General features: G+C 40.7%; 1 long non-coding RNA gene across 1 annotated transcript; it reads left to right on the top strand.

Annotated features, from left to right (window-relative positions):
• The first annotated feature begins 21,334 nt into the window (after positions 1–21,334).
• Positions 21,335–63,936, top strand: LOC125384249. Its single transcript, XR_007223083.1, has 3 exons — positions 21,335–22,640; positions 52,451–52,553; positions 60,041–63,936. It is a non-coding gene; the product is annotated as an uncharacterized LOC125384249 (long non-coding RNA).
• Positions 63,937–72,089: the final 8,153 nt, after the last annotated feature.

The following is a 72,089-nucleotide window of genomic DNA, read 5'->3' as shown; positions in this document are numbered from 1 at the left end:
TAATTTGAAGAACATGGACATTTTATATGCCTGATATAAAGGTGAGTGAGTGAGTATGATTTTATTCATAGCAATATATTCCGAAATGGGCTTCAAACAACACATTCTATCAAAGTTGGGAATCGAACCCGGGCCTTCGACTATGGAACGCTTGAAACACAAGGCTAACCCACCGCCTCTTTGGCAATAATAATAATAATAATAATAATAATAATAATAATAATAATGATAATAATACATGCATCATCTCAAGATTCATATATCCTCCTATTTCAAGCTAACACACTGAAATACAGTTTAAACGGGATCAAAGAAAACCCAAATGACACTCATGCATTCACTATTGATACAAATCTGACAGGGGAAAAAGACCACAACCCAAAAAAACGTCCATGGAGAACTATCTGTCCTCGAGAGATCCTGAATTGACGGAAACAACGTTCAAACTTATTCTTAGTGAACTGACGAGTGTTTCTCCAATGTTTGAGATTATTGCATTTGGAACCTGTGACAATATTTAATAAGCTCTCAGAAACTGACAACACAACCAACGTTGTCACATGTGGGAGAGCCTTCCTCTGAAACCCGATTAATTAATAAATCGTTTTTGATATGGATCATCGGATAAATTCATTTCGAAAACATCTGATTACGGTGCATACTTTCAGATCCATGACAATGAATGATTAAGAGGTTGGTGTACATTGATTGTGTGTGAGTAAATACAATACGAAATGTTTTAACGTTTGAAGGTACATCGCTCCTGTTCTGACATGATTGTGTATCGGTTATGTAATTTCCAACTCCTGTGATGAGATTCGAAACACGTATCTTCTGATAAGAGATCGCACGACCTGTTACAGTTGCGTGCATTGGGATATTTGCCTTATGGCCATTGCGTTCGTCAGTTACTTGTCTGGCCTGTTACACCGTATATATGGCTTCAGATAACCCCTTAACCATTCACTGCAATCTTTGGCTATGTACGAGGTTGCAACGTGAGGTGAGGTGAAATGGGGTTTAACGTCTCGTCAAAGATTATTGCACTTATATAGCGACGTGCATGTACGTGTGTGTGTGTGGCTGCTTGTACTAGTCCGGACTGATGCCGATTTATAGTGCTAGCTCACTGAGATACCATGCCGCAGTTTAACATGAATACTGACTCCGAGCCGACCAGTCATTGTTTTAGCCCCTTGATGCCGAGCGCCAGACAGGGTCACAACAAGTACCATTTTAAACGTCTTTTGGTATGACGCGGCCGGGGATCGTATCCCGGGCCTTCCGCTCTCCGGGCGGACGCTCTACCACTAGATCACGGAGGCGGTAAGAGTTATTTTTTGTATGAGTGTTTGAACAAAAGAGAGGGCACAAGTCGTCTTATACGCTGTACGGTAGAGTGTCCGCCCGGAGAGTGGAAGGTCCGAGATTCGATTTCCGGCCGCGTCATACCAAAAGACGTCAAAATATGGTACTTGTCGTTACCCTGTCTGGCGCTCGGCATTAAGGGGCTAAAACAAGGACTGGTCGGCTAGGAGTCAGTATACTGTGTCTGAGTGGATTATTAATGTTAAACTGCGGCATGGTATCTCATTGAGCTAGCACTAGAAATCGGCATCAGTCCGGACTAGTACAAGCAGCCACACACACACACACACACACACACACACACACACACACACACACACACACACACACACACACACACACACACACACACAAACAAACAAACGGCCGGAGAGAAGAGGAAGTGGGTTGTTTTTAACCCGCTTTTAGCAATGTTCCCTCAATATCGCGACGCGAGACATCGGAAATGTGCTTTACCATTGTACTCTAGTCTGTCTCCAGTCCCTGAACCATATTATTTTTTGGGTCCTTGGCGTGACGGGCGAACGCTTTAACCCTCCCCCCTCTCCTACCCCTACTCCCCCCCTACACCCACCCCCTCGACTCGTAACACGACTGCTGCCATTTGAGACAATGTTCAGGAAACATAAAACGACTATCAATCGAACACTCAGGTGTCACCAGGCGCGAGAGTATCACTGTTTAATACATAGGTTCAATTAAGTAAGTGTGGCAGCTTTTATTTGAATTTTATTAACTGTGTTAAATAATGGCTTAAATTAGCTGAAGTAGTTTTACTTGAAATGTGTTGAAATGTATACGTCACAACTGATGTCTTAAACAACTGACGTCATATTTCTGACATCGTTTTGCGCCTAATGGTCTGTACATACAAAATTTGATCTGTAATTATCTCTTTAGCATTTCAGTTTCATTTTATTACCGGAGAAGAAATTTTAAAACATTTTTATGACATTATTACCCTACTGTAGAAACATATAGGGTGGTAGACAAAAGGGCAATCCCAAGGAGGTTGTCGGCCAAAAGCCTCATCAAAATAAATCGCTAAAATGTCGTCTCTTAGGGCTCAGTCACATATTCAAGATTTTTACTGACGTCCTTGACAGGACCATTCCCGATTACAATTTGTCAAAAGTCTGATCAAGATCCTGTGATTCGTGGCGGGAAATTCACAAATTTGTGAAAACATTTATTTTATCACGACAACAATCAGCTGTTGTTCAGGAAGCGTCCCGATTCAGCCGTTTCCAGTCGAATTCGTCCCTACTGTCCCGTTTTCAATTCGAATCTGATCCGATTTGTATCTTCCGCATGGTAAGAAACGACCGAATCTGTCCCCACAATCCGACTTTTTCACTTTTCGTGTCGTAGCGCTGTCTGATCTCAAACGGGAGCCATAATCGGCACTGTGTGAACACCTTACACTCATAATAGACAGTAATTAATTTTAGTAAGAAGGGTTTTGATGCCTCGTCGGTTCGGTTAGGTTCGGTATTTTTCGGTTCGGTTCGGTTGGTAATGTTACATTAAAGAGCAGATTGATTACTTTACTTTAAATAACAAATTGGTTATTTTGCATTAAATAGAAGATTGGTTAGTTTACTTAAACAGCAGATCGGTGATGTTACCTTAAATAGCAGATTGATGACTTTACTTCAAATAACATATTGGTTATTTTGCATTAAATAGCAGATTGGTTAGTTTACTTAAACATCAGATTGGTTACGTTACACTAAATAGCGGATTGATTACTTTACTTTAAATAACATATTATTTACCAATCGACAAACATTATTATGTGTCGGCAGTAGGTTGTTTTGCATGAACTTATCTGCATATATAATTGACATGTGACATCAATCGCTCTTTACATTTTTGAAAGGATGTACAAAGTTACCCCAAACAGGCTCAGATTTCATAAATCAGAGGACATCATGATTGAACACTTTATGTTCTTCACCTAACATAGAGATGAATAATATCAAGACATTTCTGACGTGCTAACCCATTACCTGGTACCGTCTGTTGTTTCGATCTTCTGCTGATCCCAGTTTTATAAAAGGTATGTGCACGTGTAAAAAAATTATATATTGTATTCAACCAAATATCTTCATCACGCTATATTGCATGTTGTTTGGAAATGAAAGAGAGAAAAAAAAAATGATTATCACGCTTGACATTTTATTTATTCAATGCCGAACAACGAATCATAATGAAAAAACATGTTTCAGTCCAAATTATATTGATAGTGAACAGAGTTTTGTCTGTGATCACATGAACAGATGTTAGCAACTGTATATTTTAAAAGGCAATATAAATATTGATAAGCAAATAGTTCATTTTACAATGACAATATATTGACCACTCAGTGATCAAGCGTTCCATGTAGAAACACGTCCTCGAATTCCCTATACACATTCATCAAACATTCAACACGTGGTTAAAATGTTCCCTGTATAATGTAGTTAGTGAGTCAGATCATGCATAAACACGGTTTCTAACCAAGTCTGATCTTCGTTGACATTTGTGCCAGGCCAGCATTGGTCCTCTTTTGGTAAAGTAGCATGTGGTGTTACTGTAACGGGGCCATTGTTGGGCCGGTACAAACTTGTGATTCTGCAAATGATAATGCCCTGAAAAAGAGCGTTACCGTTATTATAGCTAAAATGGATGGAATTTGTTATCAAATACAAAGAAACAACAATATCGGTTTTGAAACATTTACTGCAATCAACACGAATGTCACTGACCCACTTTTACAAATATGGAAACGTCATAGAACAAACCAGATGACATAACTATTAAAAGTGACGTCACTTTCCCTAACCTATGACGTCACCTAACAAAGTACGTGATAATGGCCCGTCGTCAAGCAATATGAGGGCATTATCAAGTTACAGTGGCCCGACGATTTCTGATAACGTGCGGGCGGTTTAATGATAATGCTATCCATTTTAAACATAATACCACATATACTACTCAAAAGAAGTTAAGGATCACCCGATTCCTTCATATTACTATAGTTAATTTGGCATGGCATATTCTAATCGAAAGAAGTTAAGGACCACTCGATTCCTTCATGTTACTATAGTTAATTTGGCATGGCATATTCTACTCCAAATATATTAAGTACCACCCGTTTCTTTCATATTACTACAGTCAATCAGTCATGCATGATATAAAACTCAAAAGAAGTTAAGGACCAGCGATTCTTTCATACGACACCATTAACTACAGCTGATCTGTCACAGCCCGATCGTGCAATGCTGCTTGGGATGTGTGGATATAGACATTCCGTGCTTATAGCAAGTAATGTGATACTTATTTAAACAAGCCTTTCAATAAAAACAAAATTAAAAAGGCAATAAAAAACCAGAGAAACCATCAGCTGCAATGAGACCTGGGGGTGGCAGGCCTAAAAACCCGAAACTTTGACAAGACTGTCTCATTACATTAATTGAACTACAGTAAAGTACGGTTATAACGAACTCAAAGGGACTACTAATATTAGTTCGTTATAACCGTAGTTCGTTATAAGCATATATACAGCATAATACAGCTAATTATCGGGACCAAAACAGTAGTTCATTATATCCGTCAGTTCGTTATAAGCGTGTTCGTTATAACCGTAGTTTACTGTACGTAATAGAATCAAATCTGCCCCTGTTATCAATAGAGAATTCCGTTCAATGACAGGAAGGCAAATTTTAATGTCTAACCTCAAGAACGGCTTTACGCAGACCGCCTAAAAGGATTTGACATTTTAACAACTAACCACAAGCGGCAAAGACCGGGTAGGGCTAGGCAGCACCAGGGAGTGGCTGTGCGCCAATGCAGTTACACCATGTTTACAGACGATTCACAGATGACAGAAAACGTTGTTGGCGAAGTAGCAAGGGCAACAATTCTGGACTATGATCGGTATGGGGGCGGCTGTGGCATGGTGTGGGGCGGTATCACACATTGACATTTGAATGGCCAGCGATATGCAGACGATATTTTGAGACCTATCGTTGTTCCATTCTCTGGAATTATTGCTAGAAATATTGAACTGCAAGACGACAATACCAGACCACATCGTGCCCAGGTGGTCACCGATTATCTCCGACGAGAAGGTATATGGGCATCGGACTGGTCCCCTGACATGTCCCCAACAGAGTATCTGTGGGATGTTCTCGGGCGAAAAGTGTACACAAGAGACCCAGCACCCGTCAACGTGCCAACCCGCCAACCCACACCATCTTGGGGTAGCTCTTCGGGCGGAATGGCGGGCAATACCAAGGGAAACCACACGCAAGTTCTTCAAAAATATGCCATCAAAGTGTCGTGCATGTATCGCCCAACATGGTGTACGCACCAGATATTCATCTACACGCCTAAAACTAAAACTAATTTTGCAGACGTTTATGGTCATTACACCTTCGCTATCATTACATCAGTTCCCTTTTTTTTGTCGGTAGTATATTTGGCTCAACCGATGACTCACTAATCAGTTACGCTATAACTAAAGACTTCGCGTTTGTTTTGTTATTGTGTCATGGTGGAATGGAGATACACCTACTGTGTTGTCAATTTACAGGTTTCGATTCTATACACTTCGAATCTAAACCTGTGCTTATCGCGTCTGGTTTCGAATGACATGGTATTGAAGCAATCTCTACATTGGAAACATAGTAGGTTGGCACCTCACTCACCCAAACTCACTTACCCACTCACGCGCTCAAATATAACCATCTACTCTCAAACCCATCTATCCACCCAACAACCCACTCACTCAGTCACTCGCCCATTAAATGTCATTTCAACAAGCTTGTTAACCCCCGGGCAAAATAAAGACTTTTAGTGTAAACTCATCTTTGATGGTTGCTGAAAATGAAATAAACAAGACATGGCTCCTCGATGGTGATGTGTTTGATGAGGGTATCAGAGCTCATAGTTGTGTTTTTGACCTTACGTTTTCAGTGTTCGGCGATTTCTTTGAGCCTAGTAACGTTTTGAAAACGTTTGCAATGTTTTAGTCAAATTCAATTTTCAAGTCCATACTTTCTTTCCCCTGGCAGTTTAGTTTCGAAACAAGTGATCCATTTATGACAGCTGTAATTCTGTTAAATTATGACCTGTTTAAGTACGTGTTTTGGGCGTCACCGTGTAATGGTTCTGTGTTTGTAATGACAACGTAAACGTTTGTATTATGGAAGACCAGGTTATTTTCATCTAATTTTTAATATTCCAGTTACTAGAGTCGCTTAAGTTTATTTAGTAAGGGAGACATGTGTCGGGCACAGTTAACTGTTATAGAGTCCCCGAGTTTTATCCTTACCCCAGAAGCATTGATCAGTTATACTGAGTCATCTACAAACTAATTCATAAATGAAAGCGACAAAATTCCTTTTAATATTCATACGAAATTGTAAGATTCCGACTATATTATGAGCATGTGTTTAAGAATCACTGCGATGATACCAGATATTCGGGTAAAGGTGAGCGTGTCAATCGGACACCATTCTTAAATTTGGAAATATCCTTCATGTCTCTGAAATAAAAAATGAAATTTTGTCACATCGTCTTGTGGAAAGTGATTTTGTAACCCTGAATCTTAATGCATATATCTAAGTATGAAAACATGATATTATTATATCAAATGTTTATTTCTATAGAATCAAGTACAAGTTTTAGCACTTAGGGGCGGGCCATTTGATATATAGAGTGTGTGTGTGTGTGTGGGGGGGGGGGGGGGGGGCGGATTTTGGGGGTAGAGTCATGGTTGGTTTTTTTTCAGGGGCTGAGATTTCTTTACGGAATATTTCAGATTCATCCTATAGAGTGAATTTTAAAATCTTCTCACTTTACTTTAAAACATAATAACTGTACAGATGTAGGTGATCTTGAAACGGAACAATGAAGTATGTTAAGGCATTTTTATAAAATAAAAGACCATTTTTCACAATACCATGTGTAGCAAAACCCAGTCAACTTAACATGTTTGTTCTCACATTTACTGGATGTAAGAAGTTTTCAATTACTAAGATTGTGAAAAATGGACATAACTAGTATAACTTTTGATGTAAACAGACGAAGAAAAGAAATGTTTCCAAACTGAGAGGTGGACATGTTGGGTCCAACCTCCGAATGCTGTTAAAAATGGTTGAGAAACAATCGCTCAAACACATCCAAAACAGTTTGCTGAGTAATGCACGCGCTACACTGCCAAGATCAGTGGAACTTGAATTTGAAGTGAAACGTTTATGCACTAGCAGCATGATAACCTACAAAGATATGGATATAATGGGAACCATGTTCTGTTCATTCACACCCAAATCATTGGACAATGACAAATAACATGCTACATCAAGAAGCAAGGCATGACCACAAGTTGCATGAAGTTTTGGCTGCAGCCGAATGACAGTCCCCAGGCTGATGGCCCGTTATAGACGGACGGGAAGGACGGGAGACAGGCGATACTTCATCGTCGACGTTGTTTGTGACTAGCCGTGCACCATAACAATGCACCTGAACATCTTGGAGCTTTTGTCCTATTTTAAATTATATTGAAAGTCCAACTTCACAGTAAAATGCATTTATCCAATCACAAAGATGAGTTTTTGCCTCAGATTGGTCAGAATTAGGACACACACTCTCGTATATCATCACACAATAGAAACAGACCCGGAACGATTAGACAGGTGCAAGAAATGTTAGAAGGCAATATCATTCAGCCCAGTTCTTCTGAATGGCACTCTCCCATTGTCATGATTACAAAACGTGATAGCTCTTGCCACTTTGTCGTAGATTATAGACACCTCAATGCAGTTACCAAGCCTATATATTTCCATGTACCCTCATGGCGACAGCCATGCCAAATGTTTTTGTGTCCTGTCCTTGATTTTGCTTGTGGCTTTTGGCAAATACCATTCCATCCAGATACAAAACACAAGTTGGCCTTCATTACACCTGATGGTGTGTTTGAAAGGAATCGCTTCCCTTTCTGTCTAAAAAATGCTGCAATGGCATTTCTGCAAACCATTTCAGAGGCAATGAAGAAATGAATTGGCGTTACATACTTATATATGTATATGCCATTATAATATTTTCGACAATGATTTGGAACATTTGAATCACCTCAAGGCAGTATTCCAAAAGACAAAAAAAGCAGGACTCACACTAAAACCAAGCAAATGTCAATTTGCGACAAAACAAGTCACTTACTTCGGGCATATCTTCAACAAAGATGGCATCCATGTCGATCCTTCAAAAATAGATTCAGTCACACAGATCCCACCCTCTAAAAAATGTTTAGGTTGACCTCGTACTATCACAATTTGTAACAGGGGCGGTCGGGTAGCCTAGTGGTTAAAGCGTTAGCTCGTCACGCCGAAGACCTGGGTTCGATTCCCGACATGGGTAAAATGTGTGAATCCCATTTCTGGTGTCCCCCGCCGTGATATTGCTGGAATATTGCTAAAAGCGGCGTAAAACCATACTCACTCACTCACTCACTCACTCAATTTGTAACAAGCGTATCTGGCATCGTCTCCCCTCCATACAACCTTGTGAAAAAGACGCGTCTTTCAAATGGTACAACAATTGCCAACAGGCATTCGAAAAGCTGCAGGAAGTCCTTACAACAGCCCCCTTCCATGCATTTCCCGACCAAAACAAACCCTTCATCCGCACAAATGATGCATCTCAAACTGCAATAGGGTGCATTTTAGGCCAACTTGATTCGCATGGCGTAACTTGTAATAGTGTTGTAAATTTATGTCTTTTGACAATACAAGTATCTTCCTGTTCTGTTCTTTATAACTAATGCAGATTGGGAATGTTTCGTTTGCTCGTCAGTTTTGTTTATTGCAATATACTTTTTATTGTATTGTATTTTTTTCCAAGTGAAGGTAAATGATGCTTAATGGTAACTTCACATCACAGTCAACAACTGTTATGGCCTCTTGAAATGGGAGATTTAAAAATGAGTTTTGATAAATAAGAGTTACATACTGTCTCTCATGGTCATGGTCAGATCATGGCTTTGCTCATGAAATACTCTGTACTGATCAGGATGGCCATATTGTGGTCGAAACCTTTTATTGAGACTGAGTTACATTTATACAGGCTGAGTGTTTTTATTTTAACAAAATTATGAGCTGTGTTTTCTTTTCCACCACCCCCACCCCTCCTCCAAGAAATCACATTGCCCACCCCCTAGTATTTAGTGAGAAAATATTTGAAAAGTTATACTGACAGGAACATTAAATTTTCTGAAGTGACTGTCTTTTTTAAATATGTGTTTTTTATCAACTGTTGACTACATATCTAGTGAGCTACAGTGCCATGGCCCTATATTTAGCTTGTTATGTTAACAGGTGTGTTTTTTTATTTCTTTAAATTTTATCCGCCATCTCTGTAGTCACATTTATCGATGGAATCGATTGCCAATGAAATCTTGCATCAAGAGTTTAACAACATATGTAAGTCTTTAGATTCCGGTACCTCATTATTGTCATACAAATGATACACAACGTTGCTACAAATGTGAACTGGGTGGCTGAATAAGCTCCGCACGACTGTGTGTGGCTGGGTTCGTCCCATTCTCCTATGCCATGTTACCAAAGACTGATTCAAAATCTTCACGAGCAACAAAAAACAAAACTGAAAAGTATATTGTTAAATCTACACTTCTGCATATAAGATGCAAACTTACGTTGATTCTACATTCGGTTTCGCAGCAGGTAGATGTAGATGTTGAGCAAATTCCTCCTTGAGAAATGTGTTTACACAAAAATCGGTTGGAAAAACTGTGGACAACCCTCACCCCTGGACCCTCCTACTCCTACGGGTCTGTTACATTGATAACCTGCTTTCAGTCCCTTGGCCACGCCAGAAACCTATGATTGTGGGTTCGAATCCTGGTTCGCCCCGATTATGTTTCTAGGTTTGTCAGCACCATACCCGTGCTCGTGGGTTTCACCGAAGTGGTAAATGTCCGAGACCTGCATCACTTCGGGCTTTCCTCCCACATTAAGCTGACACGCCGCGATATAACTGGGATAGTGTTAAAAGCGGCGTTAAACCCAACTCACTCACTCACTCACTTTTCCAGCAATGGTTCAACGGTCATTGGTTTCACACATCATCCATGTGGAGAACAGAACCCGGGAGTTATGTGAGACGAGCGAACGCTTCAAACTGACCACCCTGCCACTTCTCTGTTTCTCGAGTCCCCAATGTCTTGACATATGAAAAGAAAAATGGATCCATTGTCTAATTACAAGATGTTTTTCGCATTGTTTGTTGATTGAAATTATTCTTATTCTTAAGTGACCTCTTAAAAGCATTGTCCTCGTGAAGATCCGGGTTAGAACTGGTCTTCATCAAGCCAAGCTTGTTCGAAGAGGCAACGAAAGAGATCGGGTTGTGAGCCTCGCTGACATGGTTGATACATGTCATCGCTTATGACGTCAATCACTACATTGTCTGGTCCAGACTCGATCATGCAGACCGTCGTCATATAGTGGAAATATTGCGTTAAACAACAAAAGAATATAAAAAAAGAATGACGACGTAGAAGCAATGCTTGAACAGGGAAAGGAATTAGTCCCGTTCAAAAAATGATCTAATTTGAAACTGTTTATTTGCTCAACTCTGGAACAGTGTTGCACAAATCAAATAAACCAAAGCACTTCACTTGCTGTATTTTGTCATGCTGTACGTTGTCGCCAGTGTAAATATATTATGAAGGCCCCGTTTTACCTTTTCTTGCAGGCACAAATCCAAAGAAAATAGGACGTTGGTTTTATATATCGTTTTATTTTGTTTATGTTGGAAAACATGATTGAGATTCTAAACAATAAAAAAATTGAATTTCAAATCCCTCCAGCTCCAATAGCAAATATTTGCTTCATGGGATTATTTTTAAAATTGTAACATGACTTCGCAATTGTTAATATTTGGGTCGACTTAAATCAATTAATCAAGAAATTAATCAAAAAGTGACCCAGTAGCTGTACTTTTCATTGACTAAGTGAACGTAAATGCAAGTAAGTACTTTTTGTTAAGAGTCACTTTCAGATTGTCCTGATCAGCAATACAGCCGATCCTTTATTTACCAACAAAACAGACAGGTAAAGCCAGACCTTAAGTGCACAAGGTTCGTTGGAAATTGGCACACCGTGTATATTCAATAAGTTGACCAAATGAAATTATCAGTTGTTTGGATAGGCCGTGACAACCCAATATATCCGTTGTTGCAGTACATTGGGGAACACGATGCGTTCGAAATGATGTTTTACCAAGGTGTGACCTTCGTTCAAGCCTGTCATATCTTCCAGTATGACCTTTTGGGAAGAGCTTTTGGCATCAGTTTTAGTAGCGAAAACTCGCGTGAGATCCTCTATTGAATCCCTGGGACAGGTACTCAGAGAGTTTTTAAATCTAAATCTGATTGGTCCTGTCTCAAGGTTGTCACCCCACCCACGTGGCCTAAATGTCAGTATAGTCAGACCATGAAAGAGCGACGATAACACTTTAATTATGTCAAATAGAAAGACAGCACCCACGCTGTTTAAGGTCATGGCGCGTTGTTATACCAGATATCCAACCACATTAACTCAACGAAATATGCATTAAAAAGAAAATGGCCGTTAACATAACACGAAGTGGCCGATAAGATGGTTATAAGCAGGAATTAGGAATTCATTATTCAATAGCTATCTGAATAGATATTTTACGGAATGATTCAGTTCCACTCATTCAGCTGATAAGAAACATTAAAATGTATTATTCTTAACTCATCAGTTATTGTACATGTTTTATTTCAAAATTAACCTTAGGCGTGTTTTAGGGGTTACGTCTACACTATGGTTAGAGTGGTCATCGCACTGTGATGCGCCCGCGTTCAGATATGAAATGTCCCTTGGTTTGTGAATTCCTTACCCGGTCCGTGCTTGTGCAGTGATAAGCCATGACTGACATCGGGACCTCCTCTCGCATGAAGCTGAAACGCCGTGATATGACTGAAACAGTGTCAAATGCAATTCACCAACTACATTGAAGCATTTTGATCAGTTACAGAAATCTACAGTCAGTTACAGCAATCAATAAACACTGTCAGTTGCAGTAATAAACGATGTCCGTTTCAGCAATAAAAAGTGTCAGTTACAGCAACAAACATTGTCAATTACAGAAATTTACACTGTGAATCACACAATCAATAAACTCTGTTAATTAGAACAATCAATGAAAATTGTCAATAACAGTAATTATCCCTCTCAATAAACGCCATCAATAACCACTGTCAGTTACATCAATGAAAAATGTCAGTTACAGCATTATACACGCCTAGTTTCATGTTGATAAACAATGTTAGTTTCAACAATAAACACTGTCAGTTGCAGAAATAAACAATTAGTTACAGTAATAAACACTGTTACTGACACCAAGAAACACTTTCAAATACACCGAGAAACACTGTCACTCGACCCAAGAAACACTGTTACTTACACCAAGAAACACTGTCACTTACACCAAGAAACACTATTACTTACACCAAGAAACACTTTCACTTACACCAAGAAACACTATTACTTACACCAAGAAACACTGCCACTCACACCAAGAAACACTGTCACTTACACCAAGAAACACTGTCACTGACACCAAGAAACACTGTCACTGACACCAAGAAACACTATTACTCACACAAAGAAACACTGTTACTTACACAAAGAAACACTATCACTTACACAAAGAAACACTATTACTTACACCAAGAAACACTTTCACTTACACCAAGAAACACTATTACTTACACCAAGAAACACTGCCACTCACACCAAGAAACACTGTCACTTACACCAAGAAACACTGTCACTGACACCAAGAAACACTGTCACTGACACCTAGAAACACTGTCACTGACACCAAGAAACACTGCCACTGACACCAAGAAACACTGTCACTGACACCAAGAAACACTGTCACTGACACCAAGAAACACTATTACTTACACCAAGAAACACTGTTACTGACACCAAGAAACACTATCACTTACACCAAGAAACACTATCACTCACACCAAGAAACACTATCACTTACACAAAGAAACACTGTTACTTACACCAAGAAACACTATTACTCACACAAAGAAACACTGTTACTTACACAAAGAAACACTGTTACTCACACCAAGAAACACTGTTACTTACACAAAGAAACACTGCCACTCACACCAAGAAACACTATCACTTACACAAAGAAACACTGTTACTTACACAAAGAAACACTGTTACTCACACCAAGAAACACTGTTACTCACACCAAGAAACACTGTCACTGACACCAAGAAACACTATCACTGACTCCAAGAAACACTGTTACTTACACCAAGAAACACTGTCACTTACACCAAGAAACACTGTCACCTACACCAAGAAACACTGCCACTTACACCAAGAAACACTGTCACTTACACCAAGAAACACTGTCATCTACACCAAGAAACACTGTTACTTACACCAAGAAACACTATCATTGACACCAAGAAACCTTATCACTGACACCAAGAAACACTATCACTGACACCAAGAAACACTATCACTGACACCAAGAAACACTATCACTTACACCAAGAAACACTGGTACTTACACCAAGAAACACTATCACTGAAACCAAGAAACACTGTTACTTACACCAAGAAACACTGTTACTTACACCAAGAAACACTATCACTTACACCAAGAAACACTGTCACTGACACCAAGAAACACTATTACTTACACCAAGAAACACTGTCACTTACACCAAGAAACACTGTCACTTACACCAAGAAACACTGTTACTTACACCAAGAAACACTGTTACTAACACCAAGAAACACTGTCACTCGACCCAAGAAACACTTTCACTTACACCAAGAAACACTTTCACTTACACCAAGAAACACTGCCACTTACACCAAGAAACACTGTTACTTACACCAAGAAACACTTTCACTTACACCAAGAAACACTGCCACTCACACCAAGAATCACTATCACTTACACCAAGAAACACTTTCACTTACACCAAGAAACACTGTCATTGACACCAAGAAACACTATTACTTACACCAAGAAACACTGCCACTCACACCAAGAAACACTGTCACTCGACCCAAGAAACACTTTCACTTACACCAAGAAACACTTTCACTTACACCAAGAAACACTGCCACTCACATCAAGAAACACTGGTACTTACACCAAGAAACACTTTCACTTACACCAAGAAACACTGTTACTTACACCAAGAAACACTATTACTTACACCAAGAAACACTGTCACTGACACCAAGAAACACTATCACTTACACCAAGAAACACTGTTACTTACACCAAGAAACACTGTCACTGACACCAAGAAACACTGTCACTTACACCAAGAAACACTGTTACTTACACCAAGAAACACTGTCACTTACACCAAGAAACACTGTCACCTACACCAAGAAACACTGCCACTTACACCAAGAAACACTGTCACTTACACCAAGAAACACTGTCATCTACACCAAGAAACACTGTTACTTACACCAAGAAACACTATCATTGACACCAAGAAACCTTATCACTGACACCAAGAAACACTATCACTGACACCAAGAAACACTATCACTGACACCAAGAAACACTATCACTTACACCAAGAAACACTGGTACTTACACCAAGAAACACTATCACTGACACCAAGAAACACTGTTACTTACACCAAGAAACACTGTTACTTACACCAAGAAACACTATCACTTACACCAAGAAACACTGTCACTGACACCAAGAAACACTATTACTTACACCAAGAAACACTGTCACTTACACCAAGAAACACTGTCACTTACACCAAGAAACACTGTTACTTACACCAAGAAACACTGTTACTAACACCAAGAAACACTGTCACTCGACCCAAGAAACACTTTCACTTACACCAAGAAACACTTTCACTTACACCAAGAAACACTGCCACTTACACCAAGAAACACTGTTACTTACACCAAGAAACACTTTCACTTACACCAAGAAACACTGCCACTCACACCAAGAATCACTATCACTTACACCAAGAAACACTTTCACTTACACCAAGAAACACTGTCACTGACACCAAGAAACACTATTACTTCCACCAAGAAACACTGCCACTCACACCAAGAAACACTGTCACTCGACCCAAGAAACACTTTCACTTACACCAAGAAACACTTTCACTTACACCAAGAAACACTGCCACTCACATCAAGAAACACTGGTACTTACACCAAGAAACACTTTCACTTACACCAAGAAACACTGTTACTTACACCAAGAAACACTATTACTTACACCAAGAAACACTGTCACTGACACCAAGAAACACTATCACTTACACCAAGAAACACTGCCACTGACACCAAGAAACACTGTTACTTACACCAAGAAACACTGTCACTGACACCAAGAAACACTGTCACTTACACCAAGAAACACGGTTACTTACACCAAGAAACACTATCACTCACACCAAGAAACACTGTTACTTACACCAAGAAACACTGTCACTTACACCAAGAAACACTGTCACCTACACCAAGAAACACTGCCACTGACACCAAGAAACACTGCCACTGACACCAAGAAACACTGTCACTTACACCAAGAAACACGGTTACTTACACCAAGAAACACTATCACTCACACCAAGAAACACTGCCACTGACACCAAGAAACACTGCCACTTACACCAAGAAACACTGTCACTTACTGTCGCTGACACAATAACTCGAGAAACAATGTATGTGTAAATGTCAACGAAATGAACTCCAAAAACTCAAATACAGTAAACTACGTTTATAACGAACACACTTATAACGAACTGACCAATGTAACACCGCCTTGAAAGTATTCCAGGTATATAACGTAGTGTCAGCTTATGTGGGAGGAAAGCCCTTAGGCTAAGTGATGCAGGTCTCAGACATTTACAGCTTTGGTAAAACCCACGAGCATGGATACTGTGCTGACAAACCTAGAAACATAATCATGGCGAACCGAGATTCGAACAACGGATCATAGGTGTCTGTCCGAGGGACGTAACTGCACAGCGAATTGCAGAGCCTTAAACGACAGGGCCACTCGTGCCCCCTACTGGTGCAATGACCGTCATATCTTTCAACTTCTGGCAATATCAATTTGGCCGCCATGTTACCTACCCCATTGTCCACTGTTACTTTATCTGCAGCTATAAATGCATTTTATGATATAGATAGTTGTCATCTTCACACATCATCAACTGACGCGTTACTTAAACGATGGAGAGCGCTTCAGAACTCAAGCAATGTGATCTAGAATGCGTTTCATCCCATAGATACAGTGCAGTCCGCTCACAGCAAACGAAATCGTGTTCTGGCAGATCAAGCTCCTGAACAAACAACTGATACCACTGCAGCACAAGACATCGCATCCCTTAATATAGAGAGTGAGATAACACGGCGACCGTTTTCATGCCGTACTTGCCGATCCTGCGTTTCATGCCGTATTTAGAACTTGGCGATCTTGCGAATGCTGTTACCAGTTTTAATACGAAAACATACCGAGCATCGAACAAAATTTGATGTAACAACAAGACAGCCTTCAATGATTGGGGTTTACCATCCACTTGATTTATGCGTTGTTCATTAAAAAAATATATTTTACTCACCCAAAAAAACAAACGCGCATGTAGTTTTCAAGAGATTCATTCTGTAAAAGCGATACGCGGGACTTGTGTGTGCAAGACTACAACGTGAAATAGAGTTCATCGGAGAAGTCTTTGCATGTGTCGGTTACGTCACTGTCGTAAGCACGGCAATCGTAAAACCTGGAGAACATCTAAATACCTCTGAACTAAAAAGCCTACGTATGACACCTTGTGGAATGGCAGCCCATTCTTTCTGAACAGCTTGGTGTAATTACGACTGCCTAGCTCATCCCACAGATGCTCAGTTGGATCAAGTGACCTTGACGGTCACGGCAGCACGATCATGATGTGAGCTCTCGGGAAATCGGTTCAGACATTTGTGGGGACGAGCATTGTCATGCTCTAAAATGGCACCTGGTGCTTGTAGAACCGGGACAACCTGAGGATGTAATATTTCGTCATGATAGCGCACAACTTCTGGGTATGAACGAGATCTGCCCTTCGCCCATTACGCCAACGCTGGGGGAGCCACTGATGATGTAATCGACACTACTGCAGCCGCAGAAGTCCATTTCGCTGAAGTATAATGACGCCCACACAGTTTAACATAGACTTACGTCAGTCGTCGCCAAAGATCGTCTTGTGGATCTGGCCCCTGATCTTGGGCGGTCTCAAGAAGTGCCATGTTGCCGATATTGTGTTCACCTGCTTTGGGCATTGTAGAACTGCCTTGCCACTGGTGCTTCAGATTCATCGTTTTGTGACACTTCATCAGTCAAAAAGAACCTGTAAGACTTCATCTCCATGTTGCAATGCAATGAAATTAGTGCTACCATCTATGGGCTGTTTTGACGGGGTTTCTTTTTTTAAGTAATGTCAAACTGACCCCCGGTCTTTATCACGTTGGACGATGTTAGCCCCGTGTTTCACATTATTACTGTTACGTGAATGTTTAAAGCGATTTAAAAGCCAACTCACGCAGTAATCCAGTCGCGTGGATCATGCTACTTCTCCGCATTAGGTACCAATATTCAAGCCTCGCAGGAGTTTGGTTTTGCTGACTGAGGCTTGTGGTTAAATAGTTTAGTAATAACACCGAATTCCCAGGTTCGATTCGCATCATGGGTGGCATATGTGAACCCTACTCTAGGCGTTCCCCGCCGTGATACTGCTTGACAAGCCTTGAAAGCGGCGTAAAATCTTATTCACACGATGACCGTAAAAAGAATTGAGATTCCCGCGAGGCAACGACCACCTATTTGTTAATGTCCAAACTTGAACATCAATGAACAATTCACACATAGTTAGGGACGATGAGGTAGCCCTGTGGTGAAGCGTTCGCTCGTCACGTTTAAGACCCGGTTTCGATGCCCCACGTGGATATAATGTGTGAAACCCATTTCTGGATTATTGCTAAAAGCGGCGTAAAACCATACCGACTCAATCACACATAGTTAACACATGTGGAGTATTGTTCTATCGTGGTTTCACAGATGAAATGCGCTGGCACCTCATACATCTATAGCTGTCGCTTCAGTTGAACTGCGTCCAAGTCAACTCCTTGCTGGAGTTATGTCCCTTGGTACAGCGCTTAACGAGAAGAGATCTGAGCGCTAATGCTGGAGTAACGTACGACGATACGGATTAAATTGAACATTAACTAGAGAATATTTACATAGGCTGCTGTGAGGGCAAGCTGCATACAAGTACGTAACAGTAGTTTCAACACATCTAATTGTTATAAATTAAACGATTGGGAACACCCCCACAATATTAATAGGCTTGAACTCATGTTGAGTCGAGAATGGATATAACGTGTGCCATGCTTGTATACCTTATATGCTGATGCATTTAAATAAGTCTTGAAAAGGTTTACAACTTTCAGTAATTCTTCTAACTGCAAAATACATGTCAATGTTTAATTATCCCTAAAAATATAAGCGTATGCCACCAATTATACCTCGTGAAATTCTTATACCCCGCCATGAAGCAGAAAGTTGTCTTATTCGCATATCAGCCACTTTGATGCTTTTGGCAGAGATTTCCCATGAACATGGAAAAAGGGTTAAGTCGGTTATATTTATTTGATACGAGATTAGCATTTTCAAATAAAAATATCCCAAAAGTTAGCGATATTATATTAAAAAAAAGTAACAGCACTGGTGCTTAGTCAGCACTCAAAGAATACTTCTACGTGGTTTTATTGATAAAAATATGATTTGATTTAAAACTTTTTTGTAATATTATTAGAAAAATATCGCATAATACACAACTGCCGATGGGTATATTAGACATGTTATCTTTGAAAATAAAAACCTGCTTTTTCTCGGCACAAATTTACAACATTGTAGGGGTCATGTGGTTGCAAATTCATTTCTTAGCTCTGTCTTCATGAAACCAATTTCTTTTTACACAAAATCACCCAGCCACAGATTAATTGTTTACAAACTGTTGCAAGAATGGGTGATGTTTAAATAAGCATAACCAAATTTAACAGCAGTGCTTTCAATTTTCAATTAAAGAAAAACAAACTCTTTTACCCCTCAGTTTATTTAATACTTAATGACAATTAGCTCTTTTAGTTCATGAAAAAAAAAATGATGAATGAAAATAAATATATTTTTAAGAAGTTTAATTTGTTATAGTTCCTGGCTATAAATAGATAACGGGTTGGTCCATTACAACATGGGTGACAGCCCTGTGTAGTAGACCATTACTAGACTTACATTGCTTTAAGCTGTAATTCATTCATTCATTCATTCATTCGACAATATCCTCCCTTGGCCAGAAACCTGTACTCGTGGGTTCGAATCCCGGTTCGCTCCGTTTAAGTTTCTAGGTTTGTCAACACCATACCCGTGCTCGTTGGTTTCACCAAAGTGGTAAACGTCTGAGACCTGCATCATTTCTGACTTTTCCTCCCACATTAGAGAGTGAGTTGGGTTTAACGCCGCTTTTTTCAGTTATATCGCGGCGTGTCAGCTTAATGTGGGAGGAAAGCCCGAAGTGATGCAGGTCTCAGACGTTAACCACTTCGGTTATAATTAAACCCACGAGCACGGGTATGGTTCTGACAAACCTAGAAACATAATCGGGGCGAACCGGGATTCGAACCACAATCATAGGTTTCTGGCGTGGCCAATGGACGCAACTCTGTACAGAGAATCGCGGCGCCTTAGACGACTGGGCCACCCGTAACCACTCTGTTTGGTGTGTATGAGAAATTACGAAAGCAAATGTGAAAAATACACAAATCCCAGATTTGTCGTGATCCCTAATCGAAACAATAATATAATTTGAAATCAAGATTCAAAAAAAAAATATTAATTGGAATTTTAATAGGGCCAATCGTTTCCAGTTAACGAGGCCTAACTGAATATGGGACTGTTTAGTTTGAAACCCCTGGTGTATGCAGAGTGTCATCGTAATGGGAATCTCTGATTTCAGTGAATACATATGTATGGTTCCATTGTAACAGGTAAACATGTCCCAATATAATAATTTTAATGGCATGTCGGGATAATTCTTTCGGATGATCTCATTCCCTATGAAACAAATTCGTAGATGGCTGATTCATTGGCCTGTCCTTCCCGTTATATGAGGAAGCGAGATCAGACAAGACCTGGGTTGGAAGAGCAGTGTTGTGCTAATTGCCCAGATGTCTATAACTACATGCCACGTTTCAGTGCAGCCATCGCTAATCGATAAAACGTGTTTAGTGAAGTGTTCGAGCGTCTATATACATGTATACATAATCATTTCACTGTACAAACTGTAGCCAAATACGTGGAAAGAACGAAAACAGGCATGAGTGTGTATTTCACCGAAATGTACATTTCACTGAAATAGACACATGTACATTTCACCGGCTGAACGGTAGCTGTCTCCCGCACCGCCCTCTATCGACCGGCAGTGTCACTATAACTGTTGTCGGTGGAGAATGCAAGCTCTATCGGTACCACTCGCTTGTTTACACTTCACATGAGCACCAATGGAGTTATGTTGGAGAGGGCGGGGCGAAACTTTACAGCATGTCAATCAAATAATGTTCCTTTCGCATGTTCTCATAAAGTTTGGATAATATGCATGTGATAAAGTAGTACTTTATTATAACATACGCAGCCGCGGTAGGTGTTAACAGTTTGTTGAATAATTCCCACCTTTATACACTAAAGAAAAAAATTAATCAAGGCGAAAATAATGGGTGAGAGTTACAGTCAGTGTTATAAACAATTGTTGCACTATTTTTGAGTACAGTGGGAGTACATGTATTCAAACCTCATGACTGACTAAAGCATCGTGGAAACTATGGTGAGTGGGCGATATGTGAAGCTCGCTATAAAAGTGCCAGCTCTCTCATATGCAGGTGACATATAGCACGGGAGTCTTTGAGATAACGAGTCCTTGGCCAACGGAGCAAGATACTTCTTAATCTGTCTTTGAACCACTTACACAGGAACAGGCTTGTCTCTCGCTCGTGGGACATCACCCTGAACACGGGACTACATGTATAGGACTTAAGTAATTACTTAACTAACGATCCAGCTCATGCATGCATGCGTTCCAAACGTGCTAGCCTTGTCTTAATTGGTACCCGGAATAAAATGACCAGTTCTATCGGATTGTTCATCAGCGTTTGAAAGAATCGCGCTTCCCTCCGTGAGCGGGACGGTTTACACTACCGGAGCAGCCCTGAGAGGCGTGCGAGATTTCCACGTTGAGCGACGTTAATACTCCAAGGGAGTTTGGAAATCGGCGCCGGAGTGACAGCAAGGAGGCGGGGATACGTGGACGGAAATGGGCCAACATGGCCCCCTCACACACAAACGCGTTGCCGGCTAGAACACAACACGGATATCGATATAGCTTTACAAAGCGTACATCACAAGATGCACCCATACCGACCATGGGCAGTACATTCACTCTACAACTGTTACAGCTGATAATTACACTTCTTGCTCTCAGCGAGTGTCTCCCCATCCCTACGGGAGGGACCACCCCGGGTATCACATCTCAGTACCCCGTCACCAATGCATTGCCCGTACCATTCACTGCAGATGCCACGAGGGCAGTCATTCAAAGCATGGAGAAACTTTGGATCCAAAGATTCGAGAATTCGGACTATTTTAAACAATTGCCGAAAGGTCTCCAAGAGGATGTGAAAGAATTTTTGAACTCAAGGACCCGAAATATTCTTGAAGGGGACCAAAGTTTGAATTCTCAGGAAAATAATTTAAGGAATAATATTCCTTCCCCTCGGGGAGGGGATTCCATATCTGTAAGTGACTCTCTTAAGTCAAAAGAAATCACATTAGAGGCGAAAGACCCAGGTCCCGAGAGCCCGAGTTTGGACAAGTCTAAAAGTAGTAACATTACAGTGGTCGTTGAGCCGACCAGGGCTGGACATCGGTCAAAGAGGAGCTATGGACGATCGTATCTGGACAATAGGATATCCCCGTACCTCTCTGGTGGCCCAATTGACATTACATACACCCATGTTGTGCCGTGCGTGTATGCCGATCGGTACTACTGTCTTAACGGAGGAACATGTGTGTTTGTGGGAGCGCTGGACTTAAAAACCTGCAGGTGAGACCGTTGATGTTGTATGCACGTAAACTTTGCACACACGTTCTAAGAACACATTATTTAGTACCATGTCTAACCTTAACGCATTTTACCAACAATTGGACCAACCTTATGTTTGAAAACGAGTAGCGTTAAAATGCACTAAACATTAGAAGTGGGTTTCGTAAGAAACCCGCAACACATACGTGCTGACGTGAAATGCGATCCTTAGTTTTGCTTGAATACCAAACATATGTGCTTGGGAATAGGGTCAAGCTTACTGTTCATACCCGATCAATTAGTCCCGGGGTTGAATGTCCCACAAACCTTGCCAGTCTGATTCATCAGTATACGGAGAAGCGTTACATGATGCGTTTAGTGTTAATTGACTCTACTCCTCGCAAGACGGTGTTTAGGAACGCTAGTTCCACGTCTCATTCGTCTATTAATTCAAAGATATACACGCAGGTGTTCCTTTGGGGTGCATGTGTTTCTGCAGGATCCCTGTAAACATATCTCTGCGTGTAGCAACTGATGCACATGTCTTTCGAGTTATTATTAACCCCAATGATGCCATTTGAATATATATATATACCGAGAAACTATTCTCCCAACGACTTTGTGTATTGATTTTAGGTACATTTCACCGCGTGTATGAAATATATATATATCCGGGTGCATCATTCAGAACGAATGGAGGAAGCTGGTGGATCTCCATTTACCATTTCTTCTGTATGGATCTTTTTGTGTCCATATACTTGCTCAATAATTAACAATACTATGTCATCAAAAAGGATGATTTTCACAATTTCTTGTCAGTGTTATACGTTGGTGAAATTGATATGTATGAACTCGGCCGTGATTTCAGCTAATGATACGGGCATTTCAAAAATGTTTCCAAGCTATTACCCTTGAGGCTGGAAACAGTGTAATTCGTCCCCGAACTCGTAAAATATATCCTTCGGTGATTGATAGCCTTTTGGGGTAGATTGTGGAATATCTGTACTTCTCGGGTGACAAAAAAGAGGATTCCGATGACATGAGGAAAATAAGAAGCGCACGTATATAACAGAAGGCTTATTGATCGATTTGACGGGAACGCCCTACTTGTCGAATTATCGCTGTCGTTGAGTTGACGATGACATAGTGGACCTGGCCTTGCCGAGTTAATTTTAATATACGCTATTCTTATTCAACGTCATCAGTTTCATTATATTATATTATATCTTGTTTAATCATACCTATATTACAGTACATATAGTTAACAGTCATGCTGTTTGTAAAACGGGTATTATTTATTTATTCTTAAATGTGACGTTTTCAAGTCAATTTCAATTTAGTCTCGACCATGCCTCGTCATATGCTGAAGATGTTACATGTATAATATACAAAAGGCTACACATAAAGAAAAAACAAACAAATGTTGATCGTGCCTGAATTATGATAAGAGTCGTACATGTATCATCTATTGACACCGCGTCATTGGCACCGATTTCCTATTTGTGGTTTATGTACATAAAATATTTCGGATGTTTCCTCTATCTTACGTAACGTCTCGCGAGAGCTTCATGACGTGCGCTCTACCGACGCGTCAACTCTCCTCGCTGCAAGTGACGGGCTGGGTTCACTTCGGAGGCCGAGGCATTGCTCGGTTGAATTGGTAACCTAGGATCATTATAACTGCTCTTGCTAATAAAGGTGGTGCTTCACGGGACAGAGGTGGTGCCATGATGACATTATCATGTGGGAATAATATGTGGATGTGGCTTACTCATGGCAAATGAGCAAACAATAAAATCATAAGTATGTACCAAAGAATTGTTTTGGTCTCAGGAGTCATTGTGTGATGGTTGTCTTTAATGGGCAGGGATGGTGAAATTATGTGTGTGCGTGTGTGTGCGTGCATGCGTTGTTTCGTGCGTGTGTGTGGTTCTCGATAATCGGGTGGATAATGGTTAGTTTGATCAGAAAAGAATTCGATAAGATATCGGTTTGACTCAGGTGAAAAATTGGGTACACGCGGAAGGAAAAAATAGATTCAGAAGTGTAGTCGTGATAAAATCGGATTAAGATCCCATGCGAGCGGCTGATTGCAATATATTAGGTATCGTGTGAATAAGCGTCGCCCCGACGGGAAGAGGATTGGCTCGATATTAAGGACGTGATAGCCTAAGTGTCCTTTAAGATCAAGTTAATATGTGTTTGTTTGTTTGTTTGTTGTTTAACGCCGCACTAAGCAATATTCAAGCTATGCGACGGCGGTCTGTAAATATTGGGGCCTAGACCAGAAAATCCACTGTTTGACAGCATGAGCATCCATCTACACAAATGGGATATGATGACATACGTCAACCAAGTCGGCGAATATGATACCCGATCACCTTGGTTGCCTCTTACAAGCATGGGTTACTGAAGACCAAATTTAACCCGAATCTTCACGGGGAATAAAGTTAATACAGACAAGCGATGCAGGAAAGTAAGTCAATTTATCGGGTGGATGAGTATGGTATCAGTTATTTGATAATGTTCGGGGTATAAGGGGTATAAGGAAAGTAAGGATACAACATTTTGTAGCAAATCTCACCATATAGCGACGGGAAATCTAAGAATGGAATCCATTTTATCCATTTATGGAATCCGAGGTCGGGGGAACCAGCCAACCCTTGGCAGGCTCATAACCCGTTTGGCGCAAAATGGAAGATTTATGGAAGGTATGGAAGGTTCGAGAGCGAGGATAGTGGGTTTGGATAGGAGGTAAGGTGAAATTGGGTTTAACGTCGCGTCCAAGATTATTGCACTTATATAGGGACGTGCATGTACGTGTATGTATTTGTGTGGCTGCTTGTACTAGTCCGGACTAATGCCGATTTATAGTGCTAGCTCACTGAGATACCATGCCGCAGGTTAACATGAATACCCCACTCAGACACAGTTTACTGACTCCGAGCCGACCAGTCCTTGTTTTAGCCCCTAATGCCGAGCGCCAAACAGGATAACAAGTACCATCTTTTAAACGTCTTTTGGTATGGCGCGGCCGGGGGTCGAACCCCGGACCTTCCGCTCTCCGTGCGGAGGCTCTACCACTAGACCACGGAGGCGGTCTTGGGATAGGAGCACACCGTTCGTAACGGATCATTGTGATCTTTAACCCATGCTACAAAACATGTACAATTATGTAATTGCTGCGATTGTCATGGCGCTAGAAATCGATTTGTAAGACGCATCATGTGATATCACAGGGCATAATTACTTGAAGACTTTATTCTCATCCCAGCTGGAAAAAGTCGCCTAATATACGGTATTCTATCTTTCTAGTTGGTGCCAGAAACGCTGAGATGTTTACGAATAAAAACGTATTCTATTAGCCGGTCGGTACCGAATAGATTAACACGACCAGAAATACACTTTAAAAAATGTTACTGCGGTCCTACACCGGAACCGGAAACGGAAAAGGTAGGTTTTCACAAGGCTATTTACGTTTTAGTGAGAGTGTGGGTGACGGGTCACTAGAGTCATGCAGTGTCCTGATAAGACCATATTACGTACGGTATTATTCATATATACATTGAATACCATGATTGTGTACTTGATATATGTTGGTCGCACATACGTAAGACAGCGACGTTCCAACTACTGCTTACTGTGTCAATGGTGAGGATACATTATGTATGTCACTATAGTTCAGGAATCTTGGCGTGCGTCATTCAGTATCGAAACATTCCGTTAACGACATTATGAGAATTTTTTATTTACCAATCTACAGTTGTATCTGACAGAGCTGCACCGGGTCTGGGAGGATGGCATTAGTCCACTTTCATGTTTAAGTATGAAAAAATGCCATAAGCTGGTACAACTTCGAAAATATCACTCAAGAGATTTTCTGACACTATAGCACGATCCGAAACCGTTAGCCCCTAAATGCTGTCCTGTTGGTTAAACAGAGCAGACATTTGGTTAAAATATCCCATTGGATCACATAATTCACGGTCTTTAACAATACATAAGCCTTAATACCTAATATGACTTGTAAAATATGATTGGTAGCTTGTCTGAAACTGTACTTAAATCATATGGTTGGTTGGTTGGTTGGTTGGTTGTTTAACGCCGCACTCAGCAATATTCCAGCTATATGACGGCGGTCTGTAAATAATCGAGTCTGGACCAGACAATCCAGTGATCAATATCATGAGCATCGACCCACGCAATTGGAATCGATGACATGCATCAACCAAGTCAGCGAGCCTGACCACCCGATCCCGTTAGTCGCCTTTAACGACAAGCATAGTCGCCTTTTACGGCAAGCCTGGGTTGCTGAAGATCTATTCTACCCCGGAATCTTAAATCATATGGACTCTTGGGTTAGTTTAAAATTTAAATTTAGAATTTAAAATTAAAACATTGCTTATGTACATTACTTGTTCCTTCTTTGTTGATATGCACACATTTCTACATCTAGTCTATCCAACACTGCCTGCTGTGTTTGGCCTAATCGTGAGCCAGTATATCCACGTGACATCACTACTCAAAATGTTATGGATGATTTTCAAGAAGGTTAAGAACGTTTTAAAAGGCACTTAATTGTAACTTAACCTGGCTGTAGGAAGGGGTATCTCGTTAAAGAGCTTATGGAAGTGAATTATTCATAACGTATGAAATTTTATCAAGATTATTTTAACATGAAATAATTGTTGACATTATTGGCATGTCATTTCCTATCTGTACTCTTAGAGTTTGTGTTCTGCATTATCAGGACCATTGGTACTAGACCCAATACGCTTAGCATACGTGTTTAGGGTTTTACCCCAGCGTGCGAGTGGGTTTAACACTAGTTTGAGTGAGTGAGTGAGTTGGGTTTAACGCCGCTTTTAACAGTATTCCAGTTATATCACGGCTTAATGTGAGAGGAAAGCCCGAAGTGATGCAGGTCTCGGACGTTTACCACTTCGGTGAAACCCACGAGCACGGGTATGGTGCTGACAAACCTAGAAACATAACCGGGGCGAACCGGGATTCGAACCCACAATCAATGGTTTCTGGCGTGCCCAAGGGTCGCAACTCTGCACAGCGAATCGCGGCGCCTCAGACGACTGGGCCACCCGTGCCCCCAACACTAGTTTGAACAACAGTACGTCGGTTACATCACGGCGTCGGAGGAAAATCGGACATGATGTAGGCCTTTTACACTTTGGTGAAACCCACGAGCACTGGTGCTGACAAACCTAGAAACATAGCAGGGCGAACCGGGATTCGAACCCACAATCATTGGTTTCTGGCATGCCTAGGGAGATAGCTCTGAACAGCGGATTGCGGTACCTTAGACGACTGGGCCACCCACACCCCTCCATCACTTATGACTGTATATGAAACATGAACATATTTCCAATAGGTCTTCAAACAAGTACTGTCTGTCTGAGGGTATTCTGACTGAAATCAGAAGTGTATTGACTGACGTTACATACGAAAAAATTGCTGTATCTCCATCACTATCATATTGTTTTTTGTTGGTGTATTGTTTAACGCCACACGAAGCAATATTCCAGCTAAGTGATGGCAGCCTGAATAATCGAGTCTGGACCAGACAATCCAGTGATTGGCATCATGAGCATCGTAATTAGGAAACGATGACGTGCATGAACCAAGTCAACGAGCCTGACCACCCGATCTCGTTAGTCGTCTCTTAGGAAAGGCATGTGTTCGGATCTTCACGGGGACCGTCACTATCAATTCTTGTGGATTTGTTAGACAAGTTCTCTGGGTCTTGTCATCACTCAGAGACTTGGGCGTGGGGAGGAAATCAAACAATACCACACAAATACAGTAATTCAAGATACAAGAAACATTGTCTCTGGCCCTACTAATATAAGATTGCACGATCACATAAATTCCAGGTTTCTTTTATAGATTTTAAAAGTCTAATTATCGTTCATACAGCCTACATTTCGTACTTTCCACCATAATGGTGGTTATTTTCTGTTGCTTACAGATATATACTTTGTGTTATAGTTTGTTACATTCTGATTCGTATATACTGTTGACACAATGATGTAAGTTGTTTCACAAGCATCGTGACACTGAAACCTGCGGCCTTGAGACTGTGTCTATGAAAACGTTGTCTCCAGATAGCGTGTGGTTATGTATTTCTAGGCAATCTTCTTCTCCCAAGTGTATCGTGGAATGCGAACAAGGAGGCAATGAATTACCGTCACAAGGCTATTTGACAATTTCGAGGTTGTAAATTATTTGCACCGATAACACAGCGACGTTTTCAAGACTTTACCGACGAGAGCTCACAGATTGTGGAGCTCGTGCTGAAACCGATCGGGAAATTAGAATCAGATTGTTATCATAGAAGTTCATATTTTCCAACATTTACGATATTTCGTTGTGCATGAGAACATGTTGCCATCGGTTTTGCTTTCACAGCTTTGGAGGTTGTGCATGTGGACTTGTTGCAATGTCGTCGTCAATTCTGCACTTAGCGCCTGTTCGTGTGAAAGTGTTGCCATGAGATTTGTATTCACAACTTCAGCGGTTCCAGCCTCAGCGGTTGTGCAAGCGGGCCTTCCATCGGTTCTGCATTCCGAACTTCAGGCATAACGACCGGCCACTCTTCCATGGACATCGCTTCTGTATTCACAGCTTTCATGGCTGTGCATTTGAACTGTGTGGCTCCAATCCTACGGTCACACATTTTGTGACCACATACGTCATGAGCACCTGCTGTTCGCTGTTAATTGATGCTACGCGTTGTTTAATATGCGTACAAGCACTGATTCTTCGGGATGTCCCTCGACACCTGCCTTTTGTGTTTTACAACACTTCACTAATAGATCAAAATTATTAATGCAAGCTTGAAATACTGCCGGAAAGCAGTCCCATTATTGCACATGTACATCGTATTGTTGTGCTAATTACTATATTTTACTGCAACAAATTGTTCCCCAGGGAAAGACCCTTTCATTTTCAGAGAACGTGTTCTTCTGGATACGACAGCGTAGACTTCTGAAATATTAATGTGGCAAGATACAGAGACAAAGGCTGCGTTTTGATTGATGGATAAATTGACATGTGGTGAGGGTAGTCGTCTGTGACGCATCTTCCCGAGGCAAGAGAGTTAACTGACTATAAAACTCCAGTTTCCACCCTTGCCGAACTAGGCTGGTATTATGGAGTTACATTTTGGCTGGACTATCGAGTCTATGCATAGTCCAATCAAAATCGCGCACCGAAATCGAAATCCGGTTCGTAAAAAAAGGAAGGGAAAGGGGGGTTTGTTGATGAGTCGCCTGTCTCTTGTGTTTGTAATTACTGATTTTTTTAACATGCAGTTTACACACTTTCCAAAATTCGAAATTAGAAGTTTGCTCCATGTTATACAATTATGTTTTCACCCCTTCATATGCAAAATAACCTTTCATGTATTTGTCTCGATGCTTTATTTGATCACGAAATAATTACAAACAACCACAGATATCACGGCTTTCAACGTGTATAGTATGCTAACTTCGCTTCCATTCCACAGTCCCAATCTGCTGGCCATATCGCGCTTCTGACAGCATATGGTTAGAAACACACTAAGAACAATATTATCGTTACTCTATGTCAATGAACAAAAAGCCCCCCACATCTGATCCGGAATGTGGAGTTTTGTTATGACCATCCGTGACATGGTGTACTCCTGACCTCTTCTCTAGACGTTTACAAAGTAGTTGAATTTTGCCATAAAAATGTACAAATGTGATTTGGTTATTCCTCGCTGCATTGATGTAAAATATCTACAGTAATGTCCCGTGTTACATATTTCAAGGATTCTTTTGATGTTTATGTAAGAGGTGAAATTAAGTTTAACTTCACGCACTCCATAGAGAAAAACAGAAAGTGTTTGTTTCTAACATGAAGTATTTGTGTTATATTGTCCCATAAGCAATTGATATTTTTTGTTTGTTTGTTTGTTTGTTTTAAAAAAACATCTCGTTGTGGGAAGATGTTGGTAACTTAGTGAAACTTAATAATAATAATAATAATAATGTTTTGCATGCCATTATTCAAACTAAGAAAGCATCTTTTTCTACTCATAATCCCCTTCGTTTAAAGAAGGTATTGTACTTACTTGCATGTGAAATATTAGCATTGTCTCTTTGTTGCCTATTAATTAACATGCAAATCTATGCAGAATACCATTAGCAAAACAACACGTCGACACTCGATTCCAATCATATGCTACATTAACACAAAGAGACGTATTTCCCGTAAAAAAAATGCCAATCTTCATATGTTGTCCATGCTGCAAAATACTCGCAGGATTACAGGTACATTTCAGCGATTATGTACGGTTTAGTTTAAGAAGACGACAGCTATTTGATTTTACAACATCTAATTTAAATATATATTTATATATACTCATATTGGAATGTTAGATATGTCCTAAGAATAAGTCAATTGTAATAATGAGCCAAGCGTAAAAGGCAATAATCCTCTGGCTCGTCCTATATCATAGTTGTACAATTGAAATAAGTCGGCAATTAATTTTTTATCGATCAGACCTTTTGACGTTAGTCTACTTCGGTGGCAGCGATATGCAAGAAATATAGGTGTATGAAATCACTGTGCTCGTCTATTTCTTGGCACGACTTCCAGAAAATGCCAGTGTAACCTTTCTTGACCATCCTGAATGACGTCATCTCGATGGCAGCCGAACACGGCGAAACTCAGATATTGTCACATTCCGGTGGGTCCAAATACCAAGAGGCTATCGTTTCTAGTATTTAATTGCCTATTGTCACTGTTAAAATGTCCTCTTGGGACTATAGGCCAATGGGAATTGACTTAAGTGATAATTAACAGCTGATTAAAGAAAGCACATTGACACCCGTGATAGCTTGGAGTCGATTTCAGAGACTTCCACAACCAACACCCAGTGAGATGGTGTTCTATTGTGAACAATGACGTGTTAGTTGATAAAATGGAACCTTTGTTAACAATAGAGACAAGAATAATGATGAAGTTGATTGTACATAAAAGAGAAATGGTATTAAAGTAACATCATATTCAAAATCGATTCAAGTTAAAGTCGTTTAAGACCTTTTGGCAAGGAATCTATGAATGAACTATTTGTACATATCTTTTTAGTATCATAAAACACACTGAATTGCTCAGTTATAATAATTATATTTTGGCAGACGTTATAACAGTTGTTATAAATGAATAGATATACGGTATCTTGTATTGTCATGCCAATGATATAAAATGATCATAAAATCGAATATCTTCCGATGCCATGCGTTTCTTTTAGATTTGATAAGGCCACCTCGTGGTATATACATTGATCAGTTCCAGATATAATCTATATACATTTATTTTCATTGTTTCTTCAAACTATTCGACGAAGCAACCACTGGAACGGAACAGCAATAATTTAATTTCATGTTGGCATGTTTTCATAAAAACAGTTCCAGGAATTCTTTTATACGACACCCTTGATATTATTCTTCAGGTGTTGCCATGGCTACGAGGACTTCATAAATGATACCTCTTTTACATCAATTATTCAAATTGTCTGCCATACTCTAAACAATAAATGCATTAAGTTTCGCGGGCCGTTAAGTTTCCTGCCAGGCCTAATGTTAATGTTAATGTGATCTTATGAAAAGCTTTCGTCTTAAAGAAGACGAGCTGAAGGTATGATGCATTAAAGGCAATGGAGACAGTGATGCTTGTGTTTCTGGTTAAACATGAACTTTGCGGGGGTGGAGTATTCATGCTTGCTGCTTGTCGTACGTGTTGATCCATTGCGCTGGAAAGCAGTTTGGTCGAATTTCTAGGCACCGACGGCTATAAATATATACATGCGCCCAATTTAGTAATAAGTGTCAGAGAGATGCAATAGAATCGCAGCAAGATGCAATGGAAAGTTGAGTCATAACATTCAAAATAAAAGGGAGGTTTGTAATAGATGTGATCGTTTATTAACCCTGATACACGAAGTGTCACTGTAAAATGTTGTCATATGCCATTTTGTTTGGAGGTTCGCAGACAGATGCAAAATAGGGTCACATTATCGTGTTCGTCAGCTCATCGAGATAGCATGTTGTAAAAGAAATATGTTTTGATATGTATAATTAATGTGGCAACGGAAGGGCAAATGTTCGCTGACAATTCTTGTAATGTGATGCTTTAGTATTAGAGTCAAAATGTTGGAAAGAAATGGATGTAGCTTTCCTGAATGTGTGTGTGTGGGATGGGGGGTGGGGGTGGGGGAGATTTGGAATGCGTTGATCTGTTATCCGGTTAATGAGTTGGGTTTAACGCCACCTTGAACAGTATACCGTTTCTATCGTCGTGTCAGCTGGGTTTGGGAGGGAAGCCCGAAGTGATGCAGGCCGTCTACCGTGTTGATGAAACCCACGAGCACAGACATGGTGCTGGCGAGCCCAAGGATCATTATCGGGACGCATCAGATCAACGTATCAGCACGACTGATGCAACTGTGAAGAGCGAATCGCGACGTCTTCAACAACAGACATGACAACTTTGAAGTTTAAGAGAGAACATTAGACACGATGCCAAGGTCGGGTTATTCCTGCTGAGAAATCTCATTAACAATCTTCAAACAGCGTCACGCTAACGTATTCAAGAAACAATGTCTTTGGAGCAACATGGCACCAACATATATTTTCTTTCATTCTGATTCTGATGTGACAGGAGATTGGAGGATCATGGATGGGAATCTTTATGGTGAATAAAGCGGCCTTAATCCAAACAACACTCCTTATCTTTCACTTTTAATATGGCAACCAATATCCGTTGCATAGCGTCGCGTGTATGAATAGGTACCATTTTATACTTGCCTTGAGTAGAAATTAGTTTAAGATGTATTTATAGATAAAAGCGAAAAAATATTCCATAATCATAAGAAGTGTACGATTCAGACTAGATCATAAGCATGTGTTTATGAATCACAGTCATATAGTGATGATACCAGGGCCCACTTGCACAAAGCGATCTTAGCGCTAAGATGATCTTAACTCCCATACTTTAACATAGGCTTACAATAGTCGTAGCGCTAAGATCGCTTTGTGCAAGTGGGCCCATGTGTTCGCGAAAATGCTGGAATGAATGTTAGTTCTGGTTAATATTGGTTCATGTTCTGGCTTTCAGTTGTATTTGAAGCAAATGCAAGTGATATGGTAGTTGGAATCTGATTAGTCAATACATGGGACATAGAAGGGACATAACTCTACATAGATGGGATATAAAAGGGATAATAATCATTAGTGGCACGACGATCGAGTCCAGAAATTCCAGCCTAGTTCGGCTAGGCAACTCCCTTGCCTCGGGAAGATGTTTATTTTCAGAGGCATTTACCAGCCTCTAGATGACACAAACTATCTTCGTCACACACCCGCTCAATAGGTCACGACAACACTCTTCATTCGTTGCATTCTGAGAATGTGATGTAAATGTTTGAACGAATGTGTGGCCAAATATTGCAAACATTTAAAGTTTTGGTTGTTGGAGTGAAGGCTGATTTCAACATCGAAAATCAACAACGTTTTTCCAGGTTGACCCAGTTTTGTTCTTGTTGTTAATTATCTACAAATGGGGTCCGTTTATTGTGTTTATGTCACAAACATGCGGTACGAAGTGATTACTCGTTGAGCTAATCGCTTGTGATAGACATATGTACACAAGACTGTATGACAACATATGTCCTCGACAGCTGTGGTTGGTGTCGTGGTGACGTTGTGTGTGTCGCGACACGGAGTGCTGAGCGCTGGGCCACCCCGGCTGAACTGAACGTCACCGAAGAATGCGGGACTTTGCTTCATATTGAGATTGCACAATCATTGCCATGCTGCCATCCATCCAAATCCATGCACAGCGTAATAGCTGTGCCAACAACACCACAACACAACACAACACACCACAACACAACATCAATCATCCACAACTAGTACATTTCACCCATCCACACCTACTTAAAACCACATCAAACATCACATCCATGTATAAATGCACCACAACACCACATCATACATCACATCAATGCATAAATGCACCAGGTAGCGATGAAGTCGATCACAGGAATAGATGAAGTCGATTACAGATAGCGATGAAGGTGATTATATGTATCGATGAAGGTGATTATAGGTATAGGTATCGATGAAGGTGATTATAGGTATCGATGAAGGTGATTATAGGTATAGGTATCGATGAAGGTGATTTTAGGTATTGATGGAGGTGATTATAGGTATCAATGAGTGTGATTATGGGTATCGATGATGTCGCTTAAGGTACCTTTGAAGGTGATTATAGGTATCGATGAAAGTGATTATAGGTAAAGGTATCGATGAAGGTGATAAAAGGGTACCGATGAAGTCGATTATAGGTATCAATCATAGTGATTAGCGATATTGATGAAAGTGATTATAGGTATCGATGAAGGTGATTACACGCATCGATGAAGGTGATTATAGATATTGATGAAGTTGATTATAGGTATAGGTATCGATGAAGGTGAATACAGGTATCGGTGAAGGTGATTACAGGTGGCGATGAAGTGGGTTAGGGTACCGTTGAAGGTGATAAAAGGTATCGATGAAGGTGATTATAGATACTGATGAAGTTGATTATAGGTATAGGTATCGATGAAGGTGAATACAGGTATCGGTGAAGGTGATTACAGGTGGCGATGAAGTGGGTTAGGGTACCGTTGAAGGTGATAAAAGGTATCGATGAAGGTGATTATAGATACTGATGAAGTTGAATATAGGTATAGGTATCGATGAAGGTGAATACAGGTATCGGTGAAGGTGATTATAGGTGGCGATGAAGTGGGTTAGGGTACCGTTGAAGGTGATAAAAGGTATCGATGAAGGTGATTATAGATACTGATGAAGTTGATTATAGGTATAGGTATCGATGAAGGTGAATACAGGTATCGGTGAAGGTGATTACAGGTGGCGATGAAGTGGGTTAGGGTACCGTTGAAGGTGATAAAAGGTATCGATGAAGGTGATTATAGATACTGATGAAGTTGATTATAGGTATAGGTATCGATGAAGGTGAATACAGGTATCGGTGAAGGTGATTATAGGTGGCGATGATGGTGGTTATAGGTATTGATGAAGGTTCAGTTATCCCCGAACAAGCATGTTTGAAGGAAATCGTGAGAATGGGACAAGGTATGTGTTTCCTAACACACGTTTGTTTGTTTGTTGTTTAACGCCGCACTCACCAATATTCGAGCTATATGACAGCGGTCTGAAAAGTAATCGAGACTGGACCAGACCATAAGTGATTGACATCATGAGCATCGATCTACGCAACTGGGATACGATGACATGCATCTACCAAGTCAGCGAGCCCGACCACCCGATCCCGTTAGTCGCCTTTTACGGCAAGCATGGGTTGCTGAAGACCTATTCTACCCCGTATCTTCACGGGCCTCCCAACACATGAACAGATGGGAAGAAGAATGTGTTTCCTAACACATGGCCCCAAAAATGAAGACTGTGTTTCCTAACACATGGACAAACGGGATGAAGTATGTGTTTCCTAACACATGGACAAATAGATTGAAGTATGTGTTTCCTAACACATGGACAAACGGAATGAAGTATGTGTTTGCTAACACATGGACAAACGAGATGAAGTATGTGTTTCCTAACACATGGACAAACGGGATGAAGTATGTGTTTCCTAACACATGGACACATTTGATGAAGTATGAGTTTCCTAACACATTGACAAACGGGATGAAGTATGTGTTTCCTAACACATGGACAAATGTGATGAAGTATGTGTTTCCTAACACATGGACAAATAGATTGAAGTATGTGTTTCCTAACACATGGACAAATGTGATGAAGTATGTGTTTCCTAACACATGGACAAACGGAATGAAGTATGTGTTTGCTAACACATGGACAAATAGATTGAAGTATGTGTTTCCTAACACATGGACAAACGGAATGAAGTATGTGTTTCCTAACACATGGACAAACGAGATGAAGTATGTGTTTCCTAACACATGGACAAACGGGATCAAGTATGCTTTCCTAACACATGGACAAACGAGATGAAGTATGTGTTTCCTAACACATGGACAAATGTGATGAAGTATGTGTTTCCTAACACATGGACAAACGGAATGAAGTATGTGTTTGCTAACACATGGACAGACGAGATGAAGTATGTGTTTCCTAACACATGGACAAACGGGATGAAGTATGTGTTTCCTAACACATGGACAAATGAATTGCTATATTAAGAACAAGACCCAGTCTCAGTCTCATTTTAGAACGACAAGGAGGCAGCATGCTTTCATGGTGATATGTCGTAAATGCATCAGATAGACGGTGTGTTTCTGTGTCCAATAATCGGCAGGATTACTTACAGGATGGTGGGTTTTAGGAGGTCTATTAATATCAAGTTTCACATTAATCGCGGATCATTTCGCTCGTTGGTAGGAGCCTCAATATAGCGTGTATCATGTATTACTACGCGGGGTTACTTAGGACGCAATATGTTTCCGAGACACAAAGTAATACCGGTGCGAAACATGCTCCTTGGTGCATTGTGATGCACTCATACTGCACTCAGCAAGTGCTGATATGTTATTGTTCATCATGACTGATTTGCAGCTCCTGTGCATTCCCTTATTTCAGGTAACTGTGCAAATCTGCAAATGCCTCGATCATACTGGTCCTTTTGAAAGTAATCCTACCTCTACGACAATGTTAAAATAGCTCAATATTACAGAAGCGCTTAGATCGTTCTGTTATAACCTTTGCAAATTAAAGCGGGGGTTGTTTTTTCATTGAACACGCTATGATCTGTTCCCTTAGTTTTAAATGTTTAAGTATTCTAATCAAATCTATAAATTTTTAAATATTGCTTGATTCAAATTCGCGATTTATAATAATTAAATTATTTATTCTATTACTTCTTATTTCCACACAACAATCAATACATTGACTTAAAACACTCCCCATTAACTCATTGTGCACCCGTGCAGATCCGGGCTCGATATGTTTTCAGCAACCCATGTGCTTATCGTAAGAGGCGACTAACAGGGATTGGCTGTTGGTTGATGCATGTCATCGTATCGCAAATTGGAAAATCAGTGCTCATGGTATCAATCACTTGATTGGCTGGTCCAGACTCGGTTATTTACAGAGCGCCGTCATATAGGTAGAATATTGCTGCCAAACAAACAAACAAACAAACAAACAAACACTCATTGAGCAGTCTGATTCATTGGATCTGGCAGTCGTACTAACAATGTTAAGAGTGTCGGAGCGTTAAATACGTTTCATGGAAAATTATACGGATATTGAGTTTATAAAAGCATACTAAAACCGGACTCTAAAATATGATACAATTCTAACGCGGTAAATAAACTAAGGATATATTCGTGTATGCATAATGGAGGCCACAACCGGCATGGCAAACACAGATTAAGTGTCTTTCATCTTCTGTTTGGGGAGTAGCGACGCTCTTTCGTAATTAGCTGTAAAATATTTTCACTCGTGTGATCAAAGCCAATTTTCTTAATATCCTACTACAAACATGGCTTACGTGAGATCATATCAAATAGGTCGTTGTCCTGTTTCAAAAGCTATGATAAACATATTGAGTCTCGCTGGTCTGTTTCCTTAGATTCAGTATGTATTAACTTTGTGTGTCTCAGATTTCACTTACTACCTGGGTGGTCGATATCTCGGGCTGTGTTTATGTCATACGTATTCCCTTAAGTCTCGCAATAGTCTCGTAGTTTGCCGTATTTATAGTAAACTATTTTCTCATCCATGCTGGTATCGGTACGGTTTACTGCACTCCAAAAGGCCATGAATAATAGTATCTTCTTTCTAAAGGTAGATCGTTCTGGAACAATGGTAGCAGTGGCAGCAGCCATGGCTCAATAGTAATAGTAGCAGCAGTAGTGGTATTAGTACTTGTAGTAACTGTAGTAGACGTAGCGGTAGCAGCAGCAGCAGCAGTAGTAGTTCTTGTAGAAACTGTAGCAGCAGTAGTGTTACTTGGAGTAACTGCAGAAGTAGTAGTGCTTGTAGGAACAGCAGCAGTAGTAGTACTTGTAGTAACTGCAGAAGTAGTAGTGCTTGTAGGAACAGCAGCAGTAGTGTTACTTGGAGTAACTGCAGAAGTAGTAGTGCTTGTAGGAACAGCAGCAGTAGTAGTACTTGTAGTAACTGCAGTAGTAGTAGAAGTAGTAATAACAACAACAACAGTAGTAGTAGTAGTAGTAGTAGTAGCAGCAGCAGTAGTAGTAGTAGTACTTGTAGTAACTGTAGCAGTAGTAGTAGAGTTAGTTAATTAAAATTAAACGTCGCATCGGCATTATTCTAGCCATATAGCGAGTAGTAGTAGAAGTTGTAGTAGCAGCGGTAGTAGTAGTGGTAGTAGCAGCAGTAGCAGTACCTGTAGTAACTGCAGCAGTAGTAGCAGTAGTACTTGTAGTAACTGTAGCAGTAGTATTAGTTATAGTAACTGTAGCAATAGTAGTACTCGTAGTAACTGCAGCAGTAATATTATTTGTAGTAACTGTAGCAGTAGTAGCACTTGTAGTAACTGTAGTTATATTAGTACTTGTAGTAACTGCAGCAGTAGTAGTACTTGTAGTAACTGTAGCAGTAGGAGTACTTGTAGTAACTGTAGCATTAGTAGTAGAACTTGAAGTAACTGCAGCAGCAGCAGTAGTACCTGTAGTAACTGTAGCAGTAGTAGTACAGGCAGTAACTGTAACAGTAGTAGTAAGGAAGTAACAGCAGCAGTAGTACTTGTAGTAACTGTAGCAGTAGTAGTACTTGTAGTAACTGCAGTAGTAGTACTTGTAGTAACTGTAGCAGTAGTAGTACTTGTAGTAACTAGCAGTAGTAATTGTAGTAACTGCATCAGTAGTAGTACTTGTAGTAACTGTAGCAGTAGTAGTACTTGTAGTAACTGCAGCAGTAGTAGTACTTGTAGTAACTGTAGCAGTAGTGCTTGCAGTAACTGTAGTAGTAGTAGTGGTACTTGTAGTAACTGTAGCAGTAGTAGTAGTACATGTAGTAACTGTAGCAGTAGTCGTACTTGTAGTAACTGTAGTAGTAGTGGTGGTATCTGTAGTAACTGTAGTAGTGGTACTTGTAGTAACTGTAGCAGTAGTAGTACTTTTATTAACTGTAGCAGTAGTAGTGGTACTTGTAGTAACTGTAACAGTAGTAGTAGAACATGTAGTAACTGTAGCAGTAGTAGTACTTGTATTAACTGCAGCAGTAGTAGTACTTGTAACTGCAGCAGTAGTAAAACCTGTAGTAACTGTAGCAGTAGTTGTTGGAACACCAACTGTAGCAACAGGAGTCATAGTAATTAGAACATCAGTTGTTGCGACGGAGCAATAAGTAAGAACGGCCATCGAAGAAGTAGTGGTAGTGGTAGTGGTAGTGTTAGTCGTAGTCGTGGTAGAAGTGGTAGTAGTGTTAACAGTAACAGTCGCAGCAGCAGTAGATGTAGTAGTCGTAGTAGCAGTAGCGGTAGACATAACAGTATCAACTGTGATAAAGGCAGTTGTCGTAGTAGCATTAGAAGCAGCAGTAGTTGTAGAAGCAGCAGTAGATCATACGAAGTATTGTAAACTGCCGGACAAAAGAAAGTGTACACTTGAAATTTGAATCTGACCTGAAAGATGTACAAACGTTATCAAAACATAACTAGGCAGAAAACAGTCGCCAAAACACTGGAAACTGAAGGTCAAAAACCCAGCAGTGATACCCGTATTATACGTTATCATCTAATAACCATGGTGTTTGTTTCATTTAAGCCACCATCAAACAAATGTATATTTTGTTTTTTCCCGGCTGTTTATTAGTTGCTCATGTGATAGTAGCAGGTTTTCATTGGAACAACGGTATTAATAATTGATCGTTAACTGCGTGACATGCATCTTCATCCGGTTCGTAAAGCATGTGTACTTAGCGTCAACAGATATTTTCCAACACTTTCCATTTTTGTAATAAAGGTGCTCACGTGATTTGACGCACTTCGCGAAGTAAGACCCATTATATTACAATATAGATACTAGTATTGATTATCGATCAGATGGTCTTTCCTTGGCGACGCCATTTTTTAAAGCAAATGCATGTGATATGAGAGGTGGAATCCTATTGGTCAATAGGAGGGACATAGAAGGGACGTAACTCGTAAATAGCCATTGGTTGCGCTACGATCGAGCCATACAATTCCAGCCTAGTTCGGCAAGGTTGGAAACTGGATGTATCGTCAGTTAACTCCCTTACCTCGGGAAGATGCGTGACATGGGACGATGGGCTGAATGAAATGTACATAGCATAGCTGTCAATTATTGAAACGAAAGACGTTTTAAAAATTCTGTAAAACATGCTAAAATCCGTTCATTACTTCTTATCTACACAGCTATCGTGTTTGATGACAAGAGCGGATGTTTTGTGAACACATGTTTATTGCACGAGCGTTAAAATGTACATATAATTAACAACTTTGTACACTTCAGCCCACGTGTTTACGAGAGCGTGAACATATAGATGTTTCTTACAGATATGTTTATTAATGTCATCTTTGCGCCCGACGCTATCTGTGTATATGATTAGCAAAGTATAAGGTATGCCAGCATTATCTGCGTTCAGTTAGCGTCCGTGTGGAGGAAATACAGAACTATCTTTGAAAAACATTTGAGAAAAACAAGGTGTTGATGACACCTTGCTGATTGTACTTGTTTGTATATTAGAAGAACTAGAGACTGGCACAAACAATCTTGGGATATGTTTTTATTCCGAGATTGTACGTAACGGAACTTCTTATCCCATAGAAGCTTTACATACGTGGTAAAATTTCACCGGAACAGAAAAGTTTAATGATAGTAGAGTCGCTCTCGGTCTCTATAATTCGCACACGTTCAGGAAAATAAGTTCGCCACGACCACAAAAAAACGATCCATTATTTTACAAATCTCATTAAAATCAGATCTTAGTTCTCGCTACCGCTAAACAAAGATCTGAGGACATCCCATTGCGGGTCACGTCAGACCGACCTTGCGCGAACTTTGACCGACCAATGGAGTGACCAGTCACAAGGCAGCTTTCTCGTGCTTTAGGGCACTATTTTGAAATTGGCGTCAACGCTTCGAAACATATTTTGACAAATTCTCGATTAAAAATTTGAAACCTGAACAAAAGAACATTCTGGAATGGCTAATAGATGGTCTAGATTGTATGGATTCAGTCATTAAACCCGTAACTATCGGTTCGGAATACCCCGTGTTAAAGTTTTCGAGGATGCATGATTAGAAATCACATTCCGACTGTCACTTTCATGATCTGGTAAGCGACGCTCTGATTGGTCGGATGAAATGTCGTTCTGACGTGACCTCTACTCGGATCTTTGTTTAGCGGTAGCGAGCCCTAAGGTCTGATTTTAATGAGATTGATTATTTTATATTTTTAGGCTTTATTTGTTGTCGTCTATAAAAGAAACAAATATGACGGCAGCCGGTGCACAATTGAGTTTGGAGCAGACAATCCAGTGACTGACATTATCTTAAAAGATACACGGTGTCGGGGTATGATGACAGGTAATCCACCAGGTCACCGAGCCCGGCCACACCATTCATTAAGTCATCTCTTACTACAGGTAGTTGGTAGGGGCTTGTTCTACCCAAGAATCCAAGGATGGTGTCGTATTCGTATATGAAATATCGATCATGTCGTGATATTGCTGGAATATTGGTAAAATCGGCAAAAAACCATACTCACTCACTCGATCACAGGGAGGCATATCCTTGATACATGAGATCGACGATCAACCCAATACACTCACTCACATGCAAAGGCTGAATTTACCAAATAATCCTCCACCTGATACAATTATTCTTGATATTATTCAGGTTTTAAGATCTGTAATACTTTCAGGAGATATTTCAACCTTGATCCGGTTCCGTGTACAACGAAACTCGTTTAGTCCGGACAGTACATTTACACGTGAACTTGTCCGGTTTAAACAAAAATAGCGAAACATGGACACGACGTGATGCGCTTTGTTTGTGTGTACAATTAACAGCAATATTGGGTCCGGACCGATTCAACTGAACGTATTATCAGGAGCATTTGTTGAGCATTAGGAACTTAATAATTAATACGACCAGAGACCATATAATAGATGATTATTATTATATCTATTATATGGTCTCTGATACGACAAATGAAATTTCCAGTATCACTGACTTGGCCGATTAACATTACCAGTTATTGGAGATAACCTCTGTCTTCAAGACAAACATAAAAGATATGAATTTCAGATAATTGGAAAGAACCATGCTCTTAAGCACATAACGAATATGATACACTCATCGCCCTTGAAACAACCTTTAAGGAAACGTACGTTTCTGCTTCAGAAGTGACGGTGTACTGTGTTAGCCTTGTGGGTGTCTTTGGATGTAATGCAGTGTGTTTTTATTTCAATTCTTTCTTTTTTAAGTAATGGAACGAAGGCTAGATGTTCATTTCCCTTAGCCGAGCCAGGATCCGAAAGTCGTGATCATAAACTTTAAAATACGGTTAGACCTTGCTTACTCACTTAGGTAAAAAAGGAAGGGTTGACTAAACATCATGGCTCGTTGCAACTGATGTCGAAAGGATAATGTGCACGAAGATACGCCACTGGGTTTTACTGAATACAGGTATCCCGGTATACATGTTAAAGTCCGAAACGTTAATCCCTGTCCTTTTGATGATTTAATGGATTCAACGCAGTTATATCACCTCGTGGCAGCTTAATGTGGGAGAAAGGGCAAAAGTGATGCGGGTATTTACCACTTTGAGGTAACCAACGAGCATGGGAATGGTGCTGATAAACCAAGAAATCTAATCGGGCGAACCGGGATTCGAACCCACGAGGTTTCTTAAATGCCCAAGAAACGCATCTATGAACAGCAAATTGCGGCGCCTTAGACGACTGTGCCACCCCTGCTCCCGGATTCCATATTCGGCCACCTCGTGTTTCTGGTAACCTGTTCAACAACTTATATCACACGCGGCTTCAAATCTTTAATACGTACAAGCATGTAACTTGTCAAGAACGTTCCCCAAGAACGCTCGTTAAGCCGTATGTTAAATAAATTATGTTATAATCATGTTTACCTTTTTATTGACCCAGATATGTTACTCAACACACGAGGATACTTTGGACTACATATGCAATCGATTCCCTTTTAGCGGGGAATATACTCGGGCCATTTGGCAGTCATAGCAATTTTAAATAAGGACGATCCTATTTGCCTTTGTTTGCAAACTCAAAGGTCCAGTATATTACTATTAACAGTTTCAGGGTGTCCTAATAGTGTACAAACCATGTTTCGGTTCGACACATGAAATTTTATAACACATACTACCAAAATGACAGCATCCGACATGTTATGCACGTGTTATGCACAAGTATTATGTGGTCACCAGAGAATTGCCATGCGATCGGTGACAGATTCCAAGATCGATTAACGCGTCCTCGATCTTGGTCATTGATTTATGACAAGGTCATATCTCGTTAAAAATGTTCATCATTATCATCCTTGAATGTCGCTGGGTTTACCCGTTTCAAACCATTGATCAGTTATGTCTAGTACATGTGTTGTATTTGTTCCTCAACCGTTAAAGCTAATGTCACTAGCTACTGGCGTGAATATTTCACTACGTGATGTGCAGATGGTTATTCATAAAAGCGTTTTCCTAACTGAGATACGTGAGACACAACTGAACGTTTAAATGAATTATAAATACGAAAGTTCGTCTGTCTCGCATGCTGAATTGCGTGTATCCACCAGGGTACCCGTGATCCAGGGTCCTCTCTGAGGTGTGGAATTACAAGTCGATCATGCATTTGCTCTCTTGTTGATTATACGTCAGTTCCAATTCGGCTGTCTTCAATAGACGTCACCGTCATGGTGATTAAGTGTGCTGTTACGTCAGTGCGCGATGTCACCACGTGACGTGTGATTAGATCTGTGGTATTGTGTGATAGTGTTCAATCATAGTTCAAGGCAAAACTGTGCTGTGTGTTATATTGCATGCAGAAACATTGCACAACAAGACCATAACGTGATTACTGTGGTTAAATGTTTGGATAATTGTTCTCACCCTTTTTATATTGACAACTGTAGTATTGGGGACTTCCGAATTCACTGTAAACTAACGATTATTAAATGCAGCTTGAATGTTTCATTTTCCTCCAAGACAGGTCCCATGCATCGTTTTTCTCCGTCAACAAAAACAGCACAAATATTAATGGCAAGTTCATTACCAATCGGCTTTCAAAGAATGCATTTCAACACCGCTACAATGAGTTCAAAATTCATATGTAGAATTGCAAAAAAAACGCCGCGACATAACTGTTATTTGACGGCCGAAAATTGCTTCATAAACAGTAGGAAAATATGCAAAATTTATTAAAGACTTTCAAATATGTTTCTAACAAAGAAAATTGAAATCACTGACAAAAAGTCCTGATTTATAGACCGCCTCGGGCCTTGAGAACAACATAGATGTAGATATTCATCTCTACAGAAACCCCATCTGACAACATGACAGAGCTTTTAGTTTGTCAAGGGACATTAATTCTGCTGTAGTGAGTTCCTTAACAAATTCCTGCTAAATTCCTTCATGAGCTCCTGTTTTGTAATAGAAATCCAAAAGCTGGAGCTGGCTTGACATCCGAAAGTCTTTACAACGAGGTTGAACGATGTCACATGTAGCGCCGTGCGGAGTAGCATTTGTAGGGAGAACCTCAGCATTTCTCACAGTCCGGACTTCGCATTACATTCTCTATCTCCCACTGCTCGAGCGCCCTCTAGTGGGGGAAATGATAACCCAAATCTAGCGTGTCCAGCAGTAGTTGCTTTTGTTATTTCCTGGGAAATATTTGCCAATAATTATGATAAATGCTTTACCTTTCTTTACATGATGTTGTGATCTAAACAAGCCAGTCGCGTAGCGTGGCGAGGCAGGCTGGCATACCTAGACCACTACCCCTTCGTGTTGCATTATATTATCGCCCTAGTCTGTTACAGTCCTTCACAGAAGACACATACCTTCTGCTTCCATTCTGGTGAATTATTTAAATGATGTTTGCTTAGCAAAGTAGTCATTCTGCAAGATAAGTCATTATTGGAATAGCTTACATTGGGAGAAATATGTAGCTGACTGGTGTGGTTGAGATGGGGTTCAGACGTGATGATGGGAGGTTAATGGGGTTCTAAAGGGTGAAAGAGGTTAGGCATGCTGAGAAGAAAAACATGGAGGATGGAGACAAACGATGTAAGGATGGGGAATAATCGACTTGGAGGGTGCATCTTAAAAAATGGTCGACAGTTGTTGTTTTTTCCAAGAACTCGGGATGGGTTACATGCATTGCAGTTTCAACTACATGCACTGCACCTCGTGGTTCAGGATATGTTTTTTGGACAATATGAAGATGTAGAGAATGCTTGCAATTTTCAATGTAGAATTGTGGAACTTTCGCATGGGAAAACAAACCAATAATGGCAATTTCAAGGATCTTGAAACAGGGGTCTTGGAGGGTCAACGACGCGGTGATGGTGGCATGATAAGCATGTATTTGTACAGGAATTGCTGTAACGCAATTTGAACATGGCTTGGTCTACCACAGAACACGGGAACATGTTGTTAAATTCATCACCATATTTAAAAAACATGTACACTACACTGCCCTCGATCGCGAAGATCATTCCACTACAATTTAAACCACGCGTTCCGACTGCCGCGTCGTTGATGCGAAATGTCCGCGTCCCGGTCGCTATTGTGGGGACATATGCACTTTGCTGTTTTGAACATTAGGGTATTAGCTTTGACGTATCTTAAGAGTATCGGATGATGGTATATCAATCAATGTTTCATGTCGGTTCTCCGGTCATTGATTCTATTCTTGCTAAGAACCGACTGCTGACAATGATCTGGAAAAATATATTTATGGAGACGAATGTCATCTGTGTTTCTATAAGCACATGCAGTTTACCCATCGTTCTTCACCTGCACCAGCTCACCTACCTCAACTCAATGCATTACTGACCTCCCTCTCAATGAGCTCCCTACTCATGAGGATCCGGGTTTGAATTGGTCTTCAGCAACCCATTCTTGTCGTAAGAGGCAACTAAAGGGATGGCTAGGTGACTTTGTTGGTGCTTGTCCTCGTGTCCGAATTGTGTAGTTCGTCAGCTCACGATGTCAATCACTGAATTGTCTGGTCTAGACTCGATTATGTTCAGACTGCCGTCATATAGTTGGAATATTGATGAGTGCGATGTTAAACAACTAAAAAGTGAGTCAGTGCGTCTGTTTAATGTGTGTGAGGTAATACAGTCATTCTGGCTGGACACGTGTTCTGGTGGACCATGCTTTAATCCACAGAAGCAACTCGGTACAAATAGTTATTTGTTCATCAGATTCGCCGTTACATCTAATCAAATATTTTCTAATTTGGGAGTCAATCGTTTTTCAGGATTTATAGATTAAAATTTAAAATGCAGCAAAGAGGGTTTGGGTGATCCTGGCTCAGTTAGGCTGGTTAGGCTCATCATCAGCTCAGGGTCCTTGGCCCCTCTACACGCAGCCCAGAGAGCGAAAGGGACTTCTCCCAGGAAGCGCTGCCTAGTCAAACTCATCCAGAACTTTTCGGAGAATGTGAAGACTCCCCCAGACTGCAGCCTTCTGAATTACCCAGATTGTCAGAAGGGCTGTATTCCTGGTAGAAAACCCGGGTACTCTCCCAATGTCAGTCAACAGATTGGGAGGCACCAAACCTAAGGCACCGAGAACAACGGACAGTCGGACAACTTGGAACTTGGGATGCATTTCGAAAACGAGGTCCGCATATTTGCCATGTTTTTCCTCAATCTTGCCAATCACGTTAGTGTCAAAAGGGAGAGAAAATTCAATGATATAAATGATTTCATGTGATTTATCAAAAAGGACAAGATAAGGTTTAGTGGCCTGGATACGTCTGAGGCTGTAAGCGGGCCTATTCCAAAGAATTTTGTATTTATCATTTTCCATGTCGCCCTCTACATATTCCGGGTCGTTCCATGGATGGACCTCTGTGTCAAAACCACAAGCATGGCGAAGACGGTTATAAAATGATCGAGCTAAACCATCATGTCGCTTAAGATACTGTGTTAAAGTTACCACAATACATTGATGTTCCTAAATAAATAACATTACCTTCGTTGCTTAAGGGTTGTCAGATCTTGCAACTCGAGCACTCCCTTCTACATGTCTCGCTATCTGCACTCTGCGCGTATTGATGTGAATGTATTGACGGACATATCCATAAATTAATGATCCTCGGTTTGGGCAGAGTTCTTTATGCACCAGTCAACAAATATTTTTAACGCCATGAAGACCATGATCATGACTTTATTTATTTTAATAAATACATATGAGCTTCCAATACATTCATATCTACCCCAATAGTCAGTACACCAACTGTAGTAAGCCCTTGCATCCACCACTATGTACTTTAATTACTGATATTGCTTACATGAAAAGATGTCCGATGCCCGCCCTTATTTTGTCTTGTACCATATATACTCGTGTTTGTTATATGATAACATTTGATTTGCCTTTGCATGTGTTTGTGACGGGTGCCACCGGTGAGGCAGGATACAGTCACCTTTTCGCGAACACCTGGTGTCCTCAATAGTTGATAGCGATTCAAAAAAATGCTAATGATATAGTCGGAATCGAACAGTGTAAAGATTATATAGTATTATGGAAATTATTTCGTCGCTTTATGTTTATTTGAAAATCTGAAATTTGAAGCACCGCAGGGTTTGGAGGTAATTCCTTGACTGTCGACACGATTCCCACGATGACAAATTTCCCCAAAGTTGTGAACGTCGGCGACCTGCATCAGCTGTGACGTTCCTCCTGTGTTAGGCTGAGATCGTTAGGATCGACTATCACCCCAACACACTCACTCACACAATCCTATAAATCAGTATGTCTCCCTGCAAAAGCTGGATTTACAAAAAATCATCCACGTGATATGATTATTCTTGATGTTATTCAGGTTTTAAGATCTGTAAAACTTTCAGGAGATATTTCAACCTTGATCCGGTTCCGTGTACAAGGAAACTCGATTAATCCGAACAGTTAACAGCAATATTGGTCTTGAAGGCAAGGGTTCCATATTAACAGGGTCTGGACAGATTCAACTGAACGTATTATCAGGAGCATTTGTTGAGCATTAAGTACTTAATAATTTATACGACAGATGAAATTTCCAGTATCACTGACTTGATCGATAAACACTATCAGTTATTGGAGATAACCTCTGTCTTCAAGACAAACATAAAAGATATGAATTTCAGATAAACGAAAAGAACCATGCTCTTAAGCACATAACGAATATGATACACTCATCGCTCTTGAAACAACCTTTAAGAAAACGTACGTTTCTGCTTCAGAAGTGGCGGAGTATTGTGGTAACCTTGTGGATGTGCCTTTGAATGTTAATGCAGTGGGTTTTTTTTCAATCTTTCTTTGTTAAGTAAGGGCACGATGGCTCGATGTTCTCCAAAGTGGTAAACGTCGGCGACCTACATCAGTTTAGACGTGGAGACCCTACGTGTATGTTCTTGGCTGCTTGTACTAGTCCGGACTGATGCCGATTTATGCACCCACTGAGATACCATGCAACAGTCTAACATGAAATACCCACTCAGACACAGTATACCGAGCCGACTGGTCCTTGTTTAAGCCCCGTAATGCCATCTTTTAACGTCTTTTGGTATGATGCGCCCAGGGATCGAACCCCGGACCTTCCGCTCTCCGGGCGGACGCTCTACCACTAGACCACGGAGGCGGTCGATTTGACTAATGAATGATTGCTGTGTTGACAAGAGCTGAGCTGGTAGTTCTAATTGAAGTTATTTCTGTATTGTTCTCTGCGATGATCGACCCGAAGTTCCATTGATAGCTATATAAATAAATGTCTCCTACATAATGGTACCGTCGACCTACGGGTAATCACGTCAATATTTTATGATGTGTCTACAGATCAGGTTACATATGACGTTACGCATTATTACTCTTACTACGAAGAACAATCGAACGACTTTACAACGCTATAACCATGCATTCTGTCATATGAACCAGGTTGGTTACACATATGCATATGAAATTCACTGATAATGCAGTTGGTTAACAATGGTATTTCTAGTCACGCATATCCACGTAATAAACTACGAAGCAAAAGAACGTATACACTTAAAAATTGGATTTGACCAAAAAATTACAAACGTTAATAGGTTGAAAACAGTTAACGAAACACTGCTCACTTAAGGTAAAAACGCAGCAACGATACCTGTATCAAATACATCACTATCGAATAAGCATTTCTTGTTTGACAATGTTCTTTAGCCACCTTCATACATCGGTGTATGTCTTCTTTCGCCTAGTACTGTAGTTTCAGTGAAATGATTGTCCTGGCGCAGTTTTGCAATGCTTACATTCAAATGTAAGGAAATAAATGATAATGTTCACTCTCATTAACGTATTCAAATCATGCATTATGAACAGGGAAAGGTTACTTACACGAATATTTGTGTTATAGTGCAAACCATTTCAATACTTTTACTTAAATAGTGCAAACCATTTCAATACTTTTTTAACATTTCATTTGTCTAAATACCTAACAGGTTCAATATGTTTCCAAGTGCACCGAAATTCTATGCCCTTTGTTTAATATATTCAGCAAACATTCGACGTATCCTCTCTTATCATAAGCCCCTCCGGGCAGGACCCTTAATCTCCAGGGCTATCTATAAATTTCAATTAACACCTCCTAACGTCGCCGGATCTTACGTCTATACATACACGTGGGACAATGACCTTGCCACACGTTACGTAATACCTCGCTCTACAAAACCCGACTGACATGGTCAGTCAGGGAGACAGCCTAGAGAGACAGCCTAGAGAAGAGCCAGAAGGTAAGTGACAGAACGGTTCTCCCACCCGGGAACATTGGCCACTAGGTCCCGATGTGCGTTCTGTCACGTTATTATCAACATGTACCTTTTCGACTCATTTTAACCATCAACAATAAATATGGCTGCTGTCGTCTAAACTTCACCCCTGAGTTTTGTCCTCCGTCATCACCCTGAGCTACCATCCGAGGGCCGAGTGAGTGAGTGAGTGAGTATGGTTTAACGCCGCTTTTAGCAATATTCCAGCAATATCACGGCGGGGGACACCACAAATGGGCTTCACACATTGTACCCATGTCGGGAATCGAACCCGGGTCTTCGGCGTGACGAGCGAACGCTTTAACCACTAGGCTACCCGACCGCCCCTCCGAGGGCCGAAATCTACGCCCTTGGACATTTGTATTGAATGTTTGTTTGTTGTTGAACACCGCACTCAGGTATATTCCAGCTATATGACATCGGTCTGTAAATAATCGAGTCTTGACCAGACAACCCAGTGATTGATATTGTGAGCAACGATCCACGCCGTCGGGGTACGATGACACGCAATCAACCAAGTCACCGAGTCTGTCTACCCATTCTATTTAGTTGCCTCTTACGATCAGTACAGAGGAGCAATTCTGACCGCGGTTACCCACGGGGGTTGTGTTGATGATATTGTACTCTCACGCACTCGCATCCGTACAAAGGGTTCCATACTATTGCAATAAAACTTTATATTACTAATCGGAATGTCCTTGTCAGTAGGATCACTATGAGTAACAATGAGGTGCAGTGTGCATTTTGTTGATGCTACAGGAAGTGATGTAAACGGTTACCACTTCTTTGAAACCCACGAGCACAAGTTTGGTGCTGATAAATCTGGAAAAGCTATCAGGATGAACCGGGATACCTACCTACGATCAAAGGTTCCTGGCACTCATAAGGGTGGCAACTCTGCTGACGACTGTCATATGTATCCGATGGGTATCATACAGATCGTATACCATAGCTAAGAAAATGTCATTTGTAACATGTGTCTGGTGTGCACCATACAAATATGAGGACAGCCTGTTACAGGTGTCGGATGGGTAGCGTAATATCGATTTAGGTAATAGCCGGTCCACTTACTGGAGGGCGGTCGGGTAGCCTAGTGGTTAACGCGTTCGCTCGTCACGCCGAAGACCTGGGTTCGATTCCCGACATGGGTACAATGTGTGAAGCCCATTTCTGGTGTCCCCCGCCGTGATATTGCTGAAATATTGCTAAAAGCGTCGTAAAACTATACACACTCACTCACTCCCACTTACTGGTACCTGATTGCTGTAACATAAATATGAAAAATGCAACTTCTGTTATTTGTGCCCTTCTGAATTGTTCGAATCACATAAATTTGATGAATAGCTGGTGATGTTGCGTTCTGTTACAGGTGTCCGATTATTTACACACAGGTTTTATAAGCATACAAACAATGCCACGCTCTCTTACAACTGTCCGATTGTAGATATTAATGTAGGTATTAATTGTAGGTATTAATGTAGATATTAATACATGTGACAATAAACTAATGCAATCGGTTACAAGTGGCCGATAAGTAACATTCAAATATGGCAAATCAGACAATAAACTAAAAATGTTTCAATTCTGTTACAGGTGCCCGATGGGTCACATTTAAACATGTGATATTGTTACAATTCTGTTACAGGTGGCCGATGGAAAACATTCAAATATGACAATGAACTGATAATGTTACAGTTCTGTTACAGTTGCCCGATGGGTAACATCAAACATGGCAATGAACTAATAATACTGCAATCTGTTACAGGTGCCCGATGGGCTACACGGGTCTCCGCTGTGAAATGATTGACCAGGAGTATATTCTCAGCCTTCTCACCAATTCTATCATGTTCGACTGAAGCAACACTTGGGTGAGTGACGTCATGGCTTCAAACAACAGGTCCTCGTTCCACAATGCGATATTAGTACTACGACAATCGTAAGTCTAGGTTACAGCACAGGAATTATGTTAGTCGTAGTGCTCAAGTTGAGGTGTTGAATGGGGCCACGTTCCACAATGCGATATTAGTACTACGACAATCGTAAGTCTAGGTTACAGCACAGGAATTATGTTAGTCGTAGTGCTCAAGTTGAGGTGTTGAATGGGGCCACGTTCCACAATGCGATATCAGTACTACGACAATCGTAAGTCTTGGTTACAGCACAGGAATTATGGTAGTCGTAGTGCTCGAGTTGAGGTGTTGAATGGGGCCACGTTCCACAATGCGATATTATCGTCACGACAATCGTAATTCTTTAATATATTTAGAGTAGTCTTAGTACTAAGATCACTTTGTGCAAGATGATCCACAAACTGATCTTACCGTTGACCTTATATCTATGTTAAAGTTAGGAAGATACAATCGTCTTAGCGCTAAGATCGCTCCATGCGTTGTGATCACTCACGTCGGCTATCATTACAAAGTTACTTATGACAAATGTATTTTCTTTAGAATGATAAACAAAAAACATCCAAGGTGGCTTTGAGTGTACATCAGGGATGGGAGTTCCAAATTATATTTTTATTCTTCATTCTTTATATTCCATACTATAGTTATGACTGCCAATACGTGTCGATAGGGCCTAGGTAGCCTAAATGTAATTATACTACTCAAAAGAAGTTAAGGCTCACCCGATTCTTTCATATTGGTAATGTTAATCTGTCATGGCATGAGAGATTAACTATTGTAATATGAAAGAATCAGGTGATCCTTAACTTCTTTTGAGTAGTGTACTTTGAAGACATCTGAGTAAAGTTGAACCCGGCGCCGTGAACCACGGACTGCCTATTTATTTCACATAATTGCTTACAAAGTACGTTCAGGTTTAAGGTTCGTTGACTCCGGGATGAGAAATGCTAGCTACCGCAATAAAATTGAGACCTTTTAGTTCATTGAAGCGTGGAGGCACTGATATCTGAGAAGCTGGTAATGGCTTCTGTGGTTCATTTGGTTCAAGACAAGTAAGAGATGGCAATAGTTCAGAGATCCAATTACAACAAAAAGAAGGACGTTTTGGGGATTCGACTTCTACATCCCAAGGGTAACACTTGCCGACGCGACGTCAGATCCTCATTATACCGATCGACAAGTGAAGATCCGGGGTAGAATAGGTCTTCAGCAACCCATGCTTGCCGTAAAAGGCGACTATGGTTGTCGTAAGAGGCGACTTGGTTGATGCATGTCATCGATCCAAATTGCGTGGATCGATGCTCATGTTGTCTGGTCCAAACTCGATTATTTACGTCGTCATATAGCTGGGATATTGCTGAGTGCGGCGTAAAACAACAAACAAACAAACATCATACCTATCAAGGCCTCGTTACACACAATCTGTGTTACTCTATGAGAATTAAGATGAGGTTGAAATGTTTGTGAAATGGACCCCGATCAGAACTAAACTTGCCAATTCCATGGAGCTTCTTGGATCGAGTTGCATATTATGTCAGCATTCGGTCCAGGAATCAATTGTCCCTTTTGTTTTCCTAAGAACTTGAATTATTGAAACGTAAAATCTAACAACAGTCAAATATGTGAACGCGTTTTCTTTTCCCCTTTTTTTCATACGTTTTTTATTAAGTTCATATGTTGTCATTTTGTCAGCTGACCGACTAATGACCATCTCTGTTCGCGTCACCTGGGAACTATTGGCGTTATTTGTCTGCACATGTTGCTAGTTTACAGTGTTTTGTCTGTCCGCCGTGGGTTCCCGCTCCTAATACTCCCCCCCCCCCCCCCCCCCCCCACCCCCCCCACCCCCACCCCTCCGGTCTTCCCGACACCCCCCCTCCGGCCTTCCCGACATCCCCCTCCCTTGGCCCGTCGCTGGGATGATTCCAGTATGAACCAGCCTCTTCCTATCAAGGCTAAGGAAATTCGCAACGTATTGTTACATCGTTGGTGGCAATGGGTATGAAAACAAGTGCTAGAAAGCAACACAATTTGGCCATCGCAGAGAAACAGCCTCGGACAATGCCACCGGATAGCGAAAGACGAGACTAAACCCTTTCGCGTCTATGTGGCGTATAAAACAATTTAACAAATATTCTTAAAACAATTTCACAAATATTCTTTGGTGACTATAGAGTCTGGAGGACGTTAGTTCGCGCCCTAAACACACACATTTGTACGTGTATATTTATCGATAAATAATTACAACGCAAAACTATGTTTTAATGGCTGTAAGAAAAAGGTTAGAATCGGAAACATTTTGAAATTGTTGGGTTTTGTTTATATTATTGAGGATATGCACGTAAGTAATGTTGTTTTGCGAGGGTCCGCCGGTTTAAAATATGCGCAATAATTGAGTCGCATACAAACAATGTAACAAGTTTAAACATGCATAGGTCGTGAAACTCGGCGCCTGTAAATCTCATTTTTTTAATGGTAGGTCATGGTTAACTGTTGCGTAGCGTTCTCTGTTTTCATAACGCAGTATTAAAGGGAGTAAGCATAATACAGGTTTGAATCAAACTATAGGTAGGCGGAGCATCATAACTTGTGTTCACTCAAAACAATCTTGTTAAGATTCGAACACAGTAATGCGCCTGGCGAGCTCTCTCACTCTCCGTAATTTACTGCAAAAATAGGGGTCATCAATATTTTGGGGGATATGTGTAATTGTGTGCTCAGTCTTATACAAAACAATCCCCCAAAATATGCATGATCCCTAACTTTTATTGATCAGTATATAGTACTAGAACCATTGAGTAGCCCCGCTCAGCTAAGGCATCTTAGTGCTAAGACGCTCACTTTAACATTGACTTATGACAGTCGCTTCTTGGACCAGGGCCCGATCATCAAGACCTTCACTTGTCTGTATATACGGTCCTACAATAGAATTCTCCGTACGCCCGCAATGAGGCCACCGTGAAATAGCTGTTCAGCGCTTTTTATGTCCTTAAGCACATCTATTCATCCGCAAAGTGTATCGGACGTTGGATGTCGCAATGACGAGCGAACGCTTTGACACCGAAAGCCTAAATCCCAAGATAAAAAAATCGCTGTTAGGATAAACATCATTAGGAATTAGAACTAAGTCTACACAGCGCGTTCAACATGGAAATAGTCAGCAAGACATTCCAATATCATGCTAGGTGTCGTGCATTCACATAGTTTTATATAGGCCATTGGTGCCATGAAACAGAACATAGAGAAAAGCAGCTATTTAAGCACGTGGCTCCCAAACTTTACACATGTTTACGCAGAAAACAAACTTCCTTTTAAACTGAATTTGCTAAATGGGTCCAGCAATTTCTAGCCAAAGACTTTAAATCTGCGAGCAATGGCACTACTTATGATTTTCTTTTGTCCGTCTTTGTTGTGGGATTTGCTGGAAAACAATGCCTTCGCTTTCAAAAATGCGAGACGTAGATTATCGGGTTTTAAGTGCAATGTGCACATTTTGTGAAGGACACAAAATAAGTTGATGTTTTAAAGATTATTATTTCCCCAAATGAAACGTAAGTATTTATATATTTTGATCAGTGCCCAGTTTTTCAGAGGCTATGAGAATTTCCAGAAAAAATGGTTTTCTCAATACACATCTCATCTGACATTTGCCAAACATACGAAATCAATTTAAAAACAAATGTTGCTTTAGTGTCGTGAGGCTTAAAGACTCTATATTTGAGTGTGTTTCTAAATTGATCAACGCATTCCGGCACTTTGAGCTTGCTGACTCAAATGCCTCTCAAATGCTTTTCTGTTTTCTGAGAAAACCTTCCCTCACTCGAGAACAAATGCGACACGACGAACGACAGGCCAACAGTGCCGTTGAAGAAAAGTCTAAAAACTTTGGTAAATTATGATAATGGGGAAATGGAGTGTTTATCAATTGTGTTTACCGCAATAACGCATGGACACACATCGGTATGACCCATGATGGGCGGTAGTGGCGGTTGGTTTGGTCTGGATTTAGTGATCACAAACAGAGCAAATATCCGCTTTCCGTTTATGTTTGATACTTCAAACAGTGCCGCATGTGGGGAACATTACAAAGTAATAGCGAAATACATCTCCACTCGAAAAATAAACAGAAAGACCACAGACAAAGCGGTCAGCGCCGTCGAGGGCAATCAGCGACATCCGGGCGACGGCAGTTATTTAGCCAAATTACGGCTTGGTTGGAGGTAGCGGTCAGACTGGTGTGGGGGCTCAGGAAACGCTGGTTTAAGACCTCCAAATTCAATTATCTTGAGCTTCACTTTTTTTCGATTATCGCGAAGCTACTGAGTTAAACATGGACGATTAGATGTTAAGAAAGTAATATTAAGTTCGTATTAACTGTATCCATAGTATGTTATCCCCCGCGAAGATACTGGTTAGAATTGGTCTTCAGCAACCCTTGCTTGTCCTAAGAGGCGACTAGCGGGACCGGATGGTCAGGCTTGCTGACTTGATTGATGCATGTCATCGCATCCCAAAATGGATGCTCATGATGCCAGTCGGGACTGGATTATTTACAGACCGCCGTCATATGGCTGGTGTATTGCTGAGTGCAGCGTTCAGAAACATGTTGTGTTTTTAATGAATTTATACCGGGATATCGTTAAAACAGAGGATCAGATAATAAACCTGTCCGGATTAATGAGGTTCTTCAATGTCTGGGATGATACAGTATCGAGTCGGTTCTGAACACGCTGTGCCCACACATGCTGTGCCTTATAGCAGGAAATCCGGATTTGCAGGGTTCAGTGATCCATTCATATAATTGTTACCGCTATTTTGACCTTTACGCCCAACGGAATCTGTCTCGATGGATAATTCTCTGGTGTTGACGTTGATATTAGACAATAGAATATAAACTTGATACTGGTTAAATGTAATTTTATTGTATTTTATGACAGTGACTCTGGATTAATGAGGATGTAGACTATCGGCACTATGGTTAACTAGTTGTCCAGACGCGTGGGAATGTGAAGTAATGGTGATCGGATTTGTTAATAGGGACCCGACATGAAGTGTAGGTAAAAGTCGAAGATTTTTTATATCGTTCATGAAGTCATCATCCTTCCACCTTTTCCTGTCCGCTGTAATTTGAGTCTAAATTGCTTGATGATACAGTAACTGAAAATGAGACACGTTTGGTACATGATGGAAAAAAGAAATAAGGCAAGTTTCTGATAGATATCCTAACCAGAACATATAGCGTCGTGCCTTCAGTTTATCTGCCCCTTGCGGATAAAACGCCCCAAATAATCTTAGATTATCATAGTTGTGAAATTTATAATCGGTACAAAAACCGACAGGGCATTCGAGTCTGGACCAGACAATCCAGTGATTGACATCATGAGCATCGATCTAGGCCTGACCACCCGATCCCGTTAGTCGCTTCTTACGACAAGCAAAGGCTGTTGATGACAAATTCTAACCTGGATATTCACGGGTCCCGTAATGTAACGAACATAACCTTTTGACTTGCGACGTCTACTTTCATAAAGACATTTATTGAAATATATCTGTACGAGTTATTATTATAGCTACAGCAGTAGGAGGTAGATTATATTCAATATATAAATAATTCACAGACGCGACTGATGTTATCGTAACATCCATTATTGTTATATCCACTGCAGTAAGCACATTTATTAATAATTCAATGCAATGTGTAATGTCATAAGTAGTGTACCCTGAATATGTAAGAATAGAAAGAAGCTGTATTTGTTATATGTGTCAGTAGCGGAGAGAACGGGATTTGAATGGGTTTGTGCACCACAATACCGAAGGTTGAGCTGTGAACACGGGAATTCGGCTTATATATCTCGTAAACCCACTATTAACACGTGTAACTTATGGCATCTTTATTATGTAACATATGGCAAATTTATCATTAGGTGACGTCACATCACACAACATGACGTCATGATATCCGTACAACATGTCTGGGTCTTTATAAGAAGGCGACGAGACAGTCAGATAGCTAGATTCTTTCATACAGTCAATCACCGTTGTGTCCTAATCGCGGTTATCTCGAAAAAAGCTTGGTCCTGGCGTATTCTTTCTTTATTCACCATTTACGGTTGTATCGAATTTCGGATAACTCGAATTATTTACATAGGTCCCGTTAACTTCGAAACAACTGTATTTGACCGTATATTGTTTGTATCTATATAGTTTGATCATGAAAAGAACCGATTTCTCATAAATGTGTTCTGACAAATTGGGTCGAGATACTCATTCATACACGGCAAAGGGTGATTAAAATAATTTGCTTCATTAACGTCAAACAACTAATTTAGAATTACCCCTTGAACATGAATGTACAATACCACACTAAACACTGGTGCGACTATAACATTTATAAAACACGGCAGTCATCCAGAAAAATATTCCTGAGAATAAACAAAAATATTGCTAGTTTCTATTCTATGCCTTTGAATACATACGTTGTTCCTATTCTTTAGCTATTTATCCCTGTGTGTAGCTCAGGTAGTTAAAGATGACGTCAGACCTAGATAATTAGATATCCACCTGTAATTATTTCCACGTGATGCACGTGCTAACCCCAGTTTCCAAAGCTGGTATGACCTTGCTAATCATGGAGGTTCCCTGTGTTGAACAAGTTACGCGCAAGTAGCTTTAGTTATTGGGAGTCACTACGTATGTTTGGTTTTGTATACGTTTACCACTGTTGCACAACGAATGTAATTGGTTAAGAGGGGGCTGGGTACGCTTTGCCAAGGGTGTGGTGTGAGACACGGATGTATCCTATGTCTTTGTGTTTTTGTTTTGGCTGCATATGCGTTACTAGACCCGATGAAATTTGCTGTTCTAAACTAAAGTCAAACTGTTTGATTTGGGAATTTGAATCCCTTGGGTGTATGCCCAAATGGAAAATTTCATGTCGAGTTTAAAAGATCTACATAATGTATATAGTTTATAAAAACAGCGTTTCATCTAAATCGTGTTTAGGCTTCTGGCGTGGTGGGGTGAAACAATTCATCTAATTCGCCATTGTATGTCGTTTCAAAAACAACGCTTAGCTTAATTATGGTCACCAAGCCTGCTCTATGTATCGTCTGGTTTTGTAAGAACCTCCTTAGAAGTTTCAGTCCGGATACATGATACGAACATAAACAAATTGGCGTGGTTCTGATGGCTCCAATCTGGGATTTAGTGGTCAAGCTGCCCCTAAAGTAGACAAAACAAAGTCTGAAAGCATGATTACGAGCTGAACGTATCCCTTTTGATTGCTAGGTGTTCTTTGTACCCAAATCAAAGCTCATACAGAAACATACACCATGTGGTGCTACCTTACGTTCCAACCAATCACACGCTTCTTGCAAACGCCCAGTAACGAGCTCTCATTTACGACTTCAAAGCTTTTCGACTGTTATATGTTTTGAATCTCTTTCCAGGTGACCGAACGGAAAACGCAGACGACTATTGGTTGGCATCAATTGTGGCGCCGTAGCCTGTCATTCGCCTCACTCGCTCCTTGCTGTCTTCTGCCAGCCGGCTTGTTGTCCCTGGCAACCAGCTGGACCAGACCAGGCTGCCATCTTCCGGCTAAAACCTACAACTGATAGGTGGCGCGCCGTCACCAGAAGGACACGCGTCTTGGTGATGGGTATCTTTAAAGCGACGTATCAAGGATGTGAGGGCCTTCCTTTGAAGTATGGTAATTGCAGCTTCAGTTTCGCCACGGTTTGGGAACGCTTGCTGCTGTTACAGTATTTTCTTCATATAAGTCTCTCCCTTCTCCATCCCTGCCCTTTATTCTTCAGGCTGCAAAACGGTCATGTTTTGGGAGGAACGGTGGTCTGACTGGAGTGAAAACCCCTTTCAATCTAGAAGCAGCCATATTTTCACCAATAAATTTCCCGCCACTTGGCTCACGTGATATGGTGTCGTCTGATTCCCTCCCGATCCTCGCTCTTCCAACCACGTGATTTTCGTGCATCCTGTCTTATTTAATTTGCTGTAAATCAAGAAACTGACGGACCAGTCTTCATATAATTTCTGTATGTCTAATAAGGAGTGTTTCTGCAATGGTGGAATGTGGGACGCGATCTGCACGTGCATGTATACCCGGAGAACACGTGTAGAGAAGGAGGATGTCGAAAGGAGAACGAACTATGGTGTCCTCAGACTGACGTGGTATATATATTGTGCTAAGTTGGGCAAAATCATCAATTCAACTTCGGTTTGTTTGAGACCTTAACGAGCTCCGACACACTGCGTGAATCTCGTCCCGGAGAGTTGATAATTGGGTGCTTTGACGTCACCTGCTGGATGAACTTGGGCGGACCATTTAACATGTTGACCCGCCCCAATTTATCACGTGATGTTTGTCACGTGGTTACGGGTAACGGGTACGGTTGTGAGCACACGTGACTCGGTTTGTCTAAAGACTATCAGAAAATGTCCCGTAGTCTTTTTAAGGATTTCATAACATGGGACATTGTTGGTATTCACGGATGAGAGACAGTGGTCATATTGTTACTATTGAAATCTGTTACTTTTTAAAGACAGAATCATGACAGAATCAGGAGGTTCGCTCTTGGAAGCCGAGACCCTACATCGTCTTTTATCTTAATGGTGTCAGATCTTTATGATGTAATAACATCACTGGTCTAAATGTCGACCTTTAGGTGAAGCTGACTGTCATAATGACCTGACCTTGACCTGGACTCTTTTACATGACCTTCTAGGGTCAAGATGACTTTTTGAGCGATACCTTTCTCATCACACGACCTCTCACCTTTGGTGAGACAACAGCTAGATTTGCCTCAGGCTTTAGTGCTGGTTTGACCTTCGATTTGTATGTATATTTGGCTCTTGAGTATTATGATTACGACAAGGGGACGGAAACAATCTGAACTGAATACGCTCGCATTGTTAAGTAGAATCATTTCAAAGGAACGGAGCGCCCTCGAATAAACAGATATTATAAAAATATATTCAGTTTGCAAAAGAAAGTATCATGTAAAGTCTTTTTTATGTATTAAGCAATGTGCAACTTCAAAGTACATATATTTCAACACGCACAAGTTTCCTCCAGTTTAACATCATTCAAAGCAAACTGAAGTGAAAAGCAACGTTTGTTTTGTTCGCGTGCGCTCCTTTACTGTAGTCTCTGCACAAGATGGATAGTTTCGCAAACGATGGTTGTGGCACTTAAGGGGTTATTGTAATGTATTGTTGTGAAAGTTAGTGAAATAATAGTTTACGCTACCATATTTACAAATGGCAATATAGAGACTGGGTAGAGGACTGAAAATGGCTGAAGTACAAGAGAACCAAATGTGAGTTATATGCCTCAAAGTTATTTTTGTAGATTTTAATAACATTGACAACCCTCTTTAAACTTCCCTTCCCTTCTCCATGCACACGTATTATTAGCTCAACGATGAATTAAGGGACCTACAACTATAAAAATATTTTATCAACATGCACATACTACCCTGTCGATCGCGGCTGGGGCACCTCGCACCTCGGTCGCAACTTGGGATATTTGTAATGATTACTAGTACAAACACAAACGTTTCCACGTTCGCGACCGAGACGCGAAATATTCGCGCCCTGGTCGCGATCAATAGGGCGTTTGTTTTTCAACAGTGTATTCGTACCTGGGCTGTAAAAAGTACTATGTTATATTTGTTGGTGTATTGTTTTTTTTTAATATATTCAGATTATTTGCCTTGAGCAAAAAGAAGTTGATTTTTTTATGACGTAATTTGCTTGTTAAATGGTGTCCCGTCTTCTTGTAACGTCCAGTGTATCCATCTTCCCCTATTAAGCAATCTATGTCAAAATCTCGCGCATTACACTACAGAGGCACGTGCGAGAAACGATAGGTTTATCCACCCAAATTGGCAATATTGTGAAAGCTGGCATTGCATTTCTTTGCCGTAAATTGAAATCGGATCGAATTGTTTACTAGTTGCATATCATTTGCGATTTTGCGACATTGGTATGCCGTTTACTTCGCGGAATACGTTTTCTTAAGCCATCTTAACACTTTGGCTGAAGCACATCTATGATTACGATACGATATTACGTAAATAAGTAGCTTTACTGAATGGGTGTCAAAATGAAGCACTGTGCCACTGTAGAAAAAGGCGTAACGACACAGCTGATTGGATGAGAGATTAAATGCATTCGAAATATACCAGCGCATTTTTTTTAATTTATACCATGCTAATCTATCTTTGTATATGAAAAAAATAATAACAAATTAATAACTAATTGATTAGGTTGATACAAAATCACCTACTCACGTTGTGTATGTATTACCTTGCCGTCATTTAGGGTATGGTTCTTCATTGTGGAGAGGTTAATAAATTGTCAGGGCGGTGTGTTAGCCTAGTGGTTAAAGCGTTCGCTCGTCACGCTGAAGACCCGGGTTTAATTCCCCAAATGGGTACAATGTGTGAAGCCCATTTCTGGTGTCCCCCGCCTGGATATTGCTGGAATATTGCTAAAAGCGGCGAAAAATCCAACTCACTCACTCATAAATTGCCATGATATTGCTGAAACGTTACCGATAGTGGAAGCGGGCTGTGGGTTTTGAATTATAAAAGCGTTCGGTTTGTAGTCGAATGCTTCTGTTTCTATTACAAACAACATTTCCTATTGGTTGCGGTTCACAGAGTATACTTTATCAAAACTGAAAATATAAATGTATACATAGGTTTAAGGCCTACCTTTGGTTCTGGGTTTATCAAAACAGTTGTGCCTATTGCTTACATGGTTACTTAAGGGTGATTGTAAACTCCAATACGACCATCTGTCAATTTTAACACCTTTCAGCAGAAATGTATCTTTGTTGATGCTGGATCTGACAGATGGTGCATTCAGACATACATATGTGCTACTGTCTGGCCGCGTAACTATACTGATGCTTTTCTTTTAATCAGAGGCAGGGAAAAGATGATTTAAACTGACATAATTGTTCACTCGTGAATGAAAATATACCTGTCGTGCGAGTTATCTCCCTTCGATACGACCTTCGGCGCTCACTGTCAGTTGTCCAATAATATTACATAATTATATATCTCAATGTACAAAATATCTCACAGATATACAATCTATAGCTTTTATCTGTCTGCAGATAGTGCTGCCTCGCATATCATGGTATTGTTTTGTTCATACGATATTCAAGACAACTTAGTCTGAAGTCATTCAAGGGGAGATAACTGCGTTCTGTACTTCTTATGAACTCTATATGACGAAGATTGACAGAGTGTCTCGTGCTAATGTGGATGTACAAAGTCTTTCTTATAAGGAAATTAAAGGACAGTTAATTTTCTATCTCATTGTTTTTATCTTTTCTCGCAATCGCCTTGATAAATCAGATAACTCTTTACTCACTGACGCGTGGAAACCGATGATGATGATGGTGATGATGATGATGATGATGATGATGATGATGACGATGATCATGATAACGATGATAATGCTGCTGCTGCTGCTGCTGCTGCTGATGATGATGATGATGAAATGTTCGGCCTTTTAACTGCTGTATGACAAGCGATAAAATACCACTAGCAGATCCAGAGCTGATCTGTGTCAACGAGTGCCTTTACTATCTGAAACGTTAAATTCTATTCCAACTGAAGTACGGGCGTTCACCGTGTTTCTGCTGATTTAGGCCCAATTAAGTTCCAAATCCGAAATCAGAAATGTCTTGCAGGTGATTTTGATTTACAGACAATGTTCCCACGTTTACACTTCGCCAACAGTCCACAAACATGCAATCAAAATTGTTACGCATGTTAGGCTATACAGCTTCGGCTTACAAGACAGCGTTTGGCGGAACATATATTTCACCCTCAGACTCGCGTGTAAAGATCTGTAACCCTCAGTACGTTAACTGTTCACTGGAAGATAGCACAGATGCTTTAACAAATGTGGCATGAAGCAATTTATCTATGGCTGCGTTGCACCCCGTGGCGAGTCTCAACTGTAGCAGCGCGTGTTATTATAACGTTTTAAGTCGACACGGCAAAAACCCTCCCTGCATGAATACAGAATATAATTAAGAGAGTCAGCCCTGCCTGATAAACGACGTGTTTTCTGAAACAAGACGGCTTACATAAATTTCAATATTTGAAAAAAAACATGCCCTGAAAACTGTTCATGCTGCTGGTTTGTTCATCATTACATTCCAAGGTCATCTTCAACGTTCCATAACGCGGGGGTGGAGTTGGAAAATGTTAATTATAAGGGAGGGCGGAACACCAGGAAGGTCTGTGCGTCTATTAAAACGTGTCAGGAAAAGTGTCAAATATGAAAAAAAGATATTAGTGCATTGCTCGTGCACCACGCGGAACCATATCGGAGCTGTAAAGATATTTTATTTTCTTAGGTCGCGTTGTTAATGTTTTAATATAGAAGTTATGGATATATATAATTCCACTCGCCGATGTGTGAATATGTAAAGAGGATATCTGTATATATGCATATCTGTATTCCTACCAGTATCGGCCGCCTCCGGGGTCCGGGGTTCGAACCCCGACCCCGACCGCGACCCAAAAGACGTTAAAAGATCATAAATGTTGTAAAACCTTGCTTGGTGCTCGGCATTTAGGGGCTAAAACAAGGACTGGTCGGCTGGGAGTCAGTATACTGTGTCTGAGTGGGTATTCGTGTTAAACTGGTATCTCAATGGACAAGCACTATGGAACCGGTATTATTCCTGACTAGTACAAGCACACACACACACACACACGCACGCACGCACGCACGCACACACACATGCATGCACGTTGCTGTGTACGTGCAATAATCTTCAACGTCACGTTTAACCACATTTAACCTCATCACCTTAACGCTACCAGTTTTACCCCTTTCCTTCCCGGTTACCAAATTAATATGTCTGAGTCCTAAATCTACTTGAAAATCATACACAATCCAGTTTAAATATATAATTGGAATAGGCAGTTTCACTGAATCTTAGACTCGCGAATAACAGTAAATTTACAAGAATAACAACTGGTGTTAACTGGCCCAACCGGAAATACGTATACCCGTCGTGAGGGAATGTCAAGGCCACGACACATCAAACCTGACCTCACGTTGTGAAAGAACACCATTGCCCGCAACATGACAGAACAATATCACCACCTTACGAAACTAGATACATTACGATTTTCAATAATTTACTTAAATGCGATTTGAACATGAGAGTACGACGGCATCCAAGGTAAATAAACGTGTCTAGACAGGGCAAACCAGTGATCGATAACATCAGCAACAACCCACACGGCGGACCACAATCAGAAAAGTGACACATTTTGATATCCCGCTCCTTGGAGTAGGGGGACCTCTTCCGCCCCGCATCCTCACGGGGACACCCATTTTACGATGAATGTATTCAACATCAGCACTAACAACATCAGCACTACAACAACGTCCGTACTGGTATGACGTAACAAATTCAGGGCGACTCAAATTTAGCTTGTTTTTGCAATTCATCCTCAGAAAGTCGAGTGATCCCGTCTCAAAGCATATGCTGGAACACCACTCGTCTAAACCTCGGGCGGTTTTAACTGAGAAGGGAAAATATGTGTGGCTTTATTTCCCAAACAAACATGCTATGTTGAGAACTGACGATTAGGGTTGCTAGTATATAAACACTTAAAATGGGGATAGTGTTTCACATGTCGAGGATTCCTGAAATGTCAAGACTCAGTGGGTAGAACGCGAGCTCGGGAAGTGAGTAAATTAATGATCAGAAAAACGTTAAGTATGTAATAGTGTATGTGTCGTGTCATGGAAAAGGGGGGCTTTGCGACGGTGTCCACCCCTAGAACATATCAAGCGGAAGTATTGGCAAGCACCAACGTTGTTGACAATATTACATTGGTATGGGAAAAGGTCATTTTGAAATTGGTAGTTCATGGAGAATATGTTAAAGGGTATATTAGAAGCTGTGGTATGAGCATTTTCTTTTTAGAATCAGAGAGTAAATAAGTTGAAATCCATAAGTCTTTATTCAGTTTATGAGCGAGGGTGAGTATGGTTTTACGCCGCTGTTCGCAATATTCCGGCAACATCACGGCGGGGGACACTATATATGGGCTTCACACACATTGTGACGATCGAACTCTTTAACCCACCGCCCCAGTTCATTGCTCAAGACATAAGGGGTGAGGCGGAATGGGGTTTAACGTCGCGTACAAGATTATTGCACTTATGTAGCGACGTGCGTTGCGTGCATGCGTGCGTTGCGTGCATGCGTGCGTGTGTGTGTGACTGCTTTCCGGAAAAATGCCGTTTGTTTTAAGTGTTAGCTCAATGAGATACTGTCACGGAGTTTAAACATGGATGCCCTACTCGGACACAGTATATTGACTCCGAGCCAACCAGTCCTTGTTCTATCCCATTAATGTCGAGAGCCAGGCTGGGTAATAACAAGTAACATCTTGAAACGTTTTTTGGTATGACGCGGACAAAGATCGAATCCCCGACCTTCTGCTCCCCGGGGAGACTCTCTATCCACTAGATCCCCGATATATGGATTAAAACTTATGTATTCTCTATAAACAGCGTTTCTGGTATACGCAGCATTTTTAAGGCTACTTCTTGCTCCTTCGTGCGGTTCGTCTGAAATACATGACCTCCACACCACAATATGACATCACCTTAAAATGAGGCAGGCCACGAAGTAGCCTCGAACCGATAGGTATATAGATGAAATCTTTAGATCTTGTGTGTCGATATTTAAAAAAAGATACGTTTGAGTATGTGAAGATTTGTTGGATGAAATAACAAGTGAAATAAAATATTAAAGTATACAGTACAAGGCAACGGAGTCAGTGGGAGGGGAAAGGGTTAACGCCAATCTGGAATACTAAAGCCGTCTCTCGGCAGTTTGCAAATAAAAGATACTGGGAACACGGACTCGTGGCACAAGTTTTCCTTGTTTTGTATACATGTATTGAAAAAGCGCTGTAAATATTCAGTTCCAAGAACCGAGAGTCGTCATACTTTGAATCCAAAAGAAACCGGAACAAGGATGTGTTTATCGCCATGTTCATGGCCGTAGACATTTCACAAGCTATGATAGACACAAGAGCGTGTTCTCTAATCTGCTTAGTCCCAGAACTTGTAATACTTTAGCTGACAATCGCTAATACATTTTGTTTGATGTACGTTCTCTCTTTGGACGTCTATACGACTGTTTCATGTTTACTTTCACTGTAATATGGTTCAAGCAAGATGTTTGTCATACGGACTGGTGAAGATCGAGGTAAGGCTGAAGGGTTCAGATTAATGGGGTAAAACGTAATGAATGGGGATTAATTTCTTTATTTCCTCCAGAATTTACAGTCGAGGATTTACAATATCTCTGATATTTCTCGGAGCAAATGCATGGTGCGTGTATTTACATAAATAGTGAGTGAGTGAGTTGTGTTTAACGCCGCTTTTAACAGTATTCCAGTTATATCGCGGCGTGTCAGCTTAATGTGGGAGGAAAGCCCGAAGTAATGCAGGTCTCAGACGTTTATCACTTCGGTGAAACCCACGAGCACGGGTATGGTGCTGACAAACCTAGAAACATAATCGGGGCGAACCAGGATTCGAACCCACAATCATAGGTTTCTGGCGTGTCCACGGGACGCAACTCTGCACAGCGAATCGCGGCGCCTTAGACGACTGGGCCACCGTGCCCCTTACATAAATAGGATAGATATATAAATATATATTGATTATCAGATATGTACACAAGTGTGAGCTATTGCGATACAACAGATGTAAAGAAGCGATAATCTAATGCATTTTCTAATATGTACTCACGGAGTCAGTGGGAGGGGAAAGGGTTAACGCCAATCTGGAATACTAAAGCCGTCTCTCGGCAGTTTGCAAATAAAAGATACTGGGTCAGGCAAACCAGTGGTTGATAACACGAGCAACGATTAACCTCGCCCACGTCATCCCTGTGAGCCATTGTGACCACGCGATCCTCAATGGCGCTGGCTCTTGTGACAAGTCAAATACTGACAACCCATTGTTCCCAATGCGCATTAGCATTGGGATATGTATTTTCCCGCTGTTGTTTCTACAACCGAGTGAGTGAATGTTGTTTAACGCCGAGCCACTAATATTCTAGATGGACACGACGGCCAGTTTGTCTGGTCAGGACAACCCAATGGTTGATATGATCCGCAACGTCTAGCGCCTTCGGGGTGACACGGAATCGACCGAGTCGCTGCCACCCGATCCGATATAGACAAGCAAGTGTTGAGGATCAGTTCTCAGCCGGATCCCCATGTGATTGTGAGTGAGTATGGATTTACGCCGCTTTTAGCAATATTCCAGCAATATCACGGCGGAGGACACCAAAAATGGGCTTCACACATTGTACCCATGTCGGGAATCGAACCCGGGTTTTCGGCGTGACGAGCGAACGCTTTAACCACTGGGCTACCCGACCGCCTCCATGTGATTGTGAAAATAGTTCCTGGTTAATCTCTTCCGCCTTAAACATCTGTAATAATAAGTTTTTTTAATAATAATAAGTTTATAGACTTGATAGAACACGGACTCGTGGCACAAGTTTTCCTTGTTTTGTATACATGTATTGAAATAGCGCTGTAAATATTCAGTTCCAAGAACCGAGAGTCGTCATACTTTGAATCCAAAAGAAACCGGAACAAGGATGTGTTTATCGTCATGTTCATGGCCGTAGACATTTCACAAGCTATGATAGACACAAGAGCGTGTTCTCTAATCTGCTTAGTCCCAGAACATGTAATACTTTAGCTGACAATCGCTAATACATTTTGTTTGATGTACGTTCTCTCTTTGGACGTCTATACGACTGTTTTATGTTTACTTTCACTGTAATATGGTTCAAGCAAGATGTTTGTCATACGGACTGGTGAAGATCGAGGTAAGGCTGACGGGTTCAGATTAATGGGGTAAAACGTAATGAATGGGGATTAATTTCTTTATTTCCTCCAGAATTTACAGTCGAAGATTTACAATATCTCTGATATTTCTCGGAGCAAATGCATGGTGCGTGTATTTACATAAATAGTGAGTGAGTGAGTGAGTTGTGTTTAACGCCGCTTTTAACAGTATTCCAGTTATATCTCGGCGTGTCAGCTTAATGTGGGAGGAAAGCCCGAAGTAATGCAGGTCTCAGACGTTTATCACTTCGGTGAAACCCACGAGCACGGGTATGGTGCTGACAAACCTAGAAACATAATCGGGGCGAACCAGGATTCGAACCCACAATCATAGGTTTCTGGCGTGTCCACGGGACGCAACTCTGCACAGCGAATCGCGGCGCCTTAGACGACTGGGCCACCCGTGCCCCCTTACATAAATAGGATAGATATATAAATATATATTGATTATCAGATATGTACACAAGTGTGAGCTATTGCGATACAACAGATGTAAAGAAGCGATAATCTAATGCATTTTTTAAATATGTTTTTGATATATACACATGTACTCACAGATCACGGGGTCAGACCAACACTAGCACGACTAACGGAACTTAGAGTAAGAATGAGACTAACAGGTGAGACTAACAGGGGAAAAGTAACATTATTCAGACTAACGGGGCTAAACACAACATTATTCAGACTAACGGGGGTAAAACCAACATAATTCAGACTAATGGGGGTTAGACTAACATTATTCAGACTAACGTTGGGGAGACTATCCATGATAAACACCATCCTTATCCAGACTAATTAATACGAGGTAAGACTAACGTTGGGGAGACTATCCCTGATAAACACCACCCTTATGCAGACTAATTAATACGGGGTAAGAGTAACATTATTCAGACTAACGTTGGGGAGACTATCCCTGATAAACACCATCCTTATGCAGACTAATTAATACGGGGTAAGACTAACGTTGAGGAAACTATCCCTGATAAACACCACCCTTATGCAGACTAATTAATACGGGATAAGAATAACATTATTCAGACTAACGTTGGGGAGACTGTCCCTGATAAACATCCTTATGCAGACAAATTAATACGGGGTAAGACTAACATTGGGGAGACTATCCCTGATAAACACCACCCTTATGCAGACTAATTAATACGGGATAAGGCTAACATTATTCAGACTAACGTTGGGAAGACTATCCCTGATAAACACCATCCTTATGCAGACTAATTAATACGGGATAAGACTAACGTTTGGGAGACTATCCCTGATAAACACCACCCTTATGCAGACTAATTAATACGGGATAAGACTAACATTATTCAGACTAACGTTGGGGAGATTATCCCTGATAAACACCATCCTTATGCAGACTAATTAATACGGGGTATGACTAACGTTTGGGAGACTATCCCTGATAAACACCACCCTTATGCAGACTTATTAATACGGGGTAAGACTAACGTTGGGGAGACTATCCCTGATAAACACCACCCTTATGCAGACTAATTAATACAGGGTAAGACTAACATTATTCAGACTAACGAAGGCAGACTAAATCTTTACTGACTTTACGATCCAGGTGGATTTTTCCCAGAATTAGTTTGAGCAGATTAACGATGGGCTATACTAATGAATTATTAAAGCGACGGGAAACCAAGTTCACTAGCTCACTCACTCACGACTTAATTTCTATCCGGAACTCTCTCTTTGCTATGCAATCACACAATACAACAGATAAAGTGACATGTGTTTGTAATACAAGCAATACCTATATATACACCGAACAGATGTCCTATTCTATGTATGGCTTCATACAAAAGCCTTCTTCAACAGGTGCTCGCGTGCAGTGGGAGTGTCAAGTTTGTTATCTCGTGTTTCATAACAGATTTTCATATTATTTTTACCATGCTAAAATAAGCATCTGCAAAAGAACCCGTGACACGAACTGTTAATTTTTTTTCTCACAGAGTAAAAAAACAGGCGGCCTACAATAATCTTAAAGAATAATGAAAATTTATATTCCTATGCGTTGAGACATATCAGTAAACAGAATATGAATATTCTTGTTCATACATTAAAATGTCTTAACGGTTTCGAGTGAAAAGGAGTTAAAACAATTTATAATATCGCTTTGCATTTTTAATTAAAACAGGGATAGGCACTTTCTCGTGTTGGGCAGGTTGCTGATAAGACCAGCCTATTTGCCAACACAACCCGTTAATTCTCACCTTTTTGTTAGCAAAGGTTTCTGATGACACGAATATGTACAACGAAGCATATTGATCTAAATATCGACACATTGCGATTACCCCCGGGAGATGTCAAGACATCTGTGAACAATTGGAACATTAATAGTTTACATTGGTACCACGCGAGGCTATGGATAGTTAATAAACGCAATACAATGAATACGCATATGCACAAATAACCGCTAAATATTTCATTGTCCGTTTTTATCAGGAAAACCTAGTGGACAATAATAACAGACCATCACCAGCGCTGCTTTGGACACTTATTGATCAGTTATATCACAGCTTCA

This window comes from Haliotis rufescens, unplaced genomic scaffold, assembly GCF_023055435.1.
Source record: "Haliotis rufescens isolate VD_foot unplaced genomic scaffold, xgHalRufe1.0.p SCAF_3, whole genome shotgun sequence".
Taxonomy (NCBI): Eukaryota; Metazoa; Mollusca; class Gastropoda; order Lepetellida; family Haliotidae; genus Haliotis; species Haliotis rufescens.
This window is presented reverse-complemented; position numbering and strand designations above follow the sequence as displayed.